This window comes from Phoxinus phoxinus (genome assembly GCF_949152265.1).
Source record: "Phoxinus phoxinus genome assembly, chromosome: 6".
Taxonomy (NCBI): domain Eukaryota; kingdom Metazoa; phylum Chordata; class Actinopteri; order Cypriniformes; family Leuciscidae; genus Phoxinus; species Phoxinus phoxinus.
Window position 1 is genome coordinate 12593504 of NC_136881.1, and position 72089 is coordinate 12665592.

Consider the following 72089-nt stretch of genomic DNA (forward strand, 5'->3'; position numbering starts at 1 on the left):
TAAGGAGCTGCTATAAGTCTCTCTGATGAAGCTGTCATGCTTGCAGCCCTCCTACAGTGACACTGATAGCATATTTGTAAAACGCTGTATGATTCCACTGTAACTAGTCCTTCAAATAATGCATCAGTTCATCGGAGTCCTCTCTAAAAAACATTAACTAAGCTGAAATATTATTACTGTTCTTTAATCATTTTTCATTATGTAAAATGAATTGTACCGTAAATTGAGTTGTGATTTTGTGAATGAAAGATGCGCCATCAGTTACGGGTCAGCAAGGGAGCACTTGACTGCGGAAAAAAATTACTGAAATTGACTCTCATTTATACCAACACAATATTGTGGGCGAGATAATCTTTTCTGATGAATTTGAACTGAACGATGTTAATCCAAGAAGGAGAATTAATGTCATCTACCATCAGTAACTGATGTGGAAGAAACTTTATATTTGGCGAATAGCTTTTATATTTACATTCACATCACGTCCATATCTCGGATGTGCCCACAAACTTTTTTTTCTGTGCAACATTGCATTAAAAATCTACTTGATAATGGCGGTATGTGCGTGCCCCTCAGTTTGAATAAGACATGATGCTTAAGGAATAATTGGTTTTGGAAACCAGTACACCAGGAACAGGCCTCCACATGATCTCTACACAACACTGACCTATATGACCCACCTCTGCTCTGCAGATAAAGTACCTTTCCTCACCCACAACACATGTTGTTGTGCCTCAGAAGGATCGGAAGCATTGACAAATGTCCTTTTTCATTCTGCTTTGAGGTAATAATGTTAGTTGTTATGATTCAGGATTCAACTAAATGTGTTGGCTGTAGCAGAGCTTTTGTAAGATATTATCGTCATGACACCACAGTAGGGTATAAGTAAGATTCCTTTCATTTTCAACACAAAGGACTTGAAGACCTGGCAAAAGGGGACATAAGAGGAAATGGCAAAACAGCACAGGTTGAATTGGCCAATCAAATAAATAACTGATCCTAGCGTGAAGCTATATCGCTAAATGAGACCAATTTAAACTCTCAGAAAAATCCCCGGGAGGGCTATGAGGTCGTCTGCAGAGTGATCATAGATATGCAGAGAAATTGAGGGCAAAAGAGACAGTTGATGAAATGATGTTGAATTAAATCAATTCGTTTTGAATAAGCGGAGACATATTGAAATGTCGATGGACACTAGCATGTCTAGCACAAATTTATTCACAAGAAGGAACATTCACACACCCATTTTGGATTAAAAAAATGGGCCCTGACCCTTGTTATATTGCTTTTCCATAACAGTGAAGACAAATAACTGTATAAACCCACGCACACTCAAAAAGGAGACATTTTCCACAAATGTTACAAAACATTTTCTCTCCATGCAAATAGGTAGAAAATGGTTATTTTACAGTTTAAAATGTTACAGTATTTTCTTTCAATATATGATTTAAAAATCGAATTTAAATATAACAATTGTAGCTTACATTACCAATTCAATTGAATATCAACTCTTACAATACTTAAAATATTTTTTTATTAATTTAGTATATTTAAGGTACCAGTTTGTACCTTTTCATGGAAGGTTCCATACAATATTCTAAAATGTGATATGCATGCGTTCAAACAGACTGTTTAAACAGGATTCTATTTCCATGACAATCTGTCAGAGGCAGGTTTTTTTTTTTCTCAGCGCAGACTCGCTCATACCATATTGTTACCCTCCACAGGTTTGGTTTTTATGATTAATGACAGCAGTTGATTACTGTTTGGACATTATGCTAAATTAAGGCTCCATAAGCTCATAAACATAATTGATGGAATTTATGTCTCTAGTGCAAACTAAATGACAGATAGAGGAATCAGATTTACAGTGAAATACACTGTGTCGTCCACAAGACGAGACGAGATTCCAGTCAAAGCAATTATTCTGAATCTGTCCACGCTGAACGCGAAAGCAACAAAACACAACAACTCACAGTGAATCTGAACAGGGCGTGGACAAATCGGCGTGCCCTGTTTGCGTGATCTGTCACAATGCACTATTGAAAATCATAAAAGTAAGAACACATAGCCTACCTTGCATTGCAGTGAAGCCTCTACGCTGTTTTCTCTTCCAACTTTATATTTTTATGTCAGATGTTTTCCAACTTCAGCAATCAGTCTTTTCATCCATGATTGATGTTTAATATTCATGAGGAGCAGGATTTTGTCCAATCAGATAGGTGGGCGCGGCTACCTGCTGCAACGCATCCTAAATAGTAACCAAAACACGGACAAATTGCAGCATAGCTGATTGGGCAAAAAAAAATTATAATACAAAAAAGATGTTTACACTCTGGCAGTGTGATTTGCCATGACAAAGCCTTTTTTCAGTGAGAATTGTCGATGTTCTTTGTCATTATTAGGTAAAATAAAGAAATGTTTTACTGATTTAATTATAACCAAAAAAAGAAAATAGTCTATTTACTAAGCTTCCAATAGACCTTACTCACAGCAATGCCATATTTGACAGGAATGAAAGCAAGGCTGTGAGGCATAGACATAGGCCCTGTCCCAACTGGCACACTTCTTATGCACTTTCGATCTTGTGGACTTAAAATGGCTGCCGTGTGCGCGTGTCCCATTTGTCAGTTTAGGTCTCAGAAGGGTGCTCACGAGCGCCCCCTTTGCGTCCTCGATGCACACTTTTGCAGAGCCCGCACTGATGCAAGCTCCGCAGCAGACTTCTTCCCGACAGTCAAAGATAGTAGAGCAGATTCCATTGAAAACATGGTCTACCCCTTACAGCCTCGCTTTCATACCGGTCATGGCACTGCTCTGAATAAGTTCAAAAATTCACTCCCTGAAAATATTGATTCTTGGTGTGCGAATATCGATACAAGATTCCCTTGAAAAATATTCCGCTACTACGCTGTATCAAAATTCAATTTTATGTGTTTTATTCAATTTCATTTTAGAAGAAAAACAACTTTTAGTACCAATCTGCATATGCGATGGACATCGGTTGTGCTCGTCTTTGCTCGCTTTGAGGGTATCTTGAGTAAAAAGGCTATATTTAACGGAGGACTTACAAAAGACCTAAACCGGAAACGATGCCACTTGTTTTATATACGGACCTTTGTTGTACAGAACCCCCATAAGAACGCCCAGCGAACAACAGTGCAAACCTGCTGTCGACCTCCAACAATAAAATCGCTGCCAGTGTAAATGTGGAAATTTGAATGAGCATGAAAGAGATATCATTTGTCAGTCATTTTTATAATAAATTATATTAAATACCTAAATAAATACCATTTACATTTACAGACGTCTTATTGGCTGATTATTTTTGACAAAGTGCTCTGTGTCTACAGGCACATAATAGTAAATTGTCACTGTGTGACTTTCATTTTGACAGGCCCAGATCAGGAAAGGCCAGCCTGAGATAATAGGCCCTTGCTTAATTAGAGCAGGACTGAGTTAATGAGTGTGAGCGAGTCTGACCATGTGCCGCTCAGTCCTCGCTGTAAATAGAGGTCACCCAGAGAGCAGCGAGTTGTGAATACATGCTTCTGAATGCACTGTCCATTACAGCCCATGTGTTTTATGGGCTTCTTATCTAGCAATAGACACAGACTCACATACACAACATATTTAGTTTCCAAAAGTCAAAGCAGTTAGGTCATTAAAATATTGCTCTTTGAACAGTTGCAAAATACAATACAAGTTACTTTAAAGTAAAGTAAATGTACTTTAATGCAGAGATATTTATAGTTAGATACAGGAATATGAATGTTTTAAAGGTGTTCACAGACAAAAAAAAAAAAACATTCTGACGTTAGCCACATTGTATGTCTCCTTTGTAAACAGATTGAATGTGCTATTTTAATTTTGAGTCCTGTTCGTGGGAAATATTTCCTATTGATTTCTAAAATATTTTCATAAATGCAAAAACCATTGTTATAGAAAATACAAGATTGCAGCAATGCCATTCAAATGCATGGCTCACCCACCATCTTCCAAGAATCACATTTCTTGTCATCATACGAAGATAAATTAATAAATTCCTGATTAAAACAGTTGAAGTTGTCTATCTTCTCTTCCATTATGAATTCATGAATATGTTACTGGAGTGATTTGAAATGAGAATGAGGCAGAGAGAGAAAAGTGTGTGTCATTAGGCTTAAAAGATAAGATAGCACGCTGACAGGGATTCACGTTTGCCAATCAGAATGCTGCTTGTGTCGTAGGAGAGTAAATCCCCTCATTTGCCATTATAATAGGTATATTTTTGAAAATGGAGATTGGAAAGCAAAACCACAGAGGCTGTTATCAGACAGGAAGGTGTAGAATTCATAAGCGGAGGGTGTCATTACCATCTGAAATGCACACTGAAGGCGATCAAAACAACACTAACTAACATAGGAAAACAACTGTCTCTCATTTCAAACTGATGTGGCCAGCGGACATGACGAGGATTGCTTTTGTTTGAAAATAAGCATTCTTCTCAATGCAGTGAGAGAGCTTTTGTACTCTGGAGGACATCAATATGTTTTGATGATTGGAGAATATATCTATCTCTCTCTCTGTGTGTGTCCACTTAATTTTATCCCCATGCTTCTTGAAATCACAACACACAAATACATTTGACTAAAATGACTGACATACGGGTTTGAAGTTACCGGCTACATCACTCTAGATTTAATGGGTTTCTGATTCCATAAAAGGGCTTACACAAGCTATCCACTGAAATTAATTGTGAAAGACTTTGATACACCCAATTTTATTTTATTTCCATTTAAATGTATTTTGATCAAATGATCATGTAGCTAAGCTGGTACACTGTAAAACAAAAATGTTGGTTTAACTTAAAAAAGTAAGTTACCTTTTTGCCTTAAAATCTTGAGTTTGTTGTAATTAAAAATTTGAGTTAATACAATAAAGAAGAATGGTTTAATAAACAGAAACTCAAAATAGTATGTTATCTTCACACATTAGTTATCGAAGTTGATTTGACAAAAGATAAAAAGTTGTGATAACAAATCATGAAAATATGTCTTTACAGTGAGAAAATATGCTTGCAATGCCATGGTCATGGATTTGATTTCATAGGGAGCATACATACTGGCAAAGTCTATATGTTGGATTCACTGGAAGTTGCGTTGGATAAAAGTGTCTAAGAAATGTAAATGTGCTTAGAAATGTACTCTTTCTATTCAGTTTGGTTTCATTGCTTTTAAATAAGAATCTACATTTAATAACTCTAAAAATATCATGCTGTAACCATAAAGTAAATAGTAAAGGTATATATCCCTATACCTTCAATATATGCGCACACATCTTTGTCTATATTTTCAAGAAGTGTTTTAATATATTTTTCAATGTAGAAAGTATTTTTACAAGTATCATGAATTATCAATAAATAAATACACACCACATGATATTTTACCCAAATTCAAAGGTTTTAATTATTATTTTTAGTTTTTTTAAGAAAAACGTGAACAAGTTCTTGCAAATATATTGTGAAGCAGTTTTAATAAATTATTTTATATTTTTCTAAAATAATAATAATAATGTCATTATTTATTTTAAAAAAAATTGCATTGCACATGACTACCAGCGCACGAGCGCACACACACACACACACACACACACACACAACCTAGTAATAACTGTCTTGCTGAGCTGAAGTCTATGCAACAAACTGCCCCATCTGGAGAAAGACAGAAAAGGATGACTTGAGAAAAGCTGAAGGAATGGGAAAAAGAACAGCTGAAAAGAAGCTGACAGAAGCACAGCGAAGCACATTTGTGTAGAAGAACAAGACAAAGTTTCACCATCACAAGTCATACTGAGAAGAGAATGGAGAAAAATAGAATAGTAGTAGACAGTCAGTCAGTGAGAAAGAGGAGAAGAGGAGAGGAGAGAGAGAGAGAGAGACAGAAAGAAGCATAAGCAGAGAGACTCCCAAAGCTTTAAGACACCACAGATAAATCTGCTATAATCTTAACCTCAGGTGTACAGTGAAAGTGAAAGAAAGAGGCCAGGACTGAGAGCAGGAGTTTTCCGTCAATCCAGCATTACAGTATCTTGCATGAAATAATATCTTATTTAGGCCTCTTACAAAAAAGTTACAGTTATTATCAGAAGGCAATACAATGGTACTGAATGATTATTACCATACGCTACCATCACACAGCAGTTGTTTATTGTAGCTCAAATCAATATTTCATGTATATTAATTAATTCTGAGTCGACATTTCATTATGTAACGTTAAGCAGTTTTTACTTTACATATGCATAAGCAATGCTTCTATCCATTGTTTCTGCTTCTTCACCTGTGTATTGATTTGGATATTCTGTACTATTTCAGAAGATGTGTAATAGCACTCCCTATATACAACATATAACAATGAAAACATCTCAGGTTACTGTCACAGGTCGGGGGGGGGGGGGGGGGGGGGTGGGCCGTAACCAGGCTGCGCCCTCCCCTGCTGAGACCAAGGACCACCCCGGGGAGCGTGCCAGAAGGAACCAGACCGACAAGAGGATAAAAGTAAAACAAAGTTTTATTTAGTAAAATCAGTCTAAAAGGAAAGTCTCAAGAGTTTCTTCCGTGTTCCCCCACACCAGGACGGGAACGGGCCTTGGACACCCAGGAAAGCGTGAAGCACTCTTCGGGCCGCACGGACCTTGTCGCACGATGCGGAGCCGATCAACGGTCCTCCTAGGTGGGCGCGTATTCCGGTCAGTCTTCCTTTCCCGAGGTTCCAGCAGAACTGGATTCTGCCGAAGGGCCGGAGGGACGTAGCACTGTGCAGGCGGCCGTTTTGCCCGGACGGGGCCTTCTACCCCGAAGGTAGGTATATTCCAATCAGGTAAGAGGAGCTTACGACTGAGAGGGAAGCTTCGGCGCACCCGATGCAAGATGCTGCTAACGTCCCCTTTTTCCTCCACAGGCGTCACAGGACGTCTCGGCAGAGAGATCAGTCGTCTATAAGACAAAAGGGAGGATCAAGACAGGTAGGTACTCTTTATTCGTTGGTGGGGGCTTACGGCTGAGAGGGGTGCTCCGGCAAAACCGATGAAAGATGCTGCTAATGTCCTCTTTGTCCTCCACAGGAGTTACAGGAAGTCTCCGCAGAAGGATCCGTCTTCTGTACCACAGGATTCAACACAACATGCACCGCTCTCCAAGTTATAACAATAAAAACTTCTTCTTACTGGGCTCCGGGTTGTTAATTAAGACAGGGGTAGGCTTTCAGAATGATGAGTGTACGGCGAATTAAGACAATGAAACTTTCAATCCACTCTATTACCCCACTTCAAGCAATCGTCGTGTAAACTCTCCACTTCAGACACTGCATAACCACACTCGGTGAATTAAGGCCAGCACTCACCCCACGATCGCCAGCTCCCATGTCGAGCTGGATTCCGGTCACACCCAGTAGCGAGGCAGTCAGGGTACTCCGTCACTAGCACGGGGAATCAGCACTTATTCACTCACACTCAGAAGAGAAAGACAGGGGTTCAATGACTCACTCAATACCCGCTCTCCCAAGCGGTGCGACACTCGTGCTTAGTTCGCTTTACAGTCAATGTTCAGTCTCGGTGCAGGTACATATGTGCAAACAATGTTCGGATCTTGGTACTTATCGGTCCTCCAAGGATAAAGCGTAGCTTAGTCTTCACTGACTCTCTCACAGCAACATCTCATTCCTTCTCCCACATCTCCATTCAGGACGATTTAATCGTGACTAGATCCATTCCACAGCCGCACAGCCAACCCCACAATAATCCTCAGTTACCTTCACACATCAGTTCAGTAGCAAGGGAAAATCCACTTCTCTCGAGGGACACGTCCAAAGGAAAGCCCATCCGAAGAAATCAAACATCCGAGGGAAGAACACACAGGAGGAGTCCACCCCCCTCCGAGGGGAGAGCACACAGGAAGAATCGTCCGCACCCCTTCTCCTCTCCTCTCCTTTCTCTGCTTCCTTGCCTGCTTCCATGGCCTCTGTACTTCCTTTTTATAGAGCTGCCCCGCCTCCATAATCCTCTCGCAGATCGCCACATCACATCCTCCGCACCAGATGTCAATCGGTAAAATCAGGGTGGTTATGGTGACATAACGCGCAACCCGGAAGTGGGCCGGTGTTACCGTAACACCGGTCCGGGCGGAACATAATTCCAGCGGGAACTCAGTTCCGCTTCGCTTTCGTCACCTCGTGACATTACGACTAACCATGGTTCCCTGAGAAGGGGAACGAGACACTGCGTCTTGGATCGACGCTATGGGAAACTCCATCAGCGTGACTGGTGTCTGAAGCACATGTAATCACACTCAAACAATAATTTGCTGGTGACAGCTTGTGATGTCATAAGAGAAGTGTCCGGAAGAATAAAAAAAGGCGCCTGCAGTACACGTCATCAACTTCTTTGTCTGAAGATGACGTTGTAACAATCTGCCTAATCGGTAGAGTTATATGAGCTAAAACTGGGGTCAGATTAAACTGTGTGAGTTTTTAAAGTTTTTAAAAGATGAGACGACAACACAAATAAAGTTAATAAATTAAGTGTATTTACAAGTTTCTACAAGGAACTTAAAACAACACAATACAACGTAGAAGCCTTAGTCTGTTAAAAGAGTCCATTGTTTCCAATACCATAAAGCAGTCCTTAAGAGTCCTTGCGTGCTGTAAGTCCCAATGTGTAAATGTCCACCGCTGTATATATAATTAGGGATGGCTGACGCGAAACTGACGTTCCGAAGCTTTTCCAGATCCCGAAGCGCAAATGTTTTGAAACACTGATGTCACGTGACTACGACTGAATGAAGTTTCGGAGTGTTTCACAAGTGTTTCGACAGGCATGCTCCGCCGAATCAGCGTTTGATTGACAGGGTCGGGAACAGACCACACAATCGCACATCTGTATAAAAGTAAAGTCAACGCATCTTGACCTCGTGGGTTTTTGTGAGAGGATTTTTTCAAAGGCTGGATAAATTATCTGTAAAAAAAAGAAGTAGGCTAAGTCCTTCCACAGAAGAGAAATTTAATTTTTTTAATAAAAATCTATAAAAAAGTGAGACATTGTGGCTTGATTTCTTTTATTAATATTATTTTTTCATAACCAAAATAACATTATGCACAGTGAGGAGCCTACAGGTTACAAGCTTCACATATTAGGAAAATACAATAATAAAAAAACTTTTTTTTTTTATGACTCATTGTCAAGGTTGTTTTAGATCAACACCTGCATGTGACCACTAGGTGTCACCGTTGAGATGGGTGTTGGATTGTTTCGAAGCCTCGACACAATATGGCACATTTGCTTTAATTGTTTAATTGTTTCACGAAGCCTCGATCTGCCCACCACTATATATAATCCAACTGTAGTGCTAATCCAATGAAAAGTGATGTGGTTTGCTGGAATGGTAAGTCCTTAAAAGAAACTCCTCGATCCAGCTTTGGTCATTTTGACAGAGACCCTGTTTGTTTGCCATGCTGCTTGCTTTATGCTGGCTTTTTCCTGTTTCCTGTCATGTGATCAGTCACATGACAGGCAGAACCCGAATGGGTTAAAAACATACACACATTAAAACAGATAAGAAGAATAAAATGGACTAAAATGACTAAGACACCATGTAAAGCTATTAAAACTCTAATATACATAAAATCATCATAATATATAGAGTGGTTAAAACATGTGTCATGTGTGATGTGTGACAGTGTCCCAACGTGCAGGCAGACCAAATGCATAGCAATGAGATGCAGTGTCTCGTTCCACTTCTCATGGTACCATGGTTACAGTCGTAACCTGAGACGTTCCCTTTTGAAGTGGAACTCAACAATGTGTCTGGAAACAAATACCCATGCCATGATGCGGGGATGCCTGCCACACTTGGTGAGAATATGCACAAACATAATGGCTATAGCATACCTTGACTCAACGAATTACTTAGCCAGAGTCAGAGCGTCTACCAAGGGCGCGTCCATAAGAGACGTACACAAGCCGTGTAGTGGTAACATCCCTATGCCAGTGTCTCCCGCAAGAATGGAAGATTTTCTATGCCTTTAGGGAATCCCAGACTCTAGAACCTTACTCCCTCTCTTCCCTCAAAACATGGCTAAACACAGCTTTCAAGAAATGCCTGGCAGAGAGATATTTTAAACTATCAACCTTGGTATACCGCTACTCTGGTGAAATGCAGCCTTGATTCTTACAAAAAAAGGCTGTAATACAAGAATGGCAAACCCTGCGTTAATATCCGAAATTATCGGGTAAGGGAATCTCACTCAGCCCTAAGGCTCAAAGGGGCAGCTTGCCAAAGGGAGCCTGCCGTGTTAAACATTCCCACCTGCTACCATCTCTAATTTTGCTGCCTCTCCAAAAAGGAGCTTGCACTGGGGAAGCTCAACTCCAAGGGAGCCACTAGGGAGATAGCCTTACTTAAAGAACCTGAAGTCTATGGGAGGCAGATTGAACCAGTCTTTTAAAAAGGGAAGCAAGGGAGTAAAACACCTCACATCAACCCTACGGCTCTAATGGCAACTTACCAAAGGGCGATGTTGTTAAAAAACTCTCAGCGGCTACCATCTCTGATGTTGCTGTCTCTCCAAGGGGGATCTTCAACACAAGCGAGGCTCCACCCTACAGGAGACACAGGGGAACCTAGCCTTACTTCAAGACCCCTGCAATCTACATTTACATTTACATTTAGCTGACGCTTTTATCCAAAGCGACTTACAATTGCTATATATGTCAGAGGTCGCACGCCTCTGGAGCAACTGGGGGTTAAGTGTCTTGCTCAGGGACACATTGGTGTCTCACAGTGGATTCGAACCCGGGTCTAGGGGAGGTGGATCAAACCCTGCTTTTAATAGGGGAGCAAGGGGCCCCACCTTACCCTTATACTGTATGTAGAACATTCCTCTATGACCTGCTGTAGTAAGTGCCAGATAATTCCACCCCTTGGTGAACTTCCTCAACTCGTTAGCATTGCCGTAATGGAAACAAAAGGCCAGTCTGAAGACCCAATCATCTAAGGGAATGAATGCCACTACTTAAAGACTAAACAGTAGTTGGGGAAGGAAAGCAAACTAAGTAGGTGGGAATGCTCTACCATGCTTTGTTTGCTGTGCATTAACCCAAAAGAAGGTGACTGACGAATGGCCCATTATAACTAGTGCTTAGACTCTTTCCTTAAGCACTGAACCATTGTGAGTGACATAACAAGGAGGGATGCCCCACAGACAAACTTCCTTTTCTTATTAGCATTGTCACTCCAAGGCAATTCCAAGGGGAGTGCTATACCTATTTCAAGACCCAACCATAATAGGGGAGGGAAGTAAATGAAGTAGAGGGAAAATACTGCCCACCTAGTTCGTTCACCTAGCATCAACACTTGGGGCCATCCAAAGTAGAGATATGTCCCTTGTCCTTACTCAGACAGGGAGGCAAACAAGAGAAAGGCCAGCGCTACCATTTGCCAATATAGCTCATAAAATATAGCTCAACCCTGGGAAATAAGATACTTCAGGGTATCAGAGCAGAGCAAGATGGATGTCAGACACAATCAACCTCCGCCCACAGCCATTGACCCATGCCACTCACACTTTATGGGGCATGTGAAGGGGGCAGGATTTTCACAAAGGTGCCAATCCTCCTACCTATACATAAGTCGCAATCAAGTCCTCAGACTTGATTGCGAGATCAGACTCATACCATGTTCCACCTACAATCCCTGTGATCAATCCCGCCTTGCTGCTACTGCTGCCCTGGGACCCGAAGCGCAGGGTGTAAGCGCTCAACTCTTATCCCTCAAGGGAGAGTCAAGCATAGGTGGAGCTTCTTAACACAACCGCATCACAAAGCATTGCATTCAACTTCCCCAAGATTCTTATCACTCCATCGAGAATCAAATAAGAACAGTCTGTTACCACGAATGCATCGCTATGAGTTCCCTCAACTCCTTAGAGAGCTGAACACGCTTGTGCAAACGCTATCCCTCGGAGTGAGAATCAAGGAAGAACAAAGCTTCTTATCAGTCTCTTTCAGTCCGGCTCGTGAATTAATGATAATGATCACATCCAGCTTCCTCAAAGAGTCCAACACGCTCCACCAGTAGTGTTTGTCATACACAAGCATACAAACAAGTGTCTCCTGAAGACAAAAAAAAGTTGATGGCATGTACCACAGGAGCCCTTTTATACTTCAGGGCGCTTCGCATATTCGCTCTTCACTAGTCTCCCGTCTCATGGAGGAGCTTCAGCAGGATAAAAGAATGAGTCATGAAAGTCCAAGACAAGAAAGAACCAGCCCTGGATTTTATTTTGTTGTTTTGTTTTAATTTATGCAGCAGTAGTCCCTGAGGGGCTGCCGCTTTACGTTCGTTTTGTTACATTTTTGGATGTTTGCGGTGTGCATTTTGAGAAAGTCCACTGTAAAATGGATCTTCCAGAACCCATCAAGTTTCTTTTCATAAGTGGCAGTTAACAGTTTAATTTGCAAGTAGTCACACACATACTTCAGTACACACACTTTGATGTGACACACTCACACTTTGAGGTTATATCTCAAACACTGACTTTAAACTCCAAATTGCAAGTTTATATATAAGAGTTCTGTGGGGGGAAATTTATAAGTAAATTTTTTTTTTTTATATAATTTGATTACTCTTTATTATTATTAAATTTTGAATCACTAACCCAGCAAACACATTTACGTTGTGGCAACATCTCTGGCACGTTGCATTTCTGCTATGACAACGTCGCTGTCTACGTGCTCGCAACATTGTAACAACGTAGAATTGTAAGACGTGTCAGGGCTGTAGCAACGTTGTTGCGCGACATTCATAACTGAGAGACGACGGTCTGGCAATTTTTTTATATTCTGCTAGATATGCCTATAGATATCCCCCATTTAGCATTTTGTTAGATAAATATATACTTTTTTTTGTTTATTGTTTATCATTATTATTTAATGGGGCTATCAGTAAATTAGCCTAATTATAATCAACACCTGCAAGTGTACACTTTGAAGAGTAAAAATGACAGAAGGTTTTGTTAATTCATCTTTATTAAAACTGCATATTGTAATCAAATTACACTTCCAAAAGTCCAAAAAGTCCAAAAGTTTTTTAAATTTGTTTTTAAAAAAAGAAATAAACAAATTTTACAAATTTATTTTAAGTAGGCCTATAATAAATAAAACATAAAAAGCAAAGGCAGATCAGGGGCCGTATTCACAAATAATTTTATCTTACCACTAGGAGTACTCCTAAATCGCACTAAAAGATTTTAGCTAGGAGTGTTCTCTTAAAAGTTATTCACAACGCCTTTCAGACCTACTCTTAGTAAGGAAAAATGACAACTCCTAAACTAAGAGTGAGTCTTCGTTGCTATGGATGACGTCAATTCTCATGCACGAGCTTCCTCGCAATGATCACGGTGATTGGTTGTTAGATGACAGGGCCATCATGCGAAACATAACACAGACGCACCAATCATGGAATTACGACATCTAAATATGTCTGTGTCCTACACAAAATAATAATAATAATGTCATCGAAATGCATATATAATGACATGTTTGTGCAGGCCCCAGTGAAGTGTAATTCTAAAAAGGAGGAGAGAGAGAAAGAGAAAAGTTGTGAATTAAATTAAATTAAATCAAGGTAGCCTAATACCCTAATGAAAACCGCCACTTGACTAATAATTAAAAACGACACTTGCATTAACACTTGCTTGGTTAATTGACATCCTATTAGCCTAAATAGACTACTTAAAGCAAGGAAATGTTGCTCCTATTGAAGTAATGTAATAGTTGAATGACAGTGGATTATGAACTCGCCAAAACGGAAAAGAAATCCCAACTGGACGCAGGATCAGTTACTGCTGCTGGCCCAGTTGGTGCTGAAAAAAAAATAATAATAAAAGGGAAATTCGGCACTGGGATACAACATCGAGAATTGTGAAGTTTGCATCGAACACAATCTGGGTATTGATTGAGTGGGTTTTCTTTCTATTCACAAACACGTCCTCATCCTGACGTGGTGCAATTATTTTAATATGTGTTCCGTCGATAGCACCGACCACTCCGGGCACACCGGCAATATCCATAAAGCTGGCTTTGTTTCTTTGGAGTTGGCGAATGTCCAAAGGAAAACTTATGAACTGTCGAATAATATGGGGTCTACAGAGTGCATTGATGGTTTGGTGGATGGATCTGCTTACCGATGGCTGGGATATCCCTAGATCGTCGGCATTACACAATTGCATTTTCCCCGTTGCCAGGTAACGAAGTGTTATCAAACATTTCAATTCGGCACTGATTGGGCTGTTGCGATTAGTTGGCGCTGTTATTGGATGCCTCACAATATCCACAACAATCAGTATTCCCTCACGATTAAGGCGGTATCTTTGTAATAACTCCGTGTCATTGAGTGTCTCCAACACACTGTGTCGCGCGGCGATTTTAAGATCCTTTGTGAATAGGTCTTAGTGAGTTAGGAGTTCTCTCGACTTCTTTTAAGCTGTCCCAGACTTAGGTGCTACTTTTAGGGCTAAAATGCTTCGTGAATTACTCTTAGTGAAAAAAATTAGGAGTCCTAAAGTTAGGAGTGACACGCCCATTATTTTTAGGAGTTGCTCCTAAATTCGCCAGTTAGGAGCTACTTTTAGCCTTAAAATTGTTTGTGAATACGGCCCCAGAACATTTAATGAAAAAAAAACGGGTTCTGTATGGCAGACAGCACTCGAATGCCGGCCAATAAAGGTCGGTAACCAGATCCAGGGGAACAAAGAAACGAATGAGACTATAGCAGACAAATCAAATGAAAAACGAAACAGTGCGAGCGAGGCTACATTAGTCACATTAGAAATTAAAGTTGTAGGTTGTGTTTGATAGCTGAGGTAGGCTAAATTAAATGCAATACTCACGTATACCTGCTCGATGATGAATGAAAACACAATGAGCCCAACAGGTAGAATTTAAAAGGCTGATTTTCCCGCTTCAGGGCAGTGACGAGTGACGAGTACATTATGTAGTCCAGTGGTTGTCCAGATAACCTAGGCACAACCTTAAAGTCGGCATGAAATCAAAATTGACCCTATTTGTCTTGTGGTGAGCAATTAATCCTTGCAAGTTAATACACAGAAAAAAAAAATGTTTTGCCGTGGTTATCTTTAATCAAAGTCTGAAAAGTTACTTCCGGTCTGGAATGGTTCTTTTTCTGATGACGTAGGTTTGACGGCTTGGGTTGTTTAAACGCTTAACGACTCCCCTCAAACCGTTACTCTGCTATGGGTGAGAGATGGAGAGGAGGAGCGCTAAAGTAAAACCCTGCCCTCTGTTCAATATTCCGTTTCACTCGGAAATGCGTCACGACACTTGAGAAAAGTCGTTTGCAACTTCCGGTTCACGCGGACTTTAAGCAATGGCCCTGAACGGTTTTTGTACCTAAATGACAATGCTGTAACAACCTTCACCACACAACGTAGTTAAAGCAACCTTTTGGTCATGTTGTTAAAACGTTGTTAGAAGGTCGGGTATGTTGTGCCAACGTTCTGTGTTTGCTGGGAATTTATTTTTCAAAGGTCATTAGCTACGATTTTTTAAGAGATGCTTTGAGTTGGTTCTAAATTTTGAGTATAAGTTGATAATAAATTAGGATTGTTGCATGAAAACAGGTGGTTGATAAGTAAACTGCAGAAATGTCCAACTGTGACTCTCAACACAAAGCAAACCAGTAGCAGTCTGATGCAATTTCAATTCTTCCTCCTTTGTAAATCCTTTAAAAGGACTGTAGGTTATGATCTCCGTGCATGTGCGCGCGTGTGTGTGTATCTGATTTAGCCCCACAGCCCCTATGAGAGAGTACTGCTGTGTTCTGAACCCTATGAGTTATACCCCATTGTGTCAGTGTGTCACATTTAGCAAGATGGACGACCACAACACCGTATTCATTCCCCCTCTATACATCCATCATCCCTTCTCTCTCTCTCGAGACTGACAGAAAAAGATATCCTTCTCTGCACCGATTTTTGCGCTTTCCTTCAGGAAATCAAAAAGAAAGACCTTTCTCTGATTTTACAACCTCAAGCAAGAGCTGCTCAACAAACTGAACAAGCCAAGACTCGACTCAGCTGGAATCCTTTGAAAGTAAGACTGAGAACTTCGAAATGAGGAACTCACATGAACAATGGGCTGAGAATACAGTGATTCTGACATTTTTGAATTTCTGAGTGCATCACTACAGCACAAATTCCAACTGAGCTGGGTCATTCCTGATTATCTTTTGAGATTTAAGAAGTAAAAGCAGGTCAGGATATCAGAAATATGCTCATCTAATTATTGTTATTGTTAACTAAAACTATTACAAATATTTGTCAATTTAGATCATTTAAATGAAATACCATTTAAATGTAAGATGAAAAATATAACTTAATTTTTTTTAAATGAAAATTAGAAATGTTGCCTTGACAACTTACTGAAATAAAATAAGACAAAACTGAAGTAAAGAAAAAAAAAGGGTAACACTTTATTTCGATAGTCCACTTTAGACATTCTAACTATAAGTAACTTTGCAACTACATGCCAACTAACTGCCATTAGATTATTAATAGACTGGATGCTTAATATCTGCTAATACTTTATTATGATGCTCCCCCAACAGACACTCTACTGACTATAAGTAACTTGGCAACTACAAGTCAACTTATTCTCCTAACCAGAACCCTAACCTAACAGTCTACTACAGTCTACTAATACTCTAATATGAGTTAGTTGACATGTAGTTGCAAAGTTATAGTTAGGTGAATGTCTAAAGTGGACTATCGAAATAAAGTGGAACCAAAAAAACTATTTACTTGACAAAAGCACAAATTATAAAACTGGAAAGGTTAGTTCACTCAGAAATGAAAATCCTGTCATCATTTTACTCACCCTAATGTCTTTCCAAACCATTAGACATTCGTTAATCTTCGGAACACCAATGGAGATATTTTTAATGAAATCTGAGATCTTTCTGTCTCTCCATTGACAGTCCACACAACTACCACTTTCAATCAAAACATGCGCGCAGGCGCATGCATTTACGAAAGCACCATGATGTGTGTTGTGTTGACACGAGATCAGACGTTGTTGCGTGATCAAGTGTTGCAGCTTAATTTTTTTGTAAATAAAATGGTAAATTATGTTTTTTTGTGCAAACAAAGCACTCAGGACACCTAAAGGAACACTCCACTTTTTTTGGAAATAGGCTCATTTTCCAACTCCCCTAGAGTTAAACAGTTGAGTTTTACCGTTTTTGAATCCATTCAGCCGATCTCCGGATCTGGCTGTATCACTTTTAGCATAGCTTTGCATAGATCATTGAATCTGATTAGACTGTTAGCATCTCTCTAAAAAAATGACCAAAGAGTTTCGATATTTTTCTTATTTAAAACTTGTCTTTTCTGTAGTTACATCGTGTACTGTACATGAACTGTGCTGCTGTTCCAGCAGGCGCAATGATATTACAAACTTAGTGCCAGTCACGTTCAAAGTTATCTTGCTGGGGACTATTTTCAGACACAGCATAATATCATTGCACCCATGGTACGGCAGCACAGTTCCTTGATTATTACGCAGGAATGAGAGTATAGTTCCTAGTCATATTGGCCTAGAAAATCGCAACTTTTCATTTTCCGTCTGTCTTAGTACACGATATAACTACAGAAGAGTCAAGTTTTAAATAGGAAAAATATCAAAACTCTTTGGTCATTTTTTTGAGAGAGATGCTAACGGTCTAGAAATGTTGCCTTGACAACGTGAAATAAAATAAGATAAAACTGAAGTAAAAAAAAAAAGGTAACACTTTATTTCGATAGTCCACTTTAGACATTCCTACTAACTATAAGTAACTTTGCAACTATACTGGCCAAGAAAATCGCAACTTTTCATTTTCCGTCAGTACACGATATAACTACAGAAGAGTCAAGTTTTAAATAGGAGAAATATCAAAACTCTTTGGTAATTTTTTTGAGAGAGATGCTAACGGTCTAATCAGATTCAGTGATCTATGCTAAGCTATATGCTAAAAGTGCTACCGCCAGACCCGGGGATCGGCTGAATGGATTTGAAAACCGTAAAACTCAACTGTTTAACTCTAGGGGAGTTGAAAAATTAACCTATTTCCAAAAAAAGTGAAGTGTTCCTTTAAACCACTGCAATCACATGGATTATTTTAATGATGTCTTTACCATCTTTCTAGTAGCTGTCAATGGAGGAACATAAAGCTCTCAGATTTCATTAAAAAGATATTCATTTGTGTTCCAAAGATGAACAAATATCTTACGAGTTCGGAACGACTTGAAGTGGGTAATTAATGACAGAATATTAATTTTTGTGTGAACTAACCCTTTAAACTAAAATGAAAAATTAGTATATAAATAGTACTAAAATTAAACTGGCCCAGGTAGAGATATAATATAACTTGATTTACACTGAAAATTGGTAAGCCATTGTTCAGTGAGGGATTTTAAGTTTTAAATAAGGGTGTCAACCTGACAACAATTTATATCAATGGTATGTTGTGCAATGATGCATATTAATGCTGCAAAACATCACATCATGCATCAACGCATTGTTAATACTTACTGATGTTTGTGCTGTTGTTATTGTCATTAAGAAATTGTTTTTTGCTAGTTAAATAGATGCAACTAAAGATTACCAGGATTGGAGACAATTTGAAATAATTTAAATAATTTAATTACAATAAATAAATAAATTCCTGGAATATATTGAATTAATACTTTTTTTTTTTTTTACACCAAAAAGGGGACCGAATGGCAAATATTTTTTATTCACATAAAATAAATTGACATAATAAATAATATTATTTCGATCTTTAATTGCAACTTCAATATATTATCATAATAGATACAAGGACATGAACATGTTCTGCATAACAGGAATGACCCAGCTGCATTCATATTTGGGCTGTGTAGCATCTGTTTTTAACAGTATTATTTCTAATAAGAGTCACAGGAGCAGTTTGAGGCTCATTACATTGCAGATGAAATTTGAAATACCATCCGTTAATTATCACATTCGCAGGTGTGACAGAAACATTTGTCAGAAGTGTCCTTCAGTCTGCTCTGAAGTGAACAGCTGTGTGAATATAAAATCATCTTTGTTGCTTAAGAAGTTCTTTCTTTGTCACTTTCATCTTATTCCTTTTCCTCTCTGTCACTCTCTCTGAATAAGTTATAACTTTCTCATGTATCTTGTGCATATGATATGTATCTTTTTAGTTCAGTTTCTGGAGTCTTTACGGATAGTTGTAATGGGAAGATTTTATATGTGGGCTATTTGTCTATGTATTAAACAGCCACAGTTTGAGTGACAGTAAATAATTTGGGGGAAATGTTACTTTCTTATTAAAGTAAACATACCAAATTAAATGCTTTTCTTTTTGATATATGAAGGTCACATTAGTCAGATATACACAGCACATAACTGAGATGTACGGGTTAGTACTAAAATGACAGTACTGTTGGACATTTTTTAGTAGGCAAATTAAATCAACTTATGTGAGTGTGAGAAGGGTTTTAAGGAAAGTGTTTTATTTTATCACTTTAAAAACTAAATTTAATTTACAATGTTTCTCCCATTGATTTCCCCAATGTATTGGCATTGAAAAATTGTAAAAAGGTTCACTTTTGAGAAGCAAGTTTGACAAAAAGAATTACAGCAAAAAAAGTGTTCTGCGTGAACTGGTAGTATATTGATTTGTATACTGTACAATCCAATCACAAAACGTTCTGCATTTTTTACATTTTCAAAAAAAACATCACTAAGTATGATTTATAAGCTGTTTTCCTCATGGAGACCAACAAAATGTCCCCAAAGGACTTCGGATAACAATAAAGGTTGATTTAAAGCACTTAATGACATTTGAGACCTAATTTAAAGTGAGAACTATTTATGGGTAATAAGTTGTTATCTAACGCTTTACATTTGAGCTAATTAAACAACAATTGTTTTGACAATTAATAACTTGTTACAGTACCCAGAGTCAGAGTTGTTAACTGTTAACTGACACTTGTTAACTGTGTTTTATTAATAGCAATAGTGAAGAGTACAACAGGCGAGTATAAATGACGATAAAACACAATTTAGTGGCAATGGAACAGGAATAACTAAGTTAACTAAGGAATAACTAAGTCTTTGTTGTTTACAGGAGATGAGAGAAGATCGTGATAAGGTTCCATGAATGATGGACAGTGTTGGGGAGTAACTAGATGCATGTAACGGCATTACGTAATTAATTACAAAAATAAATGTAACTGTACAGTTACTGAGAAAAAAAAAGTGTAGTTAAATTACAGTGAAAATGTTAACTTTCAAAGGGGGTTACATCTGAATATGTTCGGTAAAAAGCTTGCATATGCTGAATAATATTAATTTGTTGCTTCAGCTATTTTTGATGTACACGATGCCTTCAGCTATTTAAAGGCCGTTTAGTAAAGCGATGCTATTTGGATGCTTTGGATTGGCTCTCTTGTTTGATATTGCTGCACACCACGTCTGCCAATTACATCAATCCACAATGTCTCTGGATGCTTTAGGCTACAACCTGTCTGTCTGAGAGTTGCCACCATGGTGAGTGATACAAATGCATGCTAGTGCTGGAAATTTAAACATTTAAAAATCATTTCATCCAGCAATCAGAAAAGGGTGCAAAAATAACAGTTCCGTGCAAAATATGTTTGCCAACTATTAAAATGCAATCAACATTGAAGGTTTCAATCCTATGTTTTAACCTCAGAATGATGCTAAAGTCTGATTTTGTGGTGGCTGTGCTTTAAAATTAAAGTATTATTATAATCTTAATTCAAGTGATGAAATATTTTGAAAGTCTGACTTCAGTGTTAAGTACTACAGTAAGGATAACCCTGATTTGTAAGTACTTTATTACTGTATACTTATAAAGTGTTACCAAAAAATTACCCTAGAAAAAATGATAACATCTAAATAAATTAGTCAAAAATACGATTTAATATTGCTAAATCAGCCTAAATACATTAATTTATACAAACAAAATAATGTTTATGGGTTAAGTGGTAAAAAAAAAGGTAACAAATCCAGGTTACTACTTTGCTAAAGGTGAAGTATTAATTAATACGTTTGGGTGCACACTAATCTTTCTTTCTTCTGTTTTGTCATGTTTTTCTCATTCGAGGAAAAAAAAGGTCATCTTGTTTTCACTGCATTGAATGTCTTTGATCAGCAGAAGCTACTTGTGCACTAACGCTAACATCAAAATCAGCACTCAACACACAAACACACTCACACAAGGTAATTTGTTTTCCGCAGCAGTCGGTGTGCTGTGGCAGCGGTGAACAGGTTTGAGATGTGAGTGGGAGTGTGTTTGTGTGTTCACTCTCACCCAGATGCCTGTTAATCTCTGATGCAGGATTTTAATGCAGTGCAGTTTACGGTGTATATGTGTAAGAGAGAGAGAACACAGGTGAGTGGGTGACTGATAAACACATTCAAACTTTCCAGAAACTGTAAATTGGTGAGAAGTATTTCGCTAAAACTTTTTAGAAGAGATATTAAACCTGTTTCTCGCTGTTCACCTTCCTCAAACTGTCAGCAAGCAGTCTGTCTTGAAAGAAGGGTTAGAGATAGCTGTAACTGTTGTAACTGTAACACTAACTGTTTTCTATTTTAAAGTCCCCCTTAAAAATGTTATCCCTTATAACTCATCTTTGTTCACCAAAATTTAATTTTTAAAATGTTTTTTCCTTCTTTTTTTAATTCAAGCCATTACTTTGAATGTAACTCTACACCCTTGCCTTATTTAGCATACGCGGTTCAATGACATTTACATATTTACATTTATGCATTTGGCAGACGCTTTTATCCAAAGCGACTTACATTGCATTCAAGGTACACATTTCGTCAGTTCTTGCTTTCCCTGGGAATCAAACCCATGACCTTGGCGTTGCTAGCGCCAACGCTCTACTGTTTGAGCTACAGGAAAGCCAGAAAGCCAATGAATATGCAAATTAGCCCCGCCTCCACTCACTCACACCAGCTCAGAGATCCAGTCGTTGATGATCACAGGTTGACCTGATTGGTTACAAGTTTGTGACGTCAGAAACACCACCGATTTCAAAACGCATTTTTGAGATTGTCTTTAGATGCAGTTTTAAGCCGAAAATACTCAGCAATGGTGTTGACTTTTGAAATTTGCACATGCTTGTCTTAAAGCATATTAAAAACACCACTGGACATATAAACAACATTAAAAGCTTCAAGGGGACTTGAATTATTTTAAAATATAAATGTAATCTGTAATGGTTTTTCAGCAGCCATTACTCCAGTCTTCAGTGTCGCATGGTCCTTCAGAAATCATTCAAATATGCTGATTTGATGCTCAATATTTTTTCTTTTTATTGTTAATGTTGAAAACAGTTATGCTGCTTAATATTTCTGTGAAAACGTTGATACAATTATTTTCAAGATTCTTTGATTAAAAAAAGTTCAAAAGAAAAGTATTTATCTGAAATTGAAATCTCATTATAAATGTCTTTAATGTTTACTATGTTTATTTATTGTTATGTGAATATACAAAAAATGGTTTTTGGTTTTGGCTTTTGCATTACACACACACACACACACACACACACACACACACACACACACACACACACACACACACACACACACACACACACACACACACACACACAAATGTGCCCCATAAGGACAAGGATTTCGGATATTGCCATCCTTGTGGGCCACACACACACTCACACACACACAAAATGTGCCCCACAAGGACAAGGATTTCGGATATTGCCACCTTTGTGGGCCACACACACACACACACACACACACACACACACACACACACACACACACACACACACACACACACACACACACACACACACACAGAGAGAGAGAGAGAGAGAGAGAGAGAGAGAGAGAGAGAGAGAGAGATTTCAGCTTGGACTCTTTTTCCCCTGTATACTACATTTTGTACTTAAATGTGAATGTGTATGCAAGATACATAATTCACAGCTCTAATATTTTCATATGTATTTATTTATATTAGAATGTTCATGAACTATGTTAAGAATTAATATACAGGTATTTATTATTGACTTAAGTTACTGTCCTTAAGCTACCCACTTAACAGTATATTGATCAGGCTTAACTCAGGCCTAAATGCTCAAGTCATGACTACTTACTGAACCACAATTCAAATCACAAAACTAAATCAGACCATATCAGGACACTAATGTGGAACTTATGACTTATGGATCTGAGACAAGGTTATGTCTACTGTAGATCTAAGCGATAAGTGTGTCATAGCTTGCTGGACTATGATTAAAACATGCAGCAGAAGAGACTGAAAGAGAGACTTCTAATGCAGGAAGTACCCAGGGAATATCAACAGGAACATCAAATCTGTGTTCTCTCACTGAGGTTCGTTCTTTAAAGAAAAGAGCAGTAAAAATGCAAGAAGGGGTGGCAATCTTTGTGAAATGGAAGAAAGACGAAGACTCTCCTAATCTGCCCTCTTGCACTCTCTCATATACCACGGGAAAGTGTGATTCATTCTACTGAATCGCTGCATTCAGATATTTCATGAAACTGCAAATGAAAAAAAAAAAACTCCCACAAGTCCCTGTGTAGCATTCTGTCCATTCGCTCTGTCCTTTTGTTGCACAAGCCCATATGACATATCGACATATTCTTTGGCATCACGTGTGTCCTATTTGCTTTCAAATTCTCTTAAAATATATGGATTTGCTCTGTTGCACTGGGACATGCTTATGCATTCTCAATGCACTTTTGACTTCACAAAGTTAACAAAGGGTTTTCTCCAAGCATTAGGAATGTTAGGCATTTGAATCTCATTTAAAGTTAGCTAACTGATCAGGGGCTTGGAAAATTAATGTGACAAGGTACTTGGCAAAAGTCTTCCAAGGCCCTGTAGTCTCAGGAGTTGTCAGAATATGATTTCTTAGACAGTAATTGCCAACTCTTCCACATTTGTTCCAAAAATGAGAAGTGAGCGTGAGCTATAACCCCTGTTAAAAATTCAGACGATTCGCTTATCCACAGTGCCTGACTGCTCAAATGATAAAACACACATTTAAAGTGATTGGATTCTGATTAGAATGCTTATGAACATTTCATGCAGCATTTAACATGGCCCTAAAAAGGATTTGGTCCTTTTTGGATACTTAAAAAAATCTGCATTAGATGAAATAAAAATGCAATTCTTCTTCCTGTTATTATTATTTTTAAAAATTGTGTTGCCTAAAAATTATATTTGCATTGTTATTTTGTGTACCCTAATGTAGGCCTATACACAAAATTACTTTCAAAATATTTAATATTTTTAACCAGTGCTGAAATTTGAACAATAGTATCTATTGTTTTATACTTTTAGCATAATTCGAAGATTTTTGTTTTTGCTAAAACAAATGACCTGCTTTGATATTTTGTTACAATGCAATGACATTCACATCGAAGGTGTTCTAAATATAATCCGGCATTGCAATTCTCTTGTCTTTTTAAAGTTGAAATGAGCATTTAGACTTTTTTGCTTTCTTTTTTATTCACTGAGGTTATAATGAGGGCAAAAAGAGATCAAAACATGTTTCAATACAGTTGAAAATGTATTAAAAGAATATGGAAATGAGCAACTGTTTATATATTTAGCATTGCGATTAGCCAATTATGTAAACAAACTCTTTCAAAATTTACGTTTAGAACCCCATTTATAGATTATGTGAAGCAGATCTCTCAGCCTTCCTCTGAGATGCTGAAAACCCTGCCGGATTAATGTCTTTTTCAAGCTGAAGCTGACTCATACACTTTAAATTATGAGCGCTACAGAAAGATCTACATACCGAGAGCCGCCTGCAAATCACACAGCTGAGGAGCAGCTGACAAACATAAGCTCCCGGCTTTCCACTTGGAGAGTTTAGCTTTTACTTTTGATAAGTTGGAGTGCATTTGTCCTGAAGAGATCTCTTCCCGTTCACCGATTCCAGAAGATCTGGCACATCTGATGAAAGCAGCATGAATTCAAAAAGCATTATTTGTTCAAATTAGGTTCTGCAGCGTAAAAATGAAATGGGTTAAATCGATATAAGTTTATTTCCTTCTGACCTGAAACCTGCTGCTACAGTATAAAAGGATTGTAAGTGATGTCAAATGGTGGTTTTGAGAAGCGAGCTAAAGCGAGAAGCGATTTGGTTACGCCACATTCGCTTTTGTGTGAAGTGGAGTGCTTCGTAAGATCACGTGCCGCCGCACCAAAAAACGAAAAATGGGTAATGAAATCAGCCCTCTTCAGAGCTCATCACATTGCTATGGCCTTGATATCCTCACTCGTCCTGCTTCATCTCTCTCTCGGCCCGCCATATTGTCTCCTTTCTGACCTCAGCAGGAGATGAAAAGGATGATGATGATCATAATGGCATCATTAACGCCTTATGTTCCCTTCAACGACCAATGTTCTGCCCCAAAACATGATAAAAATTCACCCCGCTGAGTGTCAAACACCTTTTGTATGGGTTATTTCACAATGGAAGAGGATTACAAAACCATAACCTTTAAGAACCCAACACAGCCTATTTGGATGATAGATCAGAGTTATTATTATTATGGTCTAGAGATGATGATAACCTGGAAACTAATCCCTGGAGAGGCAATAAACAAACCACGTTGATAGTCATGTCTGATAGCTGCTGTTCTGAACCCAGTTTTGTGGCTGCTTGTGAAATGACAGATGTTATGTCAGGATGGAAGATGCTGGTCCAAGGTCAGGTAAAATGAGAGGGAGACATCAATATTTCCAGATGCAGACTGAGCCAACAAACGACAGCCTCACTTTATTAAGGAAAGACAACTTTTCTGAACTCAGCTTGCCCAGTTAAATGTTTTTTTTATTGTAATGTGGAGCAGGCACAAGTGAAATCATAATTGAAGCCTCAGGCACTCATAACATGTGATTTCAGTGTACACACTTATCAATGCAAACTGGGTGATAATGCTGGTTAGAAAATGTTTTGCAGAGAGCAGTAAAGGTCTGAAATAACCAAAACACAGCAGACATGAAGAGAAAAACATCATGCAAAACATTGTGCATTATTTACAGCTTGGATGTAACAAAACAAAAATAAAGATGCACTCATTTTTTTTTTTTCCCTCACTTAGTACTTTTGACAAACATGTTTAAAATTAGATGAAATTAGATGGTTTTTGGAGTGGGTTGCCCCTCATTTTCAAATCACACGACTAGCTAGCAAGCAGTCATGTCCTATAATTTGTGCAATATGTTGGATCAACATCTTTGTTGATTCTTGAACAACATTTCAAGCAACCAATCAGATTTGAGGGACACGTTTACAGTTTATGTCAAGTTTAGGCTTACACCAGGGTTAGGGACTTCTAAATCTGTGTTATTAACCATAATTTTCATTATTAAGGATAACTTATAGTAGGGTTAGGTTTAGGGGTAGGGATAGGGACAAAATTTTCAGACAGGAATGTTTTTCCAGATGACAAAGGAACTCGTATATCTGCAAAACCAGGATGTGCATTACTAATACAACTAATATTTTAAATAATTGTAGTTTCTTTTGGAGTCATTAAAAAGTATTTGTAATGTTTCAGTTTTATTAAGTAAGTTCATTTTTAATTCAGTTAACAATGTTTTCATTAAATTTTTGTTTAAGTTTATTTCGTTTTAGTCCCTTCAAATAACTCCACCATTTGCAGTGCCAGATGGGGGCATGTTGGAATACTCACACAAACAATGTTTTGAATTATGACTTTCATTTCAGTCTTTTCCTCACACAAACCTTCAGAAGACTTGGAATATAATGCATCATTGTTTGGACCACTTTTATGGCACTTTTGCTTTTGTGTATTTTTTGAAACTTGAAAGCTCAGGTCTTCATTCACTATGATTGCATGGAAAAATGTGACCAGTGCATTATTCCAAATAAAAATAAATAAACTAAAAAACAACACAAACAAAGTCACAACTTGAGTAAATTATTACGATTTTTTCATATTTAGGTCAACTGTTCCTTCCTGTAATACACAACTGTTCCTGTAATACACTTGTGTGACTAATGTCTACAGTTCTTCTGAGGAAACAATGATGATTGGAGAGTTTTTTAGGAAATGTCAAGTCGTCACATTTGTTTTATATACGCTTTTTGCAACACAGATTGTTTCAAAGCAGCTTTACAGTGATAACAGGAAAATAATCCAACAAAGTTTGTTTATGCTGTACAGCAAATCTCAAAACGCAGTTCAAAACTAATGGTGGAGAAGTTTCTCTAGCTCTGACAATCACGCAAACAGTGAAGTCTAAAAATGTCTTCTTCACATCCTCAGGTGTGTGGTTGTCTTTTATACAGCCACCCGCAGTGTGGAGTTCTCTAGTACAGGTAATTAACTCTCTGAGGGTGAAGAGACTACTGGATACGATTCCCTCCAGCTCTGCTCATGTCCTGGAATATAATATCAGCTCAAAGTGAGCACGATGGCTATGGTCTCTTATCTCCACAGGTATGGTCGTCAAAAACAGCACACAGACCGTAATCATTAGCTAAGGGGCTGTCTCCATCATCCAGTGTTGAGTTTCAATGAGAGGCGACACTGCTGGTAATTTATAGTACAGGCCAATGGTGAAAGGTAATGCGAAAGGACAGATAAAATGAGCCAGAGAGGGGGATGGAGCGATGGATGATGGGCTGGCTAGGCCAAAAGAGACAAATGGGAATCTGTGAGGCCGGCAATAAATCAACACGCACCTAAATCGCAAATAAATCAGAAAAGTAAAGGCAAAACGGCCCAACGGTTTCGTTCCTACAGCTGGATTGTGGTCGAATACACAGCAGGAGAAAGATCAGAGAAGATCAGCTCTGCCAGACACTCCCAGGAATCTCATGAATAAACTGGCTGGCTATTAATCCATTTATATTTGCTGCTTTGCATCCATTCATTCTAATAATTACAATGCAAATGAGGCAGATGAGTGCGAACGGCAAATAACATGAATGGCGAAAAAGAATCAGGACGGGAAGAGAAATCAAAACGCACGAGACGAGAAACTATCTTGTCCGCTTGGTATGGAATGAACATTCCCCTCCGTTTCCAGCTATCTGATCTCCTTATATGCTCAGTCAGGCCTCAAGGAAACAGTGTCATTGTATCAGGAAACTGGATTTAATTTAAACTCCACGGAGGGGGCTGATAAGAACGTGATGTGTCACCGTGTCTACACTTTCCCTTATCTATATTTGCCAACAGACTTATTTAGTGTCGGGAATAAGCGGCACCTCATAGACACCTAATGTTCCAAAGTAGACACGGACACAACTGTATTTCCCTCCGTTTACGGTGGCGAGTGCGGGAGCTGAATTTTAAATGCCATAAGATGGATGTCCTGTTATAGCAGGATTAGACTGCAAACTCCTTGTTTTATTGCAGCCTCTTCTTTTTGTAATATCCGTGTAATGGCTTTTTCAAACTGCAGGGCCCCGATTTCAGCCATCGCTATTTTCTCATCTCGATTTGGTTCGGCTCCCGCAGCTCAGTTCCTTCTTTCCATTCAATTCCTTCCAATCTCAACGTAATAAAATTCCTGCGTGGTGCCAGTGAGACTTTAGGCACAGACAACGTTGTTTATTGTCTGTGCTCGCTTAAGATGTAAAACATTCGCATAGCCTTCTTACAGGATATTAAAGACTTAGAAGATGCTCACAAAATTGAATGCAGGTTTTAATGCATGATTTCAGAGCATTACAGGGTCTGTTTTCACACCATTGCACATGGAGAAAGACAATGACATCTACCATGAATGTCTAGAGGGCAATATTTTGTTGCTCAGAGGTTGCTCTTTTATAGCTCAGAAACCGTTATAGAATTCTCAGTTACAAAACTTGCTTTGTATAGTTTCAATGTTGGTAGTACATGTAAATGAACAAAACAGCTATTGTAACAGTAGGTTTATCATTGAAAATTGTATGGTACTTTGTCTACTCTTTAAACAGCATTATGGTAAAAACGGAAAACTATGGCAACAGCTTTCTTACCTGTGGAACCGATGGAATTGCAGTTTATCTTCAGTTTTTGCCCTCTGTTTGGCATAAAACACTGTCTTCGTTGTCATCAAGTTTGAAAACAGTGAGTTCCCTTTCGAGGGAATGTATGCCAGCAATGTATGCCAGGACTGAATTTGAAGGCAAAAGTTATGCTGATCTCATTGATATCGTAAAAAATCTGTGTGGGAGCTTGTGTCAGCTGTAACGTTACACATTGTCATGTTTTGCTGTGTTTTCCCTGTTTACTGCTTCTGTCGAGCAGACACTCTTAGCACTAAAGCGAAATAAAACTTATGCCAGAATAAAATACAACGGGACAGACTCGACTTTCAGCACATTAGCCTCGATGGCGATAGAAAAGGTTGTTGGGACTGAAACGCACAGACAACCTGTACAACCAAGTAATTTAAGTATTTTTGAGGAAAGAAATTGGGATGGATTTTGTGTAAAAAAGAATCAGTAGTTTTGGAGAGTATAATGCATTTTTTGTCCCCCGGGTTTGTCCGTGGTAAATAAGATTTTCTTCCAAATTTTTCTTGTAAATGTATGATCGAAACAACTTATTTTTTCGAACATTAATACTATTGTAACCATTGAAGGATAAGACAAGGGAGGATCCATTTCTGAATTTATAATTGGAATGCAAGAACCACACGAACTTACTAACACAAAAGCCAAACTCAATCACTCGTTTCTCTCTACCTGGCCTTTTCCAAACTCACCGCATTAACCCTATAACTGCTGGTGCAAAATAAAAACAGGAATTTCACAACAATTATAGAGAGTATGTGCGTGCGCTGCTACACTATTAAAAGTTATTAATTCTGGTTGGACATCACTGAAGGTGGGAAATGCACGGCCCGCTACTGGGTTACAGAATCCAGATTCGTTCTCCTAAACCCTCGTTACAACGGGATGCTTCTCGCGTTAGTACATCCCGAGCAGGCTCTGGTAATGGAGCAAGAAGTAGAGTCTCTATTAGCAAAATCTTCGTCTGTTGAATCGTGCAGTCATGAAACTCAAGTTCAAGATGCTCACACTCAAACGATCGTGACACAAATCAGATCCGAGGACTGGTTTGTCACAAAAGATTTAAAAGACGCTTACTTCCATGTCTCCATCCTCCCTCAACACAGGAAATTCCTGAGGCTTTCTTTTGGGGGCAAAGAATAACATTATCGGGTGCTTCCATTCAGTCTAGCTCTATCACCCCGTACGTTCACGAAGTGCGTAGATGCAGCTCTGGCCCCGCTCAGGCTGCAGGACATACACATTCTGTACTACATCAACGCCTGGCTAATTCTGGCGGAATCAGAGCAGTTAGCGGTTCGGCATTGAGATGTCGTCCTCGCTCACATGAAGAACTTGGGGTTGAGACTCAATGCCAAGGAAGAGTGTGCTTTCTCCACTACAGAGAACCACTTTCCTTGGTGTGTTATGGGATTATGCGATCCACACTATCGCCCGTTCATGTAGCTGCTATCCTCATAGCCACAAAAGAGTTGAAGCTAGGCCAGTCACACACTGTAAAACAGTTTGAGAAACTGTTGGGCATCATGGCAGCAGCGTCCAATGTGATACCCTTTGGCCTACTGTACATGAGACCCTTGCAGTGGTGGATCAGAACCAGAGGGCTCTCCCCGAGGGTAAACCCACTTTGTACGATCAAGATCGTGCGGCGGTGTCTCCGCGCCTTGGTTATATGGAGGAAATACTGGTTCCTTTCCCAGGTTCTGTGGAGGAGGCATCATCTTTCTTGGCACATAAGTTGCCTGGAGATGATGGCAGTCTTCAATGCATTGATACATTCCTCCCAGACCTGAGGGACCATCATGTGCTTGTCCGTACAGACAACACATCGGTGGTCTCTTACATAAATATGTAGGAGCAGACATCCTGTTGAGGCAGGGGCTGATGCCCGGGGAATGGAGGCTCCACACCGAGGTGGTGGATCACACTTGGGGGGTTTATGGCTAGGCACATGTGGATCTCTTCGCGTCTCAGGATACGACGTACGACAGGATAGTAGTATTTCCTACTTAAGCAAGGTGGTATTTGACACTGGTCAAGCGTATCCATGGCAGACTGGTGGGAGTGGCCTTGGATGGCAACAAGCCCAGTGCATTATGGGTGTTGAAGTTGTCCTACCAATTTTGCAAGAGGGGAGACAAAAGAGGTAGCAATGATTTATTTAAATTTGTTCTGCCTTTCTACTACATTGGCAGCCAAGTTTTATTGAAAGCCCATTTTTCCAGTGGTGAAGAATCTACCCCTTAAAGTATCTACAGTACTTTGCCTCAGGCATACATTATGTTGTATCTTTTTCATGCAAAAACAGTCCTTCGTGACCACATCTGTCAAGCTCCAAAATGTAGCCCATATAACCTGTGCACTATAGTCAATAGCTTTGTACACTGAATATAAATTGGATGTCAATCAAACCTGAAGCAATATGTCTAGCGGCACCTTATCTCATTTTCAGGCTGTTCGATCCACAGAAAGCTATTGTATTTTATATTCAGAGGACTCTATGAACTATTTATTATGAATTATCCCTTTAATGTAGATAGTATAACCCATATAAATTGGAGTTAGAACATTTGTATAATAACAGTTTGAGCTCATATTAAAATTATTTTTGATTGCAGAGTTTGGTATATTGTCAAATTTAAGCACAGTTTATGAAAGAGTTGAGGTCACAGTGGATACTGTGAGATTACCGGGATACTTTTTCTCAGGTGAAAATCTAAGCCAAAATTTCAGTTACACTTAGTTACACCCTCGGTTAAACAAAATCTACTTACTAGGGTTAGGGTTAGGGTGTGGGTTTTGTTTAGGGTTAATTGCATGTAATTATCCATAACTTATAGTTATTAACACAGCAACTACATGTAACGTGTAACAATGACACTGTAAAATAAAGTGTTACCAAAAAAATCCAATGGCCCTCTATATAATCTAATTTCTGTCTAGGATAAACAATTTAAAGCTTCAAGAGACCTAACTTGTGATTGTTCTTATGTGTGTGTGTATAAAGGAGAGTGAATGATAGAGGTGATACGGTATGTTCTGCCACTCTGTGTAAGGAGCTTAAAGCCTTTACCGGCTGAGATTTTTTTTTCCAATTTCTAGAGCTTACTGACCCAATGAGGTCACAGTGATGACATAACTCGGGTTGTGACACATTAAATGCTGTCATTAAATGCTGCCCAGTGACATTAGCTTCAACAAAAAGTCCATTGTATTTTAAAGGGATAACTCACATAAAAGTGAAAAATCTAAAAGAATAGAATAAAAATTAAAATTGTATCTTCATTTACTTAAACAATATAAAAATCACCTCAAACGCATTTGGACACTTTTGGACACTCAAAAATATCTGAATTGCATTGTGTTTTAAAATATCAAACCTTACATCTGCAAACAAATTATGCTGCAATGGTGCTCAAACATTCTGCTAAACTTCTACTCATTGTGGGAAACGGAAAATCATACTGGTTTGAAATAAAATGAGGGTGAGTAAAATCACATCATCCTACAAGCACTTCTCCACATCCAAATGGTTAAAAACAAACCTCAGTGCTTAAACCAGCATTCACACATAATCTGATCTCTGGTCTCAGATCAAATCTGTCCCATCTTCAGTCCCACAACACAGGCTTCAGTTCTTAGAGACGACACAACGTGAATCACACAAATCCTGTGTGTACACTCCTTTATAGATTCACACAGCTCTTGTGTACATCAGTCGAGCTTTACCCACACACCTGCAAACATCCCAGAGATGAAAGTAGGGAAGGGAAGCAACAAAAAAAAGGCCTGAAAAAAGAGAGAGAGAAAAGATAAATGAAAGCATCTACGCTTTTAAAGCTACTAAAAATGATTTGGATGGTTAAAAAAAAAGCCTAGTTCCCCATGTTAGATAAATACAGCATGTTCCATGGGTGGCCTTCAGATAACTGGAAGTCTTTCATGTGTGTTTACAGTGGATATTACAAATTTAACCCTGTCAAACAGACACTACAGCTTTACGAGGAGAGACTCCAGCACTAAGGTCACTCAGGACATGAAAGCTCAAAAAGACTCATTTATTGCAGTCCCCTGTGGTTTAGAAAAAAGCAACGCAGCATTGAAGAGTTACTAACTTTGGTGACGCAATGCTGCATAGACTGTTGGGTAGTGCAGTAGTCTGCTGTGGAGCTCGCATCAAAACATGGGCCATAAAGGAGGCACCTATCTGAAACCTAAAATGTCAAATGTTGCAATGTCTGATTCATTAGAGTAAATAGTGTCTCGTAAGCAGTCCTTTCTCGTAGCATAAGAAAGCCTGATTAATTCTAGTGAATCAGTTCATTTAAATGGTAAAAGAACAGAACAACAGTCTCGACTGCATTCGGTGCAAAAAAAAGAAAAAAAGAAGTCCTGTTGCTTTCTTGTCCAATTAATTTCTGACCAGATATAAGACTGAGTTTCATACGGTTTAAGCAAGCTGTATTCTAAGGGTGTTCAAACTTGTAGTTCAGTTCTCTTGGTTCTTTTGGTTTCGGACCAAATAAGAAAATGACACATTTAGTCCCTGGTTCGCTTACACAAAATGTAATTTTTACTCACCAAACCTAAAAATACAACAACAACAAAAACATCTTGAATGACGTATATTTTGCGATGGAACTTACAGAACAACCAAAACAATGCTGTGTGCTGGCCTAAATGCACTCGGTGTGCGTACATATTATGGTATTTTTAACACAGTCTCACCCCAAAACGTCACATACTGACGGCTCTTGACCATACGGCAACATACGACGAAAAGGGTACCCTTTAACGTCCATGTGTGACGATTCGGGTATGGTTGGGTTTAGGTATGCGTTAGGGTACCACTAGGAGGCGCTGCTGGTGCGCTTATGTCTGCGTCTCATATTGACGTTATAGGGGAACCCTTTTCGTCATATGTTGACGTATGGTCAAGAGCCGTCAGTATGTGACGTTTTGGGGTGAGACCGGGCTGGTATTTTTACCAGCTGAGAACTTGAGTAGAGCCAACCCGATCTCACAGCAATTCGTACGGATTTTTACGAGGTGGATAATTCGCACGAATTCATACGACCTCACTCGTACGATTTTTGCTAAATCGTACATATTTTACGAGTTGCCCAATTCGTATGAATTCGTACGAATGACCAACCCCTGACCTTGCCCCTCACTGGGGTTTAGACAAATCGTATGAATTTGTACGAATTAGACACCTCATACTCACTTGTACGAATTAGTCGTGAGATATGGTAGGGCTTATAAAATTTTTAAAGAAGTCAAAACAGCACCAGGGATTTCTCCGTTGCACACACAAACAAAGATATGCTGCAAGAAGACATGATTCCGGCGCCTCTACCGAACTGTAACTAGCAACGTAGCTCCTGTGACAAGAACCAGGTATGCTTGCGCATTCTGTCACAAGCACATAAATACTTATCAAGCTGTATTGAGAAACCGTGAACATAAAAAAAAAAACATAACCCTTGAAAAAAACGGAATACTTACCAATATTATATAACTGTTTGCAATTATATAACTGTACATAACAGTATGTTTGCAGTTTTAAAGCCAAATACAAGAAATAAAAAAGCTAGTGGATTCGTTAATCACTGCAAACTGTAACATCCAACATTTAAAGTATAGTCTGAAAAATCGAGGGAATTATGCATACAGCAGCAGAAAGAAAAGACATAGCATCCCAGATAGCAAAAAATATCCACACGGCTTCTTTTTGCCGCCGGCCCTAAGCTGTCGGCTATAGGTGCGTCCCGCTGGCGGGGATACAACGTTTGCCGCCGAATACGTCACTCCCATTTTATGCGAGATGCCGCCGCCGAATAGCCGGCGGGCCGACTGCTTCATTTTCTCTGGCGGTTGCCTCCGTCTAATGGACCGCGGCCAGCTGGCGGCAAGCCGCTTTGAAATACAGATTTCTACTCTCAAATCGACCAGCCATGTTGCAAACGCATGTTGGGAGTTAGTGGAACTGACAGCATTTTAACTACTTTTCACATTTGAAGCGATTATAAAATCATAATAGCCTAAATTATAGCTTTTTTTTTTTTTTGCTCCAAAGCCATTAGGGTTTAAATCCTGACTCTTGATTCCATAAGGTAAGGTTTAGGAAATTACATTTAAATGACGTTGAAACTCTGAAGTGATTATATGTAAAATATATCAAATTATTTTATGCACTTAGGTGAAAATTGTTTACATTTCTTTGATTTATGCACAATTGAGACATGCACCAATAAACCAAAAATAATTCATTTTGTAAAACTTAAGTTACTTACTTACTTGCAATAAATAACTTTCTGATTCTGATTAGGTTTAAAATAGATATTTCATTCATGGTATGAACAATTTAGCAGAATAAATTGATGAAGTTAGACTTTTTACCAATGCCTGACTAATCAGTGAACAGTGAAATACATCTGCAACATGGCCAAAGGTATGGCCTACTTGATATATTTGTATTCATTTGCAAGTGCAACCATGGTAATATCAAAACCCTGTTTTGACCTGAAGGAAGGAAAAACTCTAAATTCTCCTCTGGCTTCAGAGCTGCGCTGATAGTTTTGTGAAATAGCTCCTGGCCCCGCCCCGCCCCTACTGTCGATGACGCACTGGAGCCACTGAGGCTAGCCCCTCCCGAGCACATTCGCAGCAGGTCGCCGCTCGCACCAAAAAGCTGGATGCCAACCGCCGTAAAATTGGAAAGAAGAAGAAGAAGAAGAAGAAGAAGAAGAAGAAGAAGAAGAAGAAGAAGAAGAAGAAGAAGAAGGTCGCCGCTCAATCGCGAGTTACTGTCAGTATTTACTACGTTACAGCCTGCAGTTTGCTAACTAGCAAAGTCATCGACTACCATCGTTTAAGTAAGTACATGTTTTTGTGTAACGCAATAGCATGTTTACATTGTTTTTAGTTTATATATTTCAAATCTGTAACGTCATCTTTGTTCAGCCTTGTTTACGCAATGTTGCTAGTAACGTTACATGTAGAAATATAACTAGCTACAGTAACGTTAGGTGGCCAAAGCTTTAAAGTTGCATCTAAGTTTAACTTTTGGTGTTTTCTTATAAAAAATAACGATGTATAGGTAATTTAAATTATTTTGTTTGCCTGAACAATGCTGCTAGTCCAGTAACGTTAGCTAGAGGTGCTAGCAAGTGTTAGCTAGCACATGCTGTTTTTTAACTTTTGTTGAGGTTAAGCAATGTTGCTAGCCTAGTACACGTAGAAATTTTACTATTTTACATATAGAAAGACTAAGTTTAACTTCTGGTGTTTTCTAACAAAACAGAATGATGTATATAGGTGTTTTTAATTTATTTTTTTGTCCGAACAAATATGCGGCTAGTTCAGTTCACTACAGTGTAGCTACAGTGGCTAGCAAGTGTTGTGCTGTGTGTTACTGTACTGGATTTAAGGCTATTGTGATTTCTAATTCTGTACTTTTTATGTTTGAGGACAATTCTGTTTTCACTTTAATCACTAACGTACACTCAATGAATACATTTTATTTTTTAACAATTTCACTGTTCCACGTTTGGCTGATCAGTTTTGTCTCCCACAGCATAGCTACTGTATATTCCTAACGTTAACAATGCGGCTTTGTTCACATTTTCTTGCAGATACCTTGACCAGAGCATAACTGGTTATCTTCACCCATGAGACCTACTGTTGGACAATCGTTTTGGCTTTAAAGGTAAATGCTTCGTTAGTCACAATGTCTAGTTAGTGGGCCAAAAGGAGAAGGATTTTGCGCTAAACTAAGTGTTACATTTAAGTCCAATTCATTAAATGTATGCAATAACTTCGAACATATTTTTACGTCAATGATTATCAATAGGGGAAAGTAATCACTCCGTTATTGGTCCTTGGACTCCCCTGGCATCTTGTGTTCACCATGAAGTTTTCAGCTATGAAGGTATATTCTAGGCCTATGTCTTAATGGCCAGTGTTTTAACAGTATTGAAAATAGTGCCTTTTATTTTTTTATGTAGATTTCCAGAGACTCCGGAATGAAAACCGAGCCCTGAGGGAGGAGAACCAAGCTCTAAGGGAAAGCAATGCACGAGTAGGTGAGAACATCCACTCTTCTTAAATTTTACTTTTTTGTGTGTGATGTAGGTTCAAAACTATCATATGCCTTTAAATTTGTAGCTTCGGATGACAGTGGCTCACTTCAAGAGCAGGTGAAGCAAGTTGGGACAATGTTGAAGACGTTTGCTCGCACTGGGCAATCAGGTACAACTTGCAAACAACACCTGTAGTTGTTGGTTTAATTCCCACTGGGGCCACCTGTACATGTAGTAGACCTAGATAGTAATGTCATAGTTTAGTAGTTGAGGGACCAGGACTAACTATTTTATTCTATTATTCCGGGAACCCCTGTAGGTGCAGATCAGACCCTAATGCTGCGACGTCTTGGAGAGTTTGGCGATGTTGTGCCACATGGACCACAAAATGGACACTATGCTGCAACATTTCAGTGCCAATGTGTCTGTTGGAGAGTTATCTCTGCCAGGGGATCTGTTACTCCCCCTAGACACCCAGGAAAATTTGGCGTTGCTTGACGATAGTTTGAGGCAGGATAAAGAGCTCCAGGAACGATTTGTAAGTGTGCTGCTTTCGTTTATAACGCCGTAGGGTAATCTAAAAAGTCAAATTAAGATTGTACCCTGCATATTCTACAGTCTGAATCCACAGCCTGTCACATTTTATATTTAATTATGAGAAGCTTCAGAAAAATGTAATTTGTAACACTTTTTGGGATTTTCAGCTTCGGTTTTTGGCTATCTAATGTGGGAGGGACCTAAAGACAACAGTGTGGCGAATGCTTCAGAGTATATTCTCTAATCCGCTTTCCATTAATACAACCTGGACTGGTGTAGGGGATAAAGCATGTTTTAGAGACCTGTTCCTGAAGACCATTGTTCAAAGTAAGTTGAATATTTTTTTTTTATATTTAAGTAGATGTGTATGGCCTTATTCCATTTGAATGGCATGACACATCTGTATTTTCTACAGGGGCCATCCGGAAGAACCCGGCAACCCAGGATGCCACTGATGAGGCGGTCCAGGTTAATGTTACGCGTTACCTGAAAGGAGCATCTGACCGTGAAGGCGGAAAAAGGCGCCGCACAGCTGAGAGGGACCCACAGCCAACCCCTTAAACCTAGGCTGACTACTGACACCCCAGCATCACTGACAACTGTAACTCTTTCGTTATCCTGCAGTCAGTAACATCAAGAAGCGCCAGACTACTCACCCAATCCACACTGTTCACTGTGGAACTAACTTTATTTTTTTATTTTTTTTATTCTCCCCCTGACCCTGCATTACCAAGGATCTCAATTACTTTAAATACTATTTGCTGCTTATTTCATTTGTTACCGTGCTTAACTATTCTATTGTTAAATATAGCTTGCAAATGCTTGTGCCTCAGGTCAGCATTGTAGTTATAATGGTCTTTTCTACTACTGTTTTTACCTTAGTATTTTTATATATACATTTTATACATGTATATATACACGTCAAGTTTTGTTTATCACAGATACTAGAGACAGATCTTATTGCAGCACAGTGTAAATCTTGTGCCCCAGGTCAGCAATGCCATTATAATGGTATATTCTAGTCCAGAGCTTTACTCTAAATTATTAGGCTACCACTTATCCTATTGTTAGAAATGGCTTGAAAATGTGATGTTATATCTTGATTTATTTGCTATCCTGCACTTTCTTTGGTACCAAATATCCTCATTACTTGTTATAATGTTTACTGTAATTCTTTTCATCTTAGAGCTGACCTCTTTATATTATTAACAATTATTGCAAGTGCTATAATTTACTGGCAAGGCTGTTTTTTTTTACCAACATTTATTTGGAAACCTGCATGTTTTTTATCGTGTCTATATATATATATATATATATAATTTTATTATTTATATTTAAGTGATCTTACAAATTTTGTTTCAATGACAGTTACTGTACTTTGAAATGTGGAAATAAAACGTCAAATGTAAATTTGTCTGGTTTGATCAATCATTATCCTTGTTAAAACTGCATGCTATAAATATAAAAAATATATATTCAATAAGCGGCGGCAGATCGCTCAAACAGCGCTTGCCTCCGACGGGCCGCGGAAGGGCCGCCTTCGGTATAACGGTGGCGGAACGGCGGTTGGCCTGCGGGCCGGCCGCGGAACGAAGGCGGTAGGAAGGCGGCTGCCGCTTTTAAAAAGCGGCTGCCGCCAGCGGTGCGCCCGCAAACGTGTTTGCGATTACGCCATTCTGACGCTTCTACTGCCTCCGGAGCACCGCCGGTGGTCCGCCGACTCATTGCTATCTGGGATATGACCAAGACATTTTAATGGGTGTGTGGGCTAGTAATACAAGTAGATTTCGCACATCATCAGTGTTGAACAAATCTCCAGAATTGAATTGAGTTCATATTCTTACTGAAGCATGTGTTTATTTCATGCCTACTGGCTGTGTTATTTCCTGTGCTGTATGTGATTTGTGTAACTGCTGAAATGTGATCAGAAAACCTCTCAGGAAGCCCTTCATAATAAGAGGCATCCCGGGCTGTTCCTCGCTACAGTGAAGGATCATCTCCGGGCCCTCTTCACACACACACACCGTCCCCGGAACATTCCACACTCTTGGGTATTAATCAGCTACTTCTCTCATAGCCACAGAACAATCTCAAATGCCCCAGCCATCCACTCATCATAATGAAAAGAAGGGGAAAAAATAGAAAGAAGAAAGAGAGAGAAAGAGGACAGTCAATTCCACACTCTGTGGGATCTCAGTCGAGATCCAAGGTATGCCTTACAGAATTATACATGAATGAATGAATAATATTACTGTGTGTGTGTGTGTGTGTGTGTGGGCGTGTGTGTGTGTGTGTGTGTGTGTGTGTGTGTGTGTGTGTGTGTGTGTGTGTGTGTGAGTGTGTGTGTGTGTGTGTGTGTGTGTGTGTGTGTGTGTGTGTGTGTGTGTGTGTGTGTGTGTGTGTGTGTGTGTGTGTGTGTGTGTGTGTGTGTGTGTGTGTGTGTGTGTGTGTGTGTGTGTGTGTGTGTTAGTAAGAGTTACATTTTTAATGTTTTTTATTTGTAAATTATTTATTTTAATTTTAAATGTTTATGATTCAATTACTTAATTGATTTTCATTAAACTCACAAAACTCCCTGCAGTTCCATCACATACCCCAGTCTGGGAAACCCTGATGTAATATAATATTTAATGCACTTCATGTTGATAACCAATAATGGAATATATTTTCTTTCTCTTCGTATTTTAATGTCAATATGGTACAAGCTTTCCTATTCAAATTAATGTGATAAACAACATGTACTGTTACTGTACAGTTATTAAAAATAATTTGAAAGTAGTCTGATTACCTTAAATGTGTAATGTAATTGATTACGTTACTAACTACAAGTTTTGTAGTTAGTTGTAGTTTGGAGTCAGTAACTGACTACAATTTGTAAGTAATACCCAGCATTGTGTGTCTATTAAAAATTATCTAATTTGGCCAAACACTTCAAATAAGCAAGAGTTTGATAACTGATCTCAGGATTAATTTCCCCTATGTTTGAGTAATGGACCATATGACATTTTAATGTTTTAATGAAGTCTTGTACATGAATCATCACCATTACAGGCTGCCCTTCCTTGACTAATATAGGTCACTAATTAAATTTTATCCCTTTAGTTCAGAGCAAATGAAAATGCTCTTTTAATGGAGCCCATTATTTTACTACAAGATATGCTGATATGCATGAATATATTCCATGTTTTTCAATCTGTGTTTCTTTTGAAAAAGAGATTCATATGATGATAGGTTTGAGTTAAAGGGTAGCTTTTTAGTAAGAGCCCAGAGACAATGAGAAGCGCATTTCATTGTCTTCCTCTCAAAAGTAATAATCTAGACATGATACTATTCACAAGGGATTTGACAACCATTCAGAACGACATCATGCCATTACCACAGTTCCTTATGTTTGATCGCACAGAATATAATATAGAGCTATTAAAAATGATGGAGCAACGTGTCTTTCTGCATTTGAATTGAGTCTTCTGACATAGCCTTCTTAGCAAGAAAAAGTAATGTAATTAAAAGACAATGTGCATTTATTACTTTAAATGAGTACAGGAAAGCAAACAAACACAAAGAAAATCTATTTAGCTTAATGGATATGAACTTTCTAAACTTGCTTGATTAGTCAATATACATGCACAGCAAGATGTGTGATCTCATCAGATAAAACACATAATCATTCCCACAATACCCCAGTTTTCCTCCAGATTTTTCATGATAATTAAAGGAATGGGAGTCGTCTTCTTTCCTCGACGTTATTCTGAATCTCTCTCTCTCCCCCTCTGGCCTCCAGCATGTGTTGCTGTTTCACACACAAGCGTTTGGCACGCTCTCATTTTCTGTCTGTATGTTATCTCTTAATTGCTTTTACTTTCTCACAGTGTGTGTGTGTGTGTGCGTGCGTGCGTGCGTGCGTGCGTGCGTGCGTGCGTGCGTGCGTGCGTGCGTGCGTGCGTGCGTGCGTGCGCTCTTGGAAACATTTGCTTTCTCCATGCCAGGACGGCTGCTGTTCACCCCCACTCTCCATCCAGCACCCCTTTCTCTGTCTTCTAAATGTATCATCAACTTTAATTATTCTTCCTGATTTTTCTCCCTCAGTATATAATTGACTCATGAAATCCATTACAGGAAATTACTATTGCATTTTAACTAAGACCGAACGAACAAGAAATGGAGCACATAGATGGTTTAATTAAAGTAATTCAGTATTGTCCATTTTTTTAAAGCACATTTATTTTAAGTTGATTGAAAATTTTACTTTGTGTGAAAGTTAAAACTGTGTCGGGTTTTGAACACTTTAATATTGTTTTGCTGTTGTGAAAGAAATAAGTTTTTTTATTTACTCTTTTTCATTTTTAAACAGGTATTGTTAATTTGGCATTTCTTACCGTGATACACACATCCATGTACTCATTGACTCAGGGCCACATCTGAAAGAGGCCCTCGTCTCATTGTGCTTTATTATACACTGGCCCGGGCCCGGCCCGCTTTAGGGGACAGAGGAATGTCTGCTGTATGATTATGAATTTGCACATTTAACTAAGTGTTCTCGAGGTCATTCTGCTCTGTTTGATGTGGGTCAGGAACTGATGGAGTTCTTGTATGAGAATCTCTCTGATTATTGTGACACTGCCATTGAGATTTGCGGAGGTTCAAACGTCTGCATGAGAGTTGGAAGGAGGGCAAAAGGAGGAGCAAAAAAAGAGAAGCCCCAAGCTTTGGGCCCTCTATCACACACCAGTCAAATTATTATCATCCTCGCAGCCTTTGATGTCTCTCTCTCTCTCTCTCTCTCTCTCTCTCTCTCTCTCTCTCTCTCTTCTCTCTCTCTCTCTCTCTCTCTCTCTCTCTCTCTCTCTCTCTTCTCTCTCTCTCTCTCTCTCTCTCTCTCTCTCTCTCTCTCTCTCTCTCTCTCTCTCTCTCTCTCTTTCTCTCTCTCTCTCTCTCTCTCTCTCTCTCTCTCTCTCTCTCTCTCTCTCTCTGTGTGTGTCGTGTGTGTGTGTATGTGTTGTTGAAGGTCATCTTTGAAAGCTTGCCAGCTGCTTCTCAACAGTTTAACCCAAGGTTCACCAGCACGCCAGCTTCCTCTTACCTGAAGCAAAAGCCTAAGAAAGGAGCAAAAAATAAGACTTCCTTTGTTCTTATTCATGTGTCTGACAAATCTGACCCTCAAAGTGTTCCTAGATTGTGCAAATTTAAATATACAGAATAATAATGGGATGAAAAACAAGAAATTCAATGACTGTGGTTTATAGATTTTAATGAGATTGAAATTTTAATAAGACATTGGAAATTGGAAATTACCCGTTACTTTTAATGATATCTTGTTTTAAAAAATCATTAGACAATAATATTTGAATAGCAACAAAACTATACGCACACAATGATCTTGGGCCAAATTCAGGTAATTTAAATGTGTAATTATTTAATAAACTTCCTTTCAAAAGTTTGAGGTCAATAAGAGTTTTTTTTAACAATGTTTTTATTAGGTGGCACTTTATTTTACAGTCATGTTCCCCATGTACATATAATGTACATATATATTAAATAATAATAATAACTGGGTTATAACTATGAACTAACATTGAACTACCCCTAACCTAACATTAACCGATGTAGTTACCTTATAATAACCAGTACTTTCTTAGCACACTGCAAGTAAGTGCACATATTGTAAAATAAAGCGCAACCTTTAATTATTATGCAATAATGTATTAAATTGATCAAAAGTGACAGACTTTTACATTGTTGATAAAAATAATATAAAAAAAATTATTAATCAAAGAATAGTTCTATTAATCAAAATAAATGTTTCATGAACATAAAAAATCAGCATACGATTTCTAAAGGATCATGTGACACTGAAGACTGGGGAAATGGCTACTGAAAATTCAGCATTGCCATCACAGGAATAAATTATATAATTAATATAAATTGATACATAAATTAATATATATTACAGTAAAATAAAAAAGTAATAATATTTCACAATATAATTTTTTTTTTACTGTATTTTGCAGCCTTTGTGAGCATTTGAGTTTTTCTAAAACATAAAAACTCTCACAGACCCCGTTTAAAGTTAAATAATTAAATGAAAATTATTAATAGTATTGATTTTGCTCAAACCTGTCATCTTCCACTCTTTTTACACAGTAGTGCAAGGTGAGTGAGTGTGTGTGTGTGTGTGTGTGTGTGTGTGTGTGTGTGTGTGTGTGTGTGTGTGTGTGTGTGTGTGTGTGTGTGTGTGTGTGTGTGTGTGTGTGTGTGTGTGTGTGTGTGTGTGTGTGTGTGTGTGTGGTGCGTGCGTGCGTGCGTGCGTGCGCGTGCGTGCGTGTGTGTGTGTGTACATGCGCGCGTGTGCGTGCGTACCTTTTTGTTTGGGCAAAGGCCACATGTCTTCCCTAGTGACCACTATGGTCACTTAGAGATGCACTCTTCCTCCCTATTGGCACCAGACTGCACCACAACTGGATAAATCTGTCTATTTATATGGCGCCACAACCCCTTATCCCAGCTTTGCGGAGCGCCCAAATACAATTAAGTTCTTTCCTATTTGGCAAAACTCATTTTTGCATTTCTGCTACACCAGATTCTAACTCTAATAGAACTAGTGTGTTTAATGGCCCATAGACTAAATTCAATCAGAGTGTACATTGACAGGCCAGAATCCTACAACTGGAGCTGTACTCCTGGTGATGGATGGATGGATGGATGGATCTATCTATCTATCTATCTATCTATCTATCTATCTATCTATCTATCTATCTATCTATCTATCTATCTATCTATCTATCTATCTATCTATCTATCTATCTATCTATCTATCTATCTGTATCTATCTATCTATCTGTATCTATCTATCTATCTGTATCTATCTATCTATCTGTATCTATCTATCTAATTATCTATCTATCTATCTATCTATCTATCTATCTATCTATCTATCTATCTATCTATCTATCTATCTATCTATCTATCTATCTATCTCTCTATCTGTATCTATCTATCTGTATCTATCTATCTATCTATCTATCTATCATCTATCTATCATCTATCATCTATCTATCATCTATCTATCTAGGCCTATCTATCTATCTATCTATCTATCTATCTATCTATCTATCTATCTATCTATCTATCTATCTATCGACTGTCTGTCTGTCTGTCTGTCTGTCTGTCTGTCTGTCTGTCTGTCTGTCTGTCTGTGTGAGTGTGTCTGTCTGTCTGTCTGTCAGCTTATTTTGACCAAGAATGTGTTAAGCAACCAACTACAGTTTGTTTGAAGTAGACAAACTTCGGCTTAATCTGCTGCCTGCTTTAGTAATTTATTAAGGTTGTGCAGTATTACAACATTAATATCTCTTCTCATTTAAAACTAAATGCATTCAATGTGTTAGACTGCTCACATTTACACATATTCATCAACCAGAATGAAAAGAAAAACAAGGTCACTTAGGGTAAATCACATACCTTTTTTTTTTTCAAAGGTGGCATGACTGAAGACGGCAGTGCCAAAGAAAACTTGAAAAGGAAATCATATCCCTTTTGTTCTTCCAGAACAAAACTTTCAAGACAAAAGCCATTTAGATGATGCATTACATCTCAACCAAGAGCCGTGATAATGAAAAGGGATAATATTACATCAGACACATCAGACAGTAAATTGGCCCTTTTACATAGAGCACATTGCTCATTAACTCTCTATAGCTCTTCATTTGAAAGCTGATATAGCTCTTTCCATTTATTATTCACTCTTTATCTCATCTGTATCTCATCACTGCAAACTCAAATATTGCAACTAATATCTGCAATGCAATACTCTTTGTTAATGAAACAGCCAGATATGATATACTGCAGTATACTAACCTCCTTATAAAACATATTGCTATGTAATCAATAGCTTAAAGACCTTGCAGTTTCAAAGGTAATATTATGCAGATTCTCATTGATAAGATAACATTGTGCTGTATGATCTCAGTTGATCCCTTATCAGTTCTCCTCATGGACAACAGAAGCAGCAGTGTGTTTTCCTGATTTCCCAGGCTGTTGTAAAATGTTACATTGCTTCTTCTGTTATTTAAAAGGGCAGAATAAACCCAGCGGTGCCACTTGGGACCAGCCTGATCAAACATGTACATATTTACTCTAGAAGAGAGGAAATGAATGGCTATTTGTTTGAGACTGGGTAAGCACCGTTTATGAATTTAATAATTTCACCTATACGGTCATATGGCATGTCTCACCACATAACATTAGCAAGTCTCCTTCTATCTCATCACAATGGACTGAACCTTTTCATGCTATACAATAAATCAGTACAAATCCTTTTCCGAAGTCATCATACTTGAATTCCAGTCTTAGTGTTAAAAATATAACCTTTTCACACTGAACTGCCAGGCCTTCAGTTTCAAATACCAAGGCCTTGTCAAATTAATGATAAATCAAATTTACCAATCTCTATATTTCATTGAATTAGTAGTTTTGGATGAATATACACAATATACTGTACCTATGTCTGTTCCAAAATGTCCCTCTGGCTCCTCCTTCTTCATTTTTCACCAGCTTGTGGAGAATGTTTATTTATTTCTGTTTTTGGGAATAATAAACACCCAGGAGTTATGACATATGTGGTATAATTATATGAGAGGGGAAGACTGAAACTTAATTCAAAATATTCAATGGTATTATTGGACATCCCAGATCAGTGGTGATAATGTTTTTTCGGTAACGCTTTAGATTACAGCCCGGAAAGTACTGCGTAATTAAAGCGATTTTACAGTGTAACTTTCTGTAATTAAAGTGTACCTATAAAGTACTTATATGTAAGTATAAGGGAACAATATGTAAAGTTTGGGGAATAAAGGGGTAATAACCAGGAGAATAAAAAAATATATATTTATACTGTATGTATTATAGAACGAAGGGGTACTTATTCTATTATACAACAATCTAACATTTGGGAGCAATTTAGCAAGAATTTAGTACTGCGTAGGCCTACATTTTTGTAATAATGGTGCACCAATATAGGCTTTTTAAAAATGATAGGGTAAATATCTATGCATTTATACAGTAATCTTTTTAACAAAAGTGCACTGAAAACTAAAACTATTGCAACTTTTGCTTAAACATTGGGGAAAGATACTCTTGTTTCATGTAGTGGTGCTTGTTACCTTCTTGTTCCATGTAGTTACAGGGTTAGTACAATAAAAATACATCCACACAATCTAATATCACTGACTCGGAAACCTTTATTTGAAAACCAACTGAATTAAAAACAGATTCACAAGACTTCTTTTTCGTTTAAAACTGCTTTTTTAAATCAACAATTCGTTTCAAAACTCTTGACAGAAAGTAGCACGTTTTGTCCCCCCTTTTTTCTCTTGCTTGGCTTCTTCCTTTTGTTCCTTTTCTTTTTCTTTCTTTCCACTGATGAATCTGAAGAAGAAATCATGTCTCTTGCTATTCTGTATTAAAAGAAAATGCAGTACACCCAGAAATACATCCTCACCATTTAATCACGTTACCCTCATGACATCCAAGATGTATACGAATTTCCTTCTTCAGATTAACACAAAGGTTTTGAGAAAAATAAAAATAGAATACATATAATGCAAGCTCATGTGTTCCTAAAAGTTGGAGCATCAAACAGCACATACTGCAATAACTGTAGTAATCCATAAAACCCTAATGGATGTATCAATATCTTCTGAAGTGAAAACGATAGGTGTTTGTAAGAAAAATTACAATATTTAAAAAAAATTTAACTCTAGAGTATCGTTTCAGACCAACGGTAATAAGTTGTTTTTCAAATAAAGGTTTCCGAGTCAGTGATATTAGATTGTGTCCATGTATCTTTTTTGTACTTACCCTGTAACTACATGGAACAAGAGGGTAACAAGCACCACTTTAATTTACGGCCCGCAATGTCACACTTACCCTGTAACTACATGGAACAAGACTATATTTCCCAGTATTTAATTTGTTTTAATAGTTTTAACTTTACTTGCCTTGAAGCCCAAACTTAAACATCTGCACTTTTGTAATAATAAAAAAAGTCAATGGTGGCTATGGAAGTCAATGGTGGCTATGGAAGTCAATGGTGCTCCAAAACTGTTTGCTTACAAACGTTCTTCAAAATATCTTATTTTCTGTTAAGCAGGGGAAATAAATTTATACAGGTTTGGAACAACTTGTCGACAAAATTTTCATTTTTGGGTGAACTATCCCAAGTGGCTAGTTATAGAAAACAAGTGAAATCAAAGATTCATTTAAATTTATTTACCTAAAAATATTTACTGAGTCAATAAAAAAAGTGCAGCATCATATAACCCAATATTATACAATCCAATCTATATTTAGCCCAATATAAGGGAGTGACAATTGAATGCATGCTCAAAAAAATTAAGGCTTTCAACTCTAGAGAAAGATTATAATGTAATTTGTTGATGTTAATAAAAGTTAAGATTTCTTAAAAAACATTATTATAAATACCAGCAACTTAGGAGTTGTATACTTACTGCCCAGGGGCAAAGCCTAATAGAGCCATAACCAATTAATCTGGAGAAATGCAAGTCTAAACCAAGTCAGGTGGAGGTTGCATATCTTGTTTATATATAACATGCTAATATCAGGCTCTCTAGAGTTTTATGCATCTAGTTTAGCCCTGTGGAAGCAGTACTTAGATGTATGATTAGATAGACAAGGAAATATGGGAGCAAATATGTACAGAGACAGTAGACAGCAACTGTGGCTTATGCATACTTATGTAACTCCAGTAAGGTTAAATACAATTAATATTAAAAAAAGCAAAATTATCTGCTAATGGGGTAAGAAAAATAATCTTGTTTCTGTTTGAATTAAGATTATTTTCTTACCCCTTTGGCAGATAATTGCGCTTTTTTTTAAGCAAAAACTCACTTAATTTCGATTTATTTCCCAAGAAAACAAGAAGACGTACAACAAGCTGAGCTTGTGAGGCGCTGTCAAAAGAGCTCACTGTAGCCACTAATTATATAATGTTCATCCAAAGCATCACTGAAATAATTACATTTTTTGTTTATTTCAATTAAAAGTTATGTTCTGATTTATTATTCTCACTCACTATTATATTTTTCAATGATTCAACAATGTTACAAAGTGAAATTCTTGCAGATATTTTTCATTGCACGGTTTTCAATGTATAGTGTGCTGGTATAGTGGGTATTGGTTCCCCATATCGTCAATACCAGATGCAGTGTTGAAGTTCCACTTGGAAAGGGAATGTCCAACACTATTTCACGACCAATTCGTACGAGTGAGTAAGAGGTGGCTAATTCGTACGATTTGTCTAAACCCCGGTGATGGGTAGGTTTAGGGGCAGGACCAGGGGTAGGCCATTCGTACAAATTCATAAGAATTGGGCAACTCGTAAAATATGTATGATTTAGCAAAAATCTTATGAATTCGTACCAGTGAGGTTGTATGAATTCGAACAAATTAGACACCTCATAAAATACGTATGAATTGCCGTGAGATCGGGTTGGAATGTTTTAAATGTTTTTAAAGTATCGATTTGGGACAGGTATCGAGAAAGAAAGAAAAAACGATACCCAACCCTACACCAAAGCGCCAAAACCAGACGCAGTGTCTCGTTCCGCTTCTCATGCAACCAGGGTTACCGTCATAACCTGAGAGTCGTTTTTTAATTTGTATGAAGATTATTTAAATTAGATGTTTATATAACATTTAGGTAACACTTTATTTCGATAGTCCACTTTAAACATTCTACTATAAGTAACTTTGCAACTACATGTCAACTAACTGTCATTAGAGTATTACTAGACTGTCTGCTTAATATCTGCTAACACTTTATTTTGTTGGTCCCCCAACAGACATTCCACTGACTACAAGTAACTTGGCAACTACAAGTCTTACAACTTATTCTCCTAATCCGAACCCTAACTTCTAACCATAACCTAACAGTCTACTGACAGTCTACAGTCTACTAATACTCTAATGAGAGTTAGTTGACATTTAGTTGCAAGGTTACTTATAGTTAGTAGAATCTCTAAAGTGGACTATCGAAACAAAGTGGAACCAACATTTATAGCTAGAAAATTGCCATTTTAAATAAACCTCACATAGAATTAATTGAAAATAAAACAGCTCATATAATTTTTAGTTTGACCTCCCAAGTCTGATGATAAGCTTTTTTTTATTTTAAATGTAATGTACCTCTCATGACAATTTCATAAGAATGTCAGGCCCTATATTGCTCATGGAAAGTGGCCATTTTCAGACAGTCAGTGAGGAAGCTAGTAGTTTTTATTTATATATTTGTCGTTCATAGTTTGTCCAAGTTGTATTACATATTTGTGATGAAAAGGCATTTTCTAGTAAAGCCATAGTCAGCTGTTATTGATTGTAAACACTATATTTTACGCTAATAAGGTTTTTATGCATCCAGATGGCCTCAAATATATTATAATAACATATTCCTCAAAACTGTATGCTCATGAAAGTAGATAATAGAGCAGCCCTCTGTTCTCAAAATTATTCATTACTGCGAATTACACTCTGAGCCTAATCAACCAATTCAAAATAAATAAGGGTTTTGGGAATTTCATCTCCAGAGCTCTCTCTGGAAGTATTTCCCTCCTCCTTCATTTGACTTTACAATGGTGCTCTCTCCTAGACCATTAAACATGAATATCTCTCCTTTCATGATTGCAGAGAACGCAGTCCTGTAAATTTTGGTTCGGGCCACATTAGTTCCCAAGCAAAATGGAGGAGAGGTTGATCATGTAAATTGGATAAGAAGGCGCTCAAAACAACACCGATTTGACCAATTGCATTAATGGTGCGTTCACACCGGACGCGAATAGCGCGTCAGACGCGAGTGATTTCAATGTTAAGTCAATGCAAAGACGCGATACGAGCGTAAAAAATCCTGCGGCGCGAATGAGGCGTAGAGTGCGGTGCAGTAGACGCAAATACGCCTCATTCGCGCGTCAAGTTTGCGCGAATGGCGCGAATTGAGCGTCTGGCTCAATTGAGCGCGAATGATTTTATAGTGCTTTTTGTGCATTCACGCGTTTGACGCGAATTCGCGTCTGCCGCCCGAGTTGAAAAATCTGAACTTCTGCGTCAATTCGCGCCGCGTTAACCAATCAGGAGTCTGCTTGCTTCACGTGACATAGCATAACAAACTCCTGCTCGAAGTCACTCATTCAAAATGGAGGAGAAACTAATTTTAGCTGTGAGTGATCACCCGGAATTATATGACTCAAGTTCATACTTTTATAGAGACAGGAACAAAAAGGACCTCGCTTGGAAGAAGATAAGTGAGGAGATTGTACAACCTGGTTGTAAGATATAGAAATTTCACTTTTGTGTCACGTTATTGACCTACTAACTCATTAGTAAGCTGCCGTGCTGCTAGTTTACAACTATTTAAATGATCTATCAACATCAGACATCTTGTAAAAAGATGGCCGCCAACGGGTTTCGAAACTTTCGCCTCTGACGCGCGTAAATTCCGCTTCAAATGTATGTTTTTACGCGCGTCAATTTCGCTCTTGAAACGCGAGTGGACACAAAGTGATGAAGCGTATAACTAATTTGACGCGCTATTCGCGTCCGGTGTGAACGCACAGTTAGGCTACACTTCAACCAGGACAGTTATTGTAATGTGGGCCGCACACAAATTCATATTAATGTTTATTAAAGACCAAGTAAACGTCTCCTATAAACTGCATGTTGAAATTAGACCACCATTTGAACACAAAAGCCACATCACACAAATGGCTTTTAATTTATTTATTTCATTAGCAAACATGTAACTATAATTGTTGAGTTCTTTCCATCGATCAATTTCTTACTTTCACATTTAAAAGATTTCATGAGGTTAACTTATACCCTACTTGTGGTCAGTCTGCACAAATACCGATCAACATGCTTGTGTGCTTTGCGGCCCCTTTAAATAAAGTTTGCAAGACCAAGCATTCGATCTTCGTCAGAGCATCCACAAATCTTTCTACAGCGCTGTTGGCAGTGCGATCACCATTGAATGAGTTTGAAACTGACTTTTACCAAACTCATTCTTCTCCCTTTTCACAATGATATCAGTTCTGAGCATTTAAAAGAAAAAGATAAAAGAAAGTTCAGAAAATATTCTAAAAGTGATGTAGAACTAATTGTCCCAATAAAGCGGGAACTATTTAATTATTTTAATAAATATAATAATTTACACTCAATAAGTTGTTATTATTGCATTTTATAATGTACTAAAATGCTAATCTGCCACTATTTGCAATAAGTATAAATAGCACCTAACAGCTGTTTACATGTTGTAAGGGATAATCTGGGTTTGTTTCTGGTGTGGGTGGGTTTGTCAAGTGTTTTGGTTCAGTGTCCTGGATTTCAGTTTGTTTCTGTGTTTTTTCATGTTTTGATTCATTTGCGCACCTGTGATTCATTTTGTTGAATGTGTATTTAAGGGTTTCTTTCTGTTCATTTTCTGTTCTCGTAACGTTGTAATCGGTGTACTAGTCTTCACTTAGTGTAAACAGCATCTATCACTAAAAAAATACTGCTATTGCCACTTAGTTCAAATAGCCTCCGCCAAAAAATATATAATATTAATCAAACTGCATTGTTTTTTTAATTATTTTTTATTTTATTTATTTTTATAAATAATCATTATGGTAACCATATGACTAATTTAATGTCCCTTGAACTTATTTACCTTAAATGCTGAATTCCCAGTAAAGTATTTGCACTAGTCACAGTCCTGGAGGGAGGGAGGTCTACCAATCAGGGGTGCGTTTCCCAAAAGTATTGTTAGCCAACTATGGTCGCAAGTTCCATTGAACTCTATTGGTAACGACAGAACTTGCGACCATAGTTGGCTTTGGGAAACGCACCCCAGAGTTGCTGTTACTATGGAAACGGGAATCTCACACACTCCGATTGAGCACTGCAAATGATGTAATCAAATAAGACCTCCCAAGCAAACAACTTTTCCGACTGTGTTCTCTCTCAAGTTGTATATATTTTCATATAGGTGAATATTTTGTATTCAAATATTTAACTACTTACAGTATATATTGTATTTGTACTTACAGCCCAAGACTTAAAGGCAAATGTTTGGTCATTTATTTTCATAAATTCATAAAAAGAGACGCTGTGTTATAAAACGCAAATAAAATCTCATATAATATTTTATATAATAAAAATATTATTAAATAGGGGTTTTTCTGTTAACTCAACAATGGCCACAATCAACAAATATATACAGTATATATTCGATTAAAGAAAGCCTATTTACATCACACTACAGTATTATAGGTAATCTGTAAATGCATTAGAAATTACTGTAGAGAAAACACAGATAATCATTGAGTCTACAACACATTATATTGATTTCCTGACCTTGTTCACTATGAGGTCACATTATACCGTACAATCATTTAATCAGGGATGTACCCACCATAAATGTTGAAGACTCTTCCTGCCCAACATTCACCATACAATAATTATTAAATAATACAATTTTACACTAAAAGTTTTTACATCGAACAATGTCCAAACACTCAAATACACTGCAACATTAAATGGAGAACAGATGAGAAACGAGGCAAAAATGAAGAGAAACGAAGATAAAAAAAAATAATAATATGGCAATGTGTGGAGGAGGCAAGATAATTTATTTGCACACAGATTTATCTTTTATGTCCACACATGCACACAGTCTTTCACTCACACACACACGCGCGCGCAAAACTGCCAGGAAAGTATAGAATAGAATAATGAAATTCAAATCACTGACACAAAACACCTTCCTTTGCATAGGCTTTCCATAGTCTTAAAGAAACATGCACACGGCATAGATATTATAAATGAAGATTTCTTTGCTCCACAAAATTGTAAGGATATAAAAGATAAAAAGCCAGTGGAATGTCTATGGGTTTAGTGAAGCATGTGGTTTATGGAAAGAATCTGTTTTAAAGGAAAGTGTGCTGAAAAAAAAAAAAAGATAAAGGTTTGCACAATGATTTGTAGGTTTCAGATTTTCAGGGCTCTAAAGGTTTTCGGGAACATATTTTCACGACCGTACATGGATATTTTGTTCTACTGTCTTCCATTTGATCTGGGTTGAATCTTTTTTTATTTGAATCCACCGTCTTAGACAAAGCCATGCTGTCTGAGACATTTTGGAGGGTTTTTAATCTGCAAGAGCATGTTCTCTCTTCAACTTGTCGAATAATGCAGGTACAAAAAAAAATAGCATGTTTCAAAATGCATGAAAACAGCACTTTAAGAAGATTAAAATGTATATTTCCCCCATGCAAAACAAGGTGATGGATGTGTCATGTTTTGACACTCAAGATATAAATGGGCAGTTATAGAAAATAATATTTCATAAGGGCTATCTTATTGCCTGCCCCTTACTAAAACTTGTTGTCAGGCAATTTCAGTCCACTGAGAGGTCTTTCATGTCATTTGTTTGATGTAACGTTTATGAGGGCGAAAGGCAAGTTAATATGACAGCTGTATGTGAGAGAGAGACAGAAAAGAGAGAAAAGCCTCATTAGAGCTGTCCACTGCCGTTTGAAAGGGATGAAATGAAATTCATACAGAAAGACAGCGGTAGAGAAGGAAGAGAAATTTCAATGTTTTTTAATCGTCAAGTAGCTGTAACTTCACACTGCAGGACATCACAGGAAGACGCTCACCTCCTTTTCTGTCAGATACATTCAGTCTTGTGCACTGCTCTTCTGGTTTCCTCATTATGATCACTGCTCGTTGGCTGGCTGTATAATTACTGTAAAAATTTAAAGGTAATGTGTGCATTTTTTTCACAGTAGACATTGGGCCTGTTTTAAATAGTCGTGGCTTCAGATACTGCGTGCGTGGCATAATCATATACATATTCGTATACATATATATACACACACCCTGTTCCAAGAGTATAACATACTGTAAAGTATTCAGACTTTTGTGAATTATAACTACAATATAAAATAACTTCTCTTTTAATATATTTTAACATTGAACATCTGGGGAAAGCTGCATTTTCAGAAGTTCAGAAGAACAATATTTAGTTGAAATAAAAATACATTTTGTAACATTATTCATGTCTTTATACACACACACATACACACACATTTATATACATTGCATGAATTAATATTGTAGGTATAGGGTTCTTTACTCAACTCCAAAGAACCTTTTATGCTAAAAAGGTTCTATAATGACAAGAAAGAACCCTTTTGGTTCTTAAAAACCCTTAAAAAGGGTTCTGTATATAGAACCTTTTAGGGGTTCCAAATACGAAGCGAAAAATAACGAAAAATACATTTTAAGGTTCTATATAGAACCTTTTATTCTAAGAGTGTGATGTAAACACGTTAGTTGCTGTGTGCAAACATATAAACATGTACATAGATGATATGCTTGCATTTGCTATGATGTAAATACGTTAGTTGCTGTGTGCAAACATATAAAAATGTACATAGTAGAACTACACTTTACTTACAGTATTACTAACTCTCTTGACTTAGACTGATAATTAAACACTCATAACTCCCTATAGAATCCCCCTAATAATGTCCTAGTATCATTCTAGAACCATCCAGAACACCCTAGCAACTGCTTTGCAAAGCACTAAACCAATCAGAACACATCTGCAGAAACCAACCACAAACAAAAACACTCTCTCACTATAGTGATGGCTTTTACACAGGCAAGAAATTCACACATTTAAAAAAAATTAACATAATATGCAAGATTCACCACAAAATAAATGTGTATGATATAACTGAGCAATCATATAGAACCATATAGAGCTCATTAGCCAATACAGCATGGAGAGAAAGGGCCTCATCACTGTCTTTCTCCTGACATATTGAGGCTGAGGGAGGAACGAAATGAAGGAGAGATGAAACATCACAAGCAGCAGATAAAGTGATAAATGGCAAAATGAACTCTAAATGATGTGTGTGGGAGTGGCTGGACGTTGAAAGATGGATTGATTGAGAGAGTGACTGATGGATGCACCGATTGGTGGCAAGTGTTGAAGGCGGGCTGTGCGTCACACTGGAGCACTTAGCGGTGTCACATTTCAGATTTATATTGGCAGAGATTAATTTGCTGTTCTTTGAGATGAACACAACTGATGTAGGGTATTTTATTGCAATCTCTAACAGTGTCAAAATGTGTCATTTCTTTTCAAGTAATACAGGAAGTTTTTTTGTTTTTGTTTTTATCAGGACAAAGCAGGCAACTTATGTGGGGTAGATATTAACTATTCAAACGTTTGGGGTCAGTATTATTTTTCTGGGGGGTTTTTCTGGGTTTTTTTAAGATTTATATTCCTTTTTAGGAGTTTTTAGAGTTTTTTTCCCTTGAGATAGGAGAGAGATGGGTGGGGGATTGGGAAAGCCGGGACTTGAGCTTGGGTTGCCTGAAACGCATAAAATAATCTTACGGACAGATTTTAACAGTGTGTTTTCACGATATATAAGTTGTTTATTGTTAGTTTTGTTTTCATGGACTTTTACGTTGTTTTCACTCATCACATGTGTTCCTTTGTCTGAGTTTTCCCGCCACCTTTCTGTTTCCATGGACACTAATCCTCATCACAGCTGTTCCTCATTTAGTTCATCATCATGTGTATATTAGTTCCTCACCTTCACTCAGTGTTTGTCCGGTCTATGTTTAAGTTAGCGTGTGTACTGTAGTTGCGTCAGTCTGAACCTTCTGTGTATAACCTTGTGGATTTTTATTAAACTGTGTTTTGAATCATCGTCTTCTTCTTCTTCTTCTTCTGCGTCTTCTTCTTCTTCGTCTTCTTCTGCGTCTTCTTCTTCACCCTTGCTGGCAAGTGTATTCCTGCAAGTCTTTAACTAATTGCTTTAAAAATGTATTATGTAGAGATAAAATAGTTTTACCCTTTTCCCAGAGACAGAAATGCAAGCTAAAATATGAAAATCCATCATAATAAAAATAAAAACTATGAATTTTAAAACTATGATGATATTAATAGTGAAATAGAATAATATATACTATATACAATATTTATTGTGTGAAAATAATGTACATTTTACAAATATATAATATGAATAATATGAAAAAATATATTTTTTATAGTTAGCAAAACATTTATATTCTCCATTAGGGCCTACCAGAAAACAAATGTAATTTTATCAAATTATGCTAAAAGTCAAAAATAGTTAATTGTGTATATTTAGAATACATAGTCACATTGCCAGCAATTAAATTAACCTTAGAAAGACAAAGAAGTCAGCCACTTTAATTTCAAAAATGTAATTGTCATGTTATGATGATTTATTGGTTTCATTTTCATTGACGTTTAGTTTGTAGTGCTTTATTTCCTGTTTCCTTACGCTGTAATGGTTTCTAGTTTGTGTTCATTTGTTGTCATGGTGATTAATTGTTTATTTCACAACTGTTTTGTATTTAGCTCAATATCTTGTGTGGGTATACAGTATATAGCCTTCTGTGTAGTTGATTGTCTTGTGTTGGATGTCTGTGGAGCACAGTGTTTTTGTCTCGCATGTTTCTTTATTTTGATACTGGTTATTAAAGTAGTTTGCTGCATTTAGATCCACACTTGTCTCATTTTCTTCATCTGATCATCTGTGACAAAACAGAAGAACCTAAAAGGATATAAATGGATTGTGCAGCAACGTGTATCTCCCTCACCCATTAAGGGCTGCCTATAACCGAATATACTGCCCGCTTTTGTCAGCTAGCCCAGTGCTCGTTTTTGGACAATGAGACTTTAAAATCAATCTACTGGGTTGGAGCAAATTATTACAACGCTTTAGATTTACCGAATATGAAAGACGGATTATGGAGAGAAGCCGTTCTCCGGTGCCTTGAGTGTGCTTTCCCCTTATTGACCACCACTCAACCAGGAACCATGCCCACTCTGGAAAAAAAAGTCTGAGCCCACCACAGACGAGACCCAGCAAGTGCCCACCATGGATCCTGTGCCTAAGCCAAAGCCCACAACGGTGTCAGAGCATGCAGCCTCATCTATCCCGGAAACAAAGCCTGCCATCCCATCTGATCAGGTGTGTGAGCTGGTTTTTAAATCTGTTCCTGTGGGAGTACTAGTGAAGCTGGATAATGAAGTGTGTAGATCCTGCCATCCTCCTGCATCAGAACTCAGTATACCGAATCTGGATGGATCGATTTTCTGATGACTTCCTGTGCCCATGACCTTCCTTCTCTGCTGGTTCCGTCGAGCCCCAAGTATTCATCGTCGCTGCTGGTCCTGCCCAGCTCCAAGTCTTCTTTGACACTGATTGTCCCGCCCAGCCTCCTATTCCCTTCTCCAAGTCAAGTCAAGTCATATTTATTTATATAGCGCTTTTTACAATACAGATTATTTCAAAGCAGGAAAATAATGCAAAAAAAAGTTTGTTTCCAGAAGAAAATAGCATCACAGTCCAGCTTAAGTAGCCTAAGTTCAGTGATGTTAACATTTGTTTTGTAAAAAAGTTATTAATTGAGTTTTTTTTAAACAACTCCAAAATAAAAATAAAAATGAATGAAGTGTGTTCTTCAGGAGCGGGTAAAGCCAAAACAACATACAAAAGAGCACTACCTGGTAGAAGGAAATCTACAAAAATAAATACTGATAAACAACAGAGCTTTACCTTACGTCGTAACAAACACAGGAGAAGATGAGAATAAAAGAAAATGGCACTTATCTCCCTACTGCTCCAAAACTCAATAGCGGGTAAACAACTCAAAGCTGTACACTACAGCCACAAGACATATAAGTTTGATCTTGTTTTTAAGCTTAACACATAAAGTTGCCACTACAGTCATAACACCACATTTAAGGTTAAAACACACCAACAAGAGCAACACTTTGGGACTGGCAACATCAACAGTCTCAGGCTCTTGGAAGAAGAAATCTCTCCATGTCTCTCTCTCCGGTTATGCTTCAATACTGTCTCCTTCCATCTCCACCGGGCTCCCTCGTTCCTCCTGCGGCTCCGTCGTTCCATCAAACTCCGCCTAGGTCTCCACCGACCACATCATCACGTTGGTCAGTTGGTCAGGACTCCACAATGGCTCCTCCCTCCATTGGTTTCACCGTGGGTCACCATCATCCTGGCTGGCTTCTGGGGGTCTCCAGTTATGTCTGACTTCCATGTTTTTACCTTATGTGTTTCTTTATTTTGAAATTGTTTATTAAAGCAGTTTACTGCATTTAGATCCACGCTGCCGCATCTCATCATCTTCATCTGATTATTCATTATTCATCAGTTTCCACTTCCAACATTTCCATCACAGAATACTATGAAATAAAAAATGACACTGGAAATCACACTGTGAAAAAAACAACAAAGAACCAAATATAAGAAAAAAACAAACTAGTTAGTGTGTGAAAAGTGTTTAAAGAGTTTATTTTATAAAAGTCCACAGGGCCAAAAGTGCCACACTGTAGTCACTAAAGGCTTTCTTATTAACAGCATTCTGTCTAATACTTATGAAAGAGAGAAAGTGTATGGGTGTATAACTGGCAAAGAAATAGAGATTTCAAAACGGAGTATTGTTTTTAGTTAAAGTAATAGGTATGCGGTTTTCAGTCTTGCACAGTATTAATCCTAGCATTGTTATACGAGTTTGTGTGTGTGTCTTCATAGGTCTGTTGAGGCTGAAAGGCTCTGTGATTGCTTTGGGGGATTATAACAGGCTTTATCAGCAGGATAAAGAGTTCAAAAGAGCAGTCTGCCCTTAGTGCCTGCTCTAATCTCTTATGCATATCAGCTACAGCTTTAACAGAACTCCACAGCATTCTAATAGTGTCTTTGAATAACACAGTGATCCACTCTGTACCATAAGAGCAATATTTCACAACAGATGACCAGAGATTGTGAAGCATCCATGATTGTAAAATGCTTTGACATTTAAATAAGACAGGCGGTTCTTTGACATTGGTAATCAACATTGAACTAATAAAAAAAACCCTATGGACTGATTGCGAAAAAGAGTGAAATATGGGAGAAGACCTTTTAGTTTTTTTGATGCCTTGTAACTAAAGCACTGTTAAGCAAAAAAGTTGACTATACTGTGTGTGGGAGGAGTTTTATCATGGCTTTTAAGAAAATACCAACTAAGGAGATGAAAATCTATACAAATAATAAGATGTATGTAATTACAGATGTTAAGCATTTGATGAACTTCAGTAAGATTGCTTTTAAAAAGAATGAGAGAAAGAGGACAAAACGAGAGGTGAAGATGGTACATAAGGTTAAACTGGAAAAGGCTTTTAAAAGTAACCGTTATGGGACTGTATGGGATTATCAACCACACAGAAATCATTAGTGGTAGAGAAAAAGATAGAGTTCGCAAATCAACTCAATAAATTATTCTACAGGTTTGAGAAAAGAAATGTTTCAAATCAGAGTATGAGTATGTATTATGAATTCGGTTGAACAGGTGAGGAGTACTTTTAAACAATTAAATCAGAGGAAGGCCACAGGACCAGATAATCTCAGTGTATTCATTTTGAAAAGATTTGCATGTAAGCTTGAGCCTGTGTAGCAAAGTTCTTTAGACACTCATCCATGTGGAAGACTTCGTATGTAATAATACCTCTTCCAAAGAAAGTAGGGATATAGGAATTAAGTAATTTTTGGACTTAATTCCTATCTAAAGTCAGTAAAGAGTAAATTAGATACTTCTGTGCTGAAGATACTGTGGGAACATTGTTACATCTGATCTTGAAACCTCTGGATAAGCCTAAAACTATAGCTAGGGCACTCTTTTTAAACTTTATGTATTTAATACGATACAACCAGAGCTTCTATTGACAAAAAAATATTCCAATGGAAGTTAATCCTTAATTGGTACTACACATTTTTTAACAGGTAGAACACAGATAGTTAAGAGTCAATCAGAAATATTCAACTTCCGTTGTCACTTATTCCAGAGCGCCTCAGGTTGTGTGAGCTCACCTTTCCTTTTTACCCCAGACGATTATAAAGCTGATATTGTAAATACATGACTTCAGATGCAAAAGCCTCTAAGTGGCATCTGAAATTTTCTTCTAAAATTAGCATTTTTTTATCAAGCTTGTATATTCCATTTCAGTCATTTCACTTTAATTACAATTAATAGGTCATTTTAATTGCCATTGAAGTGAAATAACTGAACATAAACATACAAGCTTAATAAAAATGATCATTCTAGAAGAAAATTTCAGATGGCACTTAGAGGCTTATGCATCTGAAGTCTTCATATATAGACGTTCCCAGATGATACTCTGCTGTTGTCTTTATTGGGGATTGAAGATTATTCCAGTATGCATCAGTGTTATATGGATAGATTAGTGGAGTGGTATGCGATGAATTCACGTATTATAAATGAAAAAAAGACAAAGAAAATCATTTTTGGTTCAAGAGGATATGTAACAAATACAAATGATTATACATTATATACAGATTGAACGAGTGTAATTTTATAAATTTAGGTGTCTATGTTTATGTTGCTTTATCATGGAGTGCAGTGCACATGTTATGTACGTATTTATTTCCTTAGGAGACTAAGTTAGTTATTGCTGTTGTTTTTTAATAGAGAATGTTGTACAATATGGAATGTGCATGGTATAGCTGACTCTCTGATTAACTCAAAGCTCAACTGGCTTTACTATCATCTCTTTGTTCTAAGATTGTGGGCCAAGTGCTTGACCCAAGTTTTCATTATTTTTGTTTAATTTAATGTTGCCCCTGAAAAGTACAATTATGTCTGACCCTTCTCACAGAAAAAAATCCCCAGTGTTAAATTAACACCCCCCAGTGTCCACACTACAGGGTGTGAAAATAGGCCAATATTATGTCATCATCAAAATGTAACCATTATGACCATAGTTTCTCTTGCCATAACAAATGTGCTTTACAAACACAAATTTGGAGAAGAGACAAAATAATGTCAAACAGTCAAGAGTCCAACTAAAGCAAACATTTATGGAGATGTTATATGTAACATTCATTAAACATTAACATCTAAACCTCTGTTAATTATCAATAAGAACTTCTGTAGATGTATGACAGAATTAAAGTTAAACTGGTTATAAAATAAGTAATAATGTGTAATGGCTGGAAGTCAGTTGTAGTTGTTGTGTCTCTTTTTTCTGTTCTTGTTGTTTCTCTTTCTTTTAGTGATTCTGCTTATTAACACCAGATATCACCACTAACTATCAATCATCACTTATCTAATCACTTAATTATCTCATAAACTTCAACACTGCTTCAGTGTTATTTTAACACCCTGTATGGACTCACTGGTGATTTTGATGTGTATTTTGTATGAGGAACATCAACGTTTGTCAACAAACAGAAGACTTGGAGTAGCATATGCTACATGAACATATTACAGAAATCTTTTGTTCATCGGTCTGTTAAATTAATAAATCAGAATTGGAGGTCTAAGTAGGCTTTAGATTTCTGAAAAATAGAAAGGACTAAATCAATGCACTGCAGCCAGTTATGCATTTACATAGTTTTTGTCAAGTGGGGTTTATTGTATTGTGTTTTATTACTTGATGTGGATTGAAGTGAGACAGTAAACACTGTGTGATGCGAGACAATTTTTGGAAGAGATTCCAACAATAAAGTGAAATTGAATCCCATATTTCTTTTTATGGCTACAATGAATTGTCTATTGTCCAGTTTAAAGAATAGAGGAAATATCGGTCCATTCACGGCTGCTTTCAGCTCTGTGAAACTCTGACCACTAGCTGTGATCATATACCTACAGAAAGACCAATCACCATCCAATAAGCTGCTTATTCAGCACGACTCACTCACTGGGTGCTCTATTTCTCTTAAAAATGTATTTCCCTGCTAACCTTCAAATCTCAAAAATGACACAATTCCTTCAAAAAGTTCTATGTAGTTCTGAAAAACTGGACTAAAGTTTGCTTGTCATACTCCTTCATAGTATAAGGTAAAGAAGAAAACACATTCATACACATATGGTACACCTCATTGTGTGGACTTTCAGTGGATATGTTGTATGTTTTTTATCCTGAGCTAATTATATTTTCTATCCCCTATCCCTAACATCTCCCCTAAACATAACCCTCACAGACAACTTTCTGCATTTTTACAGTTTTAATAAAATATGTGTGTTACACTTTATTACGATATGCCACTTTAGACGTTCCACCTCTCAGTGTATTAGTAGACTGTTAGGTTAGGGTTCGGCTTAGTAGAATAAGTTGACTTGTACTTGCAAAGTTACTTAGAGTCAGTAGAATGTCTGTTTGGGGACCGTCAAAATAAAGTGTTTGCAGATATTAAGCAGACAGTCTAACACTCCAATAACTTGTAGTTGTACTTGTAGATGAGAAGTTACTTATAGTTAGTAGAATGTCTAAAGTGGACTATTGAAAAAAAGTGTTACCAAAATATTTAATAATGTTTATTTAGAGATTAAGCCATTACACACATACATTTTATTTAGAGATTAAGCCAGTACACACATCAATTTATTCTTAAAGTAGTGGTGAAACAGAAGTGTCAGATCTTCTTTTTACCCGTATTGTGATGTACATCAGAGTGAAACAAAGTGAAGCATATCACTAGAGAGGTCTGTCGTTTCACCGGAAGGCCGAATTATGAGATATTTTGGTTAAAAATCATAAGGTCAAAACTAATTTAAAAAAAATAAGCATATGCATGGATGAATCTTTAACAAAAAGATAACATTTATAAAATAGAATTTTGATTTCATGCATATTGCCTACTTAAAATACAACCAAAAAAATGTTTTTTTTTTTTTTATTATTATTATTTTACTTGACATGAATCTTGACATGGCTATAAGATTCTTTGGAGACTGAAATAAGTATTTGATGCTGAATTACATCTGACTATTGAAGTACTCTTAGTGGCCATCTTGGAAACACCTTCGAGCAGATATTTTCTGTGCAATAGAGACAGAGGTAAAAAAAACCTCTGTCTACTTAAAAAAACCTATCTACTTAAATGGAGGAAAGATTGAAATATCTTGCTTTTTTTGCTCAAATCATGCTAAAACTATCATAAGGGCAATTGCACTTTTTACCTAAAAGGCTGGACTGGACTTCCTATATCTGTAATTTTGAGCATTGCAATTTCTCCTGTCCATATTTCTACAGATGGTCCATCTCCACCTCCATATAATGTGCCTGGCATTGGTTTCTAGATGGATTTCTAAAGAGCTAGAGAATGAAAAGTCATTTGTGGAAGTGAAAATTGAGTATGTGCTGCTGAAATGCAGTTTTAGTTGTTTATAGGGTTTCTAAGTAACATTATGCTTTGGAGCCAACACCAAGGAATGGCTTTCTTATGGATTTCTGGACAGAGCTGACAAATCTTAAAGGGTGTCTGCAAATTGAAGATATGTAAGTGCAATAATTCTTAAGACAAACGGAATAGAGCATCATTTGCACATGGCCTAAAGCGAGCATTTTGTGCTTGACGCAAGAGAAATAAGTTAAAATATCTTCAAACATATGTGTGACTTTAATAGTAAAGTAATTGCTAACATCAGCAAGCTCATATACTTTTGCTAACAGCAGTGCTAACAGCAAATGTGTTCAGCAATCAAATGAAAAGTTCCCTTTACCATGGTCTTATATATATATATATTAATATTAATGCCAATGCATATTTTATTGGAACAAATAAAATCTGAATGAAAATATGAGAAATTATTGAGAAAACTCAATAATGAGTTTAAAAAAGAAATGGTGTTACAGGGCTGAACTTAAGTTCTGGAAAATCTTTAGTGGCAGCAAATCAAACCATTAACATAACAGTGGCATTGAGCTACAATCAGTCAAACATATTCCCTGCCACAACACACAGCTCTTATATCAGCTGTCAGTCAAGCACAGGCACATCTTTGCCAAGATACGCCAAAGGAAATGTCATCATAACTATTGGCTAAAAGTGTATTTCACCTTCCAGGCTTTTTATCACACATTTGGGCTATGTACACAGCTGAAATGCCAACAACACCATTAAACAAGAGCGAGGCACAAACTAACACTTTTTGATTTTCTCAAATTTGTGTAAATGCACTTGGGATTTCAAAATTATTTTTTTAATTTTCTTTCACATTAATTTTTATATATGCCTGATGCAAATATTTAGCCTTGTTTCATGAATACAGCATTAACATTTTCGCTTGAAAAAAAAAGACAGTTTTATCTTCAGTGTGAAATTTTACTTTTGCCAAGGTGAAAACTTGGCACACATATCGTAACACATTATTATTATTTCTCTAGGCAACAAGCAAATAAATTAAGGTTTGATTTAGAGATATACATAAAAATATCATATACTGTATATCTGTTATAGTTACTGTTGACTATCCCAAATGCCATTTTAAAGGAAGACAGGCTGTTTTCAAAAGCTTAAAAATACTGCCATCGGAGGATGCATTCCAAGGTAGGAAGGCAAGAAGACACATCTAAATCCAATGTAGCCTCCCTTCTTCACTCCTGAGATACCTTCATCTGATCGATTTTTGAAGGCAGCATAGATATGATCCTTCGCTGCCTTTGATATCCCACACTCCTGTGCATTCCATTCTGTGACAGTTAAAGGCCCCCTGAAATCAAAATGTAAGTTTTTTAGCTTTTAGTATGAATATGTTAGCCTTAAGGTTATGAATAAGCTGTCGTGTTTCAAAACAATGATACAATTCGCATTTAGGAGATATAAGCATTCAAAACTTACAGTCTCTCACTTCCGCTAAAATGGATCAGGGATTTTTATGACATCACCGTGGACTTCAGCTTCTCATCCCAACTTCTGTCCAATCAAATGCTCTCTAGAATGTAAAGCGTCCCGCCCCCTATGCTATAAATACCACCTGGCCAAAGCGACCGTTGACACGTCACGGAGCAATGTGGGCTGGAGATGTGTGATCGGTTGCTCAAACGCTTGAATTTAATTACGTTTTCCAACTGTACGTTGTTTAAGAATGAAATGGCTAGAATTTATTCACACCTCTACTATTGAATCCAACGTATCATCAGTGGTCGGATTCGCTTCCATGGTGCTGTCAATTACGACTCGCAGTCTGTGAGGGAAACTAAGTGATATTGGCTATTTGAAAAGGGGAGGAGCCATTCAATATGTCCCGCCTTAGCTTCCTGTTTCAGTGGAAATTACGTCAATACATCATACAAAGCTGCGCATTCCAAAGCACTTCAGTGGGCCTTTAAGGTCCTTCGAGGAAAGTTGCAGTTGTTGGTAAATTCATATTTTTGCCCAACATTTTCCATTTTTTAATGTAATTTCTAACAAGAAATTAATGTATATTTTCAAAGCTCTCTATTTTGTTGTAGATCATTACACCATTATGCTGCCTCAGAAGTCTGTCCGAAATCAGTTTTGTGAGGTACCTTCATGCACAAACACTGACTGCAAAGTTATTGCCTGATAGGGCAGTGGGGCAGCAAGTCAGCTGCCTATGCTTTCGGATGTGGGCAAATTATTCTGACACTTTCTAGTTGTCAAAGTGCTGGGTTAATGTGATGAACTACACCTATGGTTACTCTTATAAGATACCCGTGTGAACTTGAAATTAACTGACTATCTATACATACATCTTGCCGGTACAGAGTGAGCCAGGGCAGCACATATAAAAATAGATGCATGACACCCTGAGTCTCACAACTAAAGCTATAGATCAGATCCATCATGCCCTCATGAAGACTGATGAGCTGTCTGTGAAACTTTGAGATGTTGTAAGGTAGAACATGTCTTACTTGGAGCTCAAAAAGGCATGAAAATGACAGAAGCCAGAAACTGTCTGGCCTTTCTATCAAAACCAGCAACGAGACAAGAAGGCAAACTGTCTGAGAAGTGACCAAGAGACTGCAGCTATAACACAAATAGAATTTGAGCCATTTGGCTGAAACGGAAGAAACTGTCCAGGCATCAGCAATCTTTAAACACTTCACAGATTTGCCTCTGGGAATGTGGCTGGGGGGAAAAAGTCAGCATTGAGTCACATCGGGCTTTACTGGAAGCCATGTGACCAAGCTAAAAACTTTCTGATGAAAAGATTGTGGCCTAAAGAGACAGAGGTTAAGGTCTTTGGCCTGAAAGTAAAGCGCTATGTTTGGCACATGTAGGGCAGGTAGCACCATTCCTTCTATCGAGCGTTGTGAATGACAGCATTATGTTCTGGCATTTCTTTTCAGCAAAAGGAAATGGAAAGCTTGTTTGGCATGGACAGAGAGTCTTACAATAAAACACCTTGAGGAAAACATGTTTCAATCAGTCAGGAATCTGCATGATGGGTGAACATTTATTGAATTAATGAATTTGTACGAATGACCTAACCCTGACCCCGCCCCTAAACCTACCCATCAAGTTGGTTTGGACAAATCCAAATCCTTTCGAGTGAGGTCGTACGAATTCATACGAGTGAGTAAAAGATGGCTAATTCGTACGAATTCGTACGACCTCATTTGTACGAAGAGATAGCGTTGACATCCATATTCAGCTTACATTCAGTAATGTATTATTATTAATGATTTGAGACCATATCATATAATATTTATATATGTACATTTGATATACATTTATAAATATCATATATTGTGTTTTTCAGGGAAAAATGGCAGATGAATACATTCTGATGGCACAAATTTACCCTTCAGTGTATTTATACCAAAACTCTGTTTATGAGACTATGAGGCATTGATTTTTCTTTTTTTTTTCTTTTTTTTTATACCCACATACACACACATCATTGTTTGGTAAGAAACAGTCATTGTTCTGCCACAGAAGCATGGCTTTGTCACCTAAATGGAGCTTTTATTTTGGAGCTCTGAAGGGACTGACAGGATAATTGTTTTACAAAACAGCTTAAATACCAGATGATCCAATGGTCTTATGTTGGCAGTCTAGAGAACATGAACACTGTTCTGATTAAGTTCTGGCTGAAGGCCTATGGCCTCTGTAAAGCTACACTATATTTACCAGAATAGGCAAATCATTATACGACTGTATCAAAGTTGTATTTGAGTCTGGTAATTATATAAAAACAAGATTTATATTTGTGAGCATGTCAGTGCTGACAAGTATTTAGCATAACAGCTTTGCTCATCATATTCTGCAGACATATTAGGAGACATTTTTTCCCCTTATGGCAAGGCTAAACCACACCGTTTTAATCCTAACATGCTTGATCACAAGGTAGCTATAAGTGCCTCATGTTCATGCGAGATTAAATCCTCCTGGTTTTTATCCTGGTGGAGTTTTTGTTTTATTAGAAAGACTGTAATTAGCTAACCTACATCTTTAGTTCAACCATCTGTTTGTTCACAGGGCTGACAGAAATGTATATTTTTGAGTGATGTAACCTAATGTTAGAAAGTATTTATAAATTGATCTCAGCGAAAGCAAATGAAACTAGCCTAATTTCCCATTGTTATTTGGCATGTCACATGTTAATCAGTTTTTAACTGTCTTAAAGATGCTTATTTAATGTCTCTAGTAATTATGTGACTGATGCATCGTTAAATCAAGCAGCAACTTTTTCATTAGCGGGTGATTAATAGCGGGCTCTATTAATTGTCCTTTAAATTAGAGGCAATTAGAATGGGCTTTAGTTTTAACATTACAGAAAATCCATCAGCAGGAAGAGCACAACCGTGCTCTTGTGTAATGTGAAAAAAAAATACTATCACGGACAATAATACATTTTATTTAATAATCAGTGAATTAATCAAATTTATTTAATATTCACTCAAAATATAAGGATCTAAATTGCACATAAGGAATTAATCAACTTTTTAATGATATAATTATGTTTCTACTCTAATGTGTTGCTGAAATATAAACATTTTAATAGTGGATGTAATAAAAACTTGTTTTCATGACAGCTTTATTTAAACATATTAAATAATAAAGACAAGTTTATTACTTTCAAAATACCTTCTGATGTTCATTCATGTTTACTTTTTGCTCTGCACTGCCATTTAAACTGAGGAGACTACAGCTAAAAAGAATGTTAATTTTGTTATATTGACAACATGTGATCAGACATTGTTTTATAATATAGATATGATGTAAGATGAACCCAGACCTAGCATCCACACAGTTGTAACATATCCACATTATGTCCAGGAAATGGGTTTGGGTTAGAGACACTGACACACTCAAAATGCACTATGGGAGAACCATTGAAGTGTCGGACAAGCAGAAAATTACAATATAACTGTTACAGTGTCCAGTCCTGGTGATCCTCTCTGTATTCAGTCCCGAACCCTCTCTCCTGAATACTAAGGTTTTTTGCATACTTCAGCTTAATATGGCCTTAATATGGCCCTAAGCTATATCTGCCTTGTTAACTCGGCGTCCTGTGCGAAGTATTGTCTCACCCCGTGTTTCATGTCTGTTCGTTTCTCTGAACCTGTTGCTAACTTATCTGATTGTCTTCAGCCTTCCTTGTGACCATTGCCTGTACCTGGATTCTGATACTCGCCGCCTGTCCTGACCCCAGCCTGTCTCAGTTATTCGTCGCCTGCTGTCTACCCAGACCCGAGCCTGTCTCTGCCCAGATAGCCGCTTACAGCTCGACGTCCTTCCTGGACCTATTCAAGCATAGCTGCCTTTATGTTTGCTTATTATTGAAACGTTTATGTTTGCAAGAGACTGTTCATTAAATTGTTGCAAATGGAGCTGCCTCGGACTTCTGATTCACAACAATAACGGAGACATGTTTTGAAACCTGTGGAGACGACACCAGGAATAAAGCCACACATACCAGCCTCCTACATTTCTGCCGCTGCCTCAGAAGACGCTGTAGTTCAGCGAGGCGGCTACATTGTAATGTTGTAAATAAAATAACATCTGTATTGCAAACCCTTCCTTGTTGCGGTTGTTGTTGTAGTTGTTTTTGGCGAATACCTGCCAACACAACGTCATTGGCATAGAATACAATGCAGATATTCTAGAAATCGGAAGAGCTGCATGGACACGGAAATCGAATCTGAACAGTTGGGATACACAGTGTGGACATCAATATTTTTAGATCAGATTCCAATCGAATACACAAATAACAGGATTTGAACTGACAGTCTGAATCTAGCCTTAATTAGATTTTTTTCACAGTATTTTTAAAATGTGGCCAATATCAGATTCAAGAGTTAACAGACAAGGATCCTGAACTGACCCACATGAGCAAAAGAACAAAGGCTACGTTCAGACTTCAGACAAATGTGGCCCAAATCCGATATGTGAGTCAGATCTGTTTTTCCCATGACAGTGTGAACAACACAAACCACATGGAATCTGATCTTTTCAACTCTAATTTGGGCCACTTCAATATGTGGTCTTAAATCCGATACAGGTCAGATGTTTTGCAATGTGACCCCAGTCTGAACAGTCAAATCGGAATTCATGCGAATTTGTTGTCACTCTAGATCAACATTCACCAAGATTCTGTGCTCATGGGAGTCAGATTTTACATACCCAAAATGATCAAGGCTGTTGCGAAAGGTAGTCAGTGGAAGGACAGTGATGTGTCAGAACTCATAAGTAGGCTATTACAGTGACAGCTCTACAAGCAAAACACAAGGGCTCGTATCATACATTTTTAAAAACTCTGCTCTCTTTTTTCGCATTCTTGACTTTGTTTTTTACATTGCCTGCACATAAATTCACTTGTTTCTTTTGCTGGTCAGTCCAGGACAATGATCTGTTCACACTGGAATCTGATATTAGATCTGAGCAGTAAATTGAAATTCAGCACTAAAGGCTTGCAGTGTGAATCTAGCCTTAAAGCAAAAGATAAAATATAATTTGAGTGACTTCCATCAGTGCATAATTGTGCAGAATGTTGATTGAGTGATATTTATGGCATGAATTATTTTATGACTGTTTAGACTGAGTTCGCATTGCAAAATATCAGATCTGTATCTGTGGTCAAAATCAGAATCGAAACGATCAGATTCCATGTGGTTTGTGCTGTTCACAAAAAAACAGAACCGAGTTGAATATTAGCAAAAACATAAATATTTCGAATTTGGGCCACTTGCCTGCAGTCTGAACGTTACCTCAGACACTGGAAGTAAAGAAGCATTTGTACAACCACAAACTCAAGTTAATTATATTTCAATGTTTCTTTACAGTAGCTGGGTGAGGATAAACAGAAAGATCCCCCAGTCTTCTTGTTTGTTCATCATCACAGATGACACATCAGTGCTTTAGATTCCAAATGAGGTCAGTGCGCTGAAGTCCAGTGACCCACCTGCACATTCACATGCTGTGAACCACAACAGGCTGCTGAGGGGAGTGAATGTGAATAGGTTTTCAAACATCTTCCATTCTTTCAAAATTACTAAAAGAACAATTGTTGGAATCCTTAAGGAATCGTTATGTGGAACGAGACACAGAATGGTTACATTCCGATTCCTATTGCTACTGACAGAGTGCTAATTAAGGGGTATTTGGGGTGGTCTGTCCCCCTAATCACGGCTTAAACCCCCCCAAAAGAGTTCAAACAAAAGATTGGGGAGGTTCTCAAAAAGTATATTTTCTATTTACATTTACATGTCTATGTACAAATTCATACCTCAACAGTGTTTTCAAGCAAGTGTGTCCTAACTTCTATTCCATGAATTTGAGAAGCTACTTTAATACAGTATGTTTGGTATAGAGGAAACTCGTAGAAAAGCAGAAAAACAGGTCGTAGAAAAACAGAAACGGACCCAAATGTATTCAAGGGTCTCTTTATGAACTCTTGACCTTCTCACCCCTGTGTGCTGTTTGTCATCCTGTGGTCAGCTGTGTGAGAGTAAGGTCACTCCAGCGGTCATTGACTGTTTGTACTAGGGCAGGAAGTGAGGTCAGATTGCGCCTGTTCACATAAACTCAATAATGTCAATATATTCTAAAGAGTTAAAGTCTGGCGTGCAGTTACAGAGCATATTTCCCTCTGCAGCTGAATTACATTATTGACTGAAATATGTGCACAGGTTTTGAGTACAAACGCTGATCGATTGTCACATTGCGCGTCTTTCCTGTGAGTCTATTAAATCAAATGCTGCATGCCCAAATCGTCCAGATACACATTACTAAAGCCTAATAATGTGAACCTATAGAAGCAGATCACGTCAATTTAAAAACAGCATCATTCATGGCACAAAAAAAAAATAGACCACTTGTCATTACTCAAATGAAACTAGGTGTATAAATCATGTAGCTTTAGCTAATGGTCAAGTTATAAAAAGAAATCAATTCTTATTAATTTTTGTTAGACTTTTTCTATGAAGTTGACTACACATCTGTTGTAT

The 72089-nt window shown here is 37.6% G+C and overlaps 1 long non-coding RNA gene across 2 annotated transcripts; it reads left to right on the forward strand.

Annotated features, from left to right (window-relative positions):
* The first annotated feature begins 34859 nt into the window (after window positions 1–34859).
* LOC307000257 lies at window positions 34860–39084 on the forward strand. 2 transcript variants are annotated; one of them, XR_013797996.1, is made up of 8 exons: window positions 34860–36025; window positions 36785–36858; window positions 37003–37080; window positions 37157–37234; window positions 37317–37400; window positions 37551–37769; window positions 37936–38095; window positions 38184–39084. It is a non-coding gene; the product is annotated as an uncharacterized lncRNA (long non-coding RNA). The 2 variants fall into 2 exon arrangements; XR_013797997.1 differs by having other exon boundaries at window positions 37157–37230.
* The last annotated feature ends 33005 nt before the right edge of the window (window positions 39085–72089 follow it).